Source organism: Hyposmocoma kahamanoa, unplaced genomic scaffold (assembly GCF_003589595.1).
Source record: "Hyposmocoma kahamanoa isolate Upper Pololo Valley unplaced genomic scaffold, ASM358959v1 79, whole genome shotgun sequence".
NCBI classification, from domain to species: domain Eukaryota; kingdom Metazoa; phylum Arthropoda; class Insecta; order Lepidoptera; family Cosmopterigidae; genus Hyposmocoma; species Hyposmocoma kahamanoa.
The window spans coordinates 5,684,926-5,750,559 of record NW_020653993.1 but is presented as its reverse complement, the minus strand read 5'-3'; the positions used below and the strand labels follow the sequence as shown (position 1 = coordinate 5,750,559).

Genomic DNA, 65,634 nt, shown 5'->3' with positions numbered 1-65,634 from the left:
TACCCAATTTAGATCCGTAAAAACAGTTTCATTTCTAAAGATTATTTTTTATTAAATAACAAGTGCATTTGACATCCATCTCACGTGATGGAAAGCGAAGGTGAGGTCGCATGCATGGAGCATGCACACCTAAATAATGCCTATTCACTCTTGCCTTGATACGGCCCAAGTTATACCGTTGAGGGAACAAATCTGGAGGCAGGAATTTCCACTCCATAACCATTCGCTGTAAAAATCGCAAAGCGAAACGCTTAGAGTATCCACAACGTAGGGATGGAACCTCAGCCTACGTTTGGTCCTCCGATGATGGAAAGGGGAAGGCAGAATTAAATCATGCAATACCTTCGCACATTCTCCGTGATATATCCTGTAGCGACATATATATATGGCTGGAAATGTTAAAAAAAATTTATGTCATTGCCTTGACCGGATTTTGTCAATAAAATATTATTTGTATATATCAGAATATATGCTAGGATGGGTATCTCGTTAAGGAACAAAGTCCGGAATCAAGTTTTCCAGCATAAGACTAAAGTTGTGGACATCGTCCAGAAATGTAGCTAGCTGAAGTGGCAGTGGGCTGGCCACATCTGTCGCAGAACCGATGAGCGATGGAGTAGACGGGTTCTTGAGTGGAGATCACGTCTCGGCAAACGTAACGTAGGACGTCCCCCTGCAAGATGGACCGACGATCTGAAGAAGGTCGCGGGTAGTAGTTGGATACGGAAAACTGATAATCGGGCACTAATGCGTACATTTGGGGAGACCTATGTCCAGCAGTGGACTGCAATAGGCTGATTGATATATCAGAATATGTGAATTTTAATACAACCGATATACACACTTATTTTATTAACAACATGCCTACTTCTCCTAAATAGGTGTTGGCTACAGTTAAAAGGAAGTTGGGCCAACTACTGAACTGGAGAACTCTGGAGGACGCACGTTGACCAGCTGCTGGCGACCAGAGTTCCACCTAAAATTTAAAAGGGAAGACCTGACATATAAATGGCTAAAAATGCATTCCTTTATGCCACTGCCTTGATATGATTTTGTCAATAAAATATTTGTATAAATCAGAATATGTGAATTTAAATATAATGAATATACGAGTATATATTATGTAGAATACTACTAACCGATAAGCAGGCAACTTCAGGGTGGTGTTCAAAGATTTGCAGCTTCACCTCTACTAATTCCAAGTCCGAATTATATAGGTATGCTCTAAACACATAATTTATTGTGTAAATATATCGCCTTTAACAAAACAACTTCTAACAGCATTTATAACTTTGTATAAATCACGGAATAAATTTCTGCATGCCCAAATCAATGTCATTCGTGACGAGGGTGCTGGCGATTTAAATGGAACCCATTAACACTATACCCATTTGTTTCTTGTTTGGTTTTTGTAGCAAGTGTGGGAATTTCTGGGGATTATTAAGGACACATGTGTACCGCTGCAACCTGATTCTGAAATATCTCGACTCGAAACGCAAAGAAACCAAAACGACAACACCTATCGGCGCGATGCCTGTCTGTTCCCACAGCCAGGGTCTGCGTCAGTTATATATTTTCAGTACAAATTTGGCACATGGCGCCATTTATGCCCAAAGTAAAGCAGGTCTAGCAAAAACATTTTTATACTGTACTGGGAGTCCATGACAAGGACTGGATACAGGTCGAGAGTTGCACAGAGAGCCGAGCAGTGGAGCGCGCCATGTTCGGCATCAGCCTTGTAGACCGAGGTCTGAACTTAATAGCTACATGACTTAATCATGTCAAACAGCCGTTACCATGGGACCTATAAATGGCCCGAAACGTTAGTTTGTTTAAAAAAAAAAACAAGTATACCTACGCGAATTATATCCGAAAAAATAGTTTCATTTCCTATGTGTAACAATTTTATTATTGATACTTTTTTGTTATTGTTTTTGTGTAGCTTATTATTATTGCTATTGTTATTTAACCCTTCAAACGGCATGAGGAGCGTGGTCTGCATAAGAGTGATGCCACACGGGCGCTGGTGGTACGTTGCGTCATCGCAACGTTATGATTTCAAATCATCGAGTGCCATATGAGCAATGCAATGTTGCAACGTAATACCGCTTACTTAGGCGCCGCGCAAACGTGTGTCTTGTGCTGGGTATAAGCTACCGGCGTCTAGAAGCGAATATTTTATTTTCATCCAATTGTGGTTGCCGCAACCGACCACAGTGTCACAGTGTGTCTCGTGTGTTGAAATTGGAACACAACACACACGTTTGGGCGGCGCCTTACGCTCCGCAGCACCGCTCACTGTTTCATCTCCTTGCCCCTTGTCCGATACACACGTCCGTTTCAATGCACCACATGGCATGTAGTTCTAATTTATATGTAGTACCTACAACGCAGTGTCGCAACAATGACGCAACGCGTCACGTAGCATTGCTCTAACGTTTGAAGACAAAATACCACAGCGCTGCTCCGTGGGAATAATTCACTTTGGTTCCAACTTTAAACATTAGCCTCTTTTACACAGACACTCTATCGCGCGTGATCAGGAGCATACAGGATTGCGCGCACTTTCCCGCGCGTTTGCCTGTTTGTAGTTTTTTAACTAACATACTTTCGTGCGCGCTAGCTCGTTTTCGTTTTTATTACAACAGAAGCCGTCCGTGTAAAAACCAACCTTGTAACTTACCTTGTGACTTATGGGCGCACGTGCAGTCTTTCCCTTTTCCTTCCAACTTCTTTACACGCAAGTTCAATTACGCACGATTGGTTGTATCACGCGCAAAAGAGCGTCTGTATAAAGCCCGCTAATGTCACATCAGTCTTAGCTCTAGTTTCTATTTTATATTCATTTATTATTTGGAAATAAACAAAATTCTGAATTTCCAAGAATCAAAATCAAAATAATCTTTATTTCATAGGAAAGCATTGTTACTCTTGAAATCGTCACATCGATTAAACTATTACATTAAATTTTTATTGAATTGATATTCAATTTTTTTTTTTGTGAAATTACTCCACTAGTTTGTTATAATTATTAATACAAAGATCGAACACTCAGAAAAACACACTCAGAAAAAATTCCTTCTATCCGGTCGGATATATCCGACCGAGTGTTTTTTTCTGAGTGTTCGATCTTTGTATTAATAATTATAATAAACTATTACAGCTCATTCGTAAGGCAAGTTCCCCTGAGAAGAATGAACAAGAAACTCTAAGGTTGCTCTTTGTAAATAACATTTGTACACATTCACAATATATTATTATTTTTTGTTTTCAAGCATCAGAGATCGAGATTACCTCCATGAGCTAAACGGATTACTACCACGGATTTTTCATCCAAGTACGCAGAAGTTGTACAAGAAGCTGTTGTATAAAGTTTTTGTTTCACTATAGTTTTTAACCTCGACAATGGCAATTCTGTATATCAACCGTAATCTTATTATAGAAGCGTATACGTTGCTCCTTAAATGAATTTGTGACGACTATCAAGAACAGTTAGTTTATTTTTATTCCTCGTATTAATGTTATTGTTAATGTTACTATTCTTCTTAACATTAATTACATTTTCATAAATGTACTGTGACGCTGGTGTAAGTGTGTTAATTTCCTTAAACTTATCTCTCAAAGATACTCTGGGGCCCAGATTGTAAATTGCCCTATCCGCACGTTTCTGCAGGACTTCCGTAGCTAGTAAATGAAACTTCTATATTATTGTTATTATTTATATAGGTACTATTTACAAGACAATAAATCACTTATACACCAATTTACTGCCTAATCTACTTGGTCAATCTTATAAAACTTACAACTTTAAAACATGCAATTCGCAAACTCTTGTGCATATAGTTAATATAAACGAAATTACAAAAACAAAATACGTGTATTAACCATACATTATATATACATAATATTCATTCAACCATTTGAACATTATAAAGTTTAAGAATAACAATGCGACGGTAATGTTGAGTTCAGTTTTCAACAAAAAAATTACGTCAACTTTCATGTATGAATAATGTTCCAGACGATCAAGCTAATTATACCTGGGCACCAATTTCTGCTAATTTTGAATCATTTCATTCGTGTGTCGTAAATGGCAGGATTTTGTCGTTTGATATTCTGCTAAAAGTTAAGGAATGGTTTGTCAGTGGCCAGCTAGCTAGATAGATAATGATGAGCCATCGATTATAAATATTTTTGTAGAGGCCTAATCCAACAGTGTACCATTGACTTGTGTGACTTGGTGATATTCTCCTCTGGATAGTAAAATCTATGCTGGTTTCACTGCGCTGGTAACTATTTTTCATCCTGAGCTTGAGGTGAAATACTCCACATTCGAAGACTTCGGTGACTCAGCGGTTAGTAACGTATACGATAGAGGAGAAGCTCATAGAACCAAACCAAATAAATTGCCTAAATTGATTCTTATCTCTAATATCCCTGGAGATCATTTTGATAAACTGGTATTGTATTATTGAGAATTCCCTTATAATCGATGTTCTTGTTCACTACACGGAACGCCCAGTCGAGAACCAATAACAATAAACCGATAAATAAGTTCATTCCCCAAATTGGTTCTAGTTGGAATCGAAACCGGCAGCTCCTCATCCAAACCAAACCATTGGGCCATCGAGGCCGTCAACAAGGTTTTTGGTTTTTTATAACAACACCTTCAATAAATAACCCATCTCAATACCATGATCTATATTAAGACCTTACTTAAAATGAAGCATCTTTGTTAATAAATATCACTTGCAACATTCAGTTTCAGTCAAAATTTTCATCTATTAATAAACGCCATGTTTAAGTTACGGCTCTAGATTTAAGTTTTAATCAAGGGCAGGGCTTGGTCACTTGAGATGGTATAATTCAAGATGCCGATGATCGTAATCTATTAACACGGAAGTGATTGGTGTCTCTGCCGGTGAGCACTTAATAACTTAGAAGCAGTTAATACGGGCCTTAAACTTTATGAACCCAAATAAAAGAGTATAAAAAATACGAGGTATATATGAGGTATATATACGCCGAAAAATATCTCGTACTGCAATAAGATAAACAAAAAATTTTGGTCCATATCAATTATTCTAGGTCTCTGAACCTACACCTTAGAGGCATGCAATTGCTGGAGTGCGCAACACCGCAGTCTGATAGCGACCGTAGGGGGAACATCTCGCTGCACCGCGTAATAGCTGCCATGCTAAACAATGAGGAATCGTGAGAGGTTGTGATCTCCTGCGAGGTAGTAATCTCGCAGATGGAGGTCGTAGAGTGGGAACAAGAAGACGCAATCAACGCGAAACCGCTCCTAATTCTTTCGTGGGGTCAACGGACAGGGGACGGAGATTTCTTGCCCATATTGCACGATCTCACCCGTCTTGGTTTGTGAACCTAAAAATCTATTATTTCAAAATATAACTAAATCGATATATACATAGGTTTTTCTTACAAATGGTATTAAAGAAAAAAACAGAAAGGCAGAATGTTGAATTTGTTTTCGTGGTATATGCTGACGTCGTGACAAAATTCATACATCAGAAAATGCTTACAAAATTTTCATCGGCCTTAACATTGAATGTTAAGTATGGAAGTCAACGACTGATTCAGGAACCGCAAGTACTGTACCGCAAGCTTATAATAAATAGAGTTGAAATTAATTTTGAAATCCTCAAATCGTCAGATAGTTTGATATTCACGGTCTTGAAACAGATGTTTCTGGTTGAACATCTTAACATGCTTACAAGGCGCAACCATTCAGGTCTTGGTAAACCTAGAATAATTTCCGACGCATACCTTACCAATCAATATTATAATGTTGATTTATAAGGATAAATTTAGTTTGTCCAATCTTTCCTTGCACGGTCTTTCTTGTTGTTTATGGATAATATATGGATTACTATTATTTTTAATATTATACAAGTGAACAGTATTTTTGTCATCTTTACCAAATTCAATTCTAAGTGGAGCTCCCTTGTTACTAACAGTTATGTCCATATTATTCCATGTTCGCCAAATTCTATCATGGTACCTACCTGGTACATAACGCTCTTTGTAATTGTAGAGTTTTGCAGGATTATTTCTGTTACAATTTACATTATTTAGATTGTTATATTTCCAAGGATTGTATATATTGTAATATGAACTATCTGCTCTATTTGTATTAGGTTTAAAATTTTGTAAATAATAGGCATTGGGATTCAAATACGAGTTATCAGTTTGAAAAATATTCTGATAGTTTTGATTATACGATGCCGGTGGTATAACATTCTGATATGTCGAATAATATTGACCATTTATGTTATTTGAAAAGCAGTTATTTGGTTTTTGCTCTTGCTTTAAATTTTCTTGTATGTTATCATTAGGGTTGTTTACTTGTTGGTATTTGTTGTAATTGTTATAATTTACGTAATTCTCAGGTACATAGTTACCATTTACAATATAGTTGCTGCAGTCTGTAACAATATTATTAACTGATGTTGATTTAGAAACCGTTTCTGAATTATCGAAGTTCGTCAAATAATTATTATTTGCATTATTTTCATTCGTGTTGTAGGGTGAATTATCATACAAAATATTGGTGAATGGATATTTGTAACGATCTACGATTTCTTCTACATTATTTCTGTGAATTGTTATTGTTTCTTTTGGATCTGCAAATAGAACAAAAATAATTAAAACATTTCTATTAAAATTAAGAGTTAATTTCCTTAGTGTATTATATGTAATATAGTTTAAACTTTTGGGTATCTAATTATGTAGAAAAACGTTGCACAATAAGAGTAAGTAGGGTAACTCCTACCAATTCGGCACGGAAATGCCTACGCTTTACACGAAACGTAGGTTGTTACATTATTATTTTGGTTGTACATTACAGGTACACATAAATTTGGAAAAAATAAGGTGTTCATCACAGTATTCTCGTTCTATATTGAATTGACCTTTGTTAAATGCAGAAGATACTTATGGAGTATGATCATGATTTTGAATGTAAGGCACTTTTGTTAAAACTACCACAAAAACACAACAATTAACACGTATACTATTTAATCATTGACTTACAAATAAATGGAAGACGGGTCTAATACAAAAACCACGAAAAAAATGTCCCAAGTCAACCTATTCGAAATTTAAATTGTAATGTCATCGCAGTATCGCGCTGTCAGTCGAACAAATGAAGACTAAAGCGGAGTTTGGCGCTCTGTATACGATTTTAGCGCCTTACAAGTGCGGACACTTTTTAGCGCGGACCCGACGTCCATATAATTGTAAGTCAATGTATTTAATGTCAATTTTTAAACACCGTGATTTCAGTAAGTCAAGTCATATAGCCCTTACAAAAGCGCGCCCTCTACTTAGGCCATACTGGAAGTTTCTGGATTCTGATAAGTAAAACCAGATATTATGTTTATAATATTTTTTTTTCTTTTTCAAAGTATAAGTTTCCACTATTCACACATTTTTGTATTCGTTGGAAGCATTGTGAAAAGCAGTGGCACTAGTCTTCCGTCCGTCCGTGTAAATCGTAAAACCTCTAACTTTATCTTTGATTTCTTTAAATAAAAAGAACTAGGACATGGAGCTTCATCACCAAATGCCAATTGAAGTTTCTGACAACTAACTCTCTTGTTGATTTAAGCCACGCCGAAAATCGTAGGAAATCATTGACCGAAAATGTTCACGGTTGAAATTCATTGTAATAGCGACTCACAGTTTTTGAAACGACACGCTACAATGAAAAACCAAATGACAATCTCTTAAAGTAAAAAGTAACCCACTCAAAAAGAGTACCTTTTTAAAATTTCATATTTGTTTTTTCTTAGTTTCTTTTACAAGTGGCCAGTTCTAGGAACTTTCAATATGCCTCACGTATTTGTGCGCTATTTCTAGGCAGGGTTTTGCCGTTATAAAGTTTAAAAAAAAATATTTAAAGTATTTCAATCATACTGCGCAATTGACGATGTAAAAACAAAATAAACGCGGAATATTAATTTACTTGGACTGGTAGATATGGTTGATTACATTTTGTAAAATCATTTATGTAGCACATATGAAGAAACTGTGTGCGTGAAAACATTAACCTAGGTACCTGTGTAAACAGTAAGAACTGGAATTGTTACGGACATTAGACATACTTTGACCGTGGACCTATATGTATGTAAAAATTATTTTAAATATTTTATTCTTAACTATGGTTGTATATAAACAGTTCTGTAATGTGCATGTTTATAGCTCTGCAAACAATATTGACTTTTTATAAAATGCGAGTCTACAAACGTGTCACCGTTGTAGGTTCTCAGCCCCCATTTTTCTACAAAATCTTATCTCAAAAAACATTTCGGACCTAATGCGATTTCCAAGGGTACCTTACCCAACGTAATGCTGTCAATATTTTAAATGTGCTCCTCGGGTACCGAATTCCATTCGTTTAATTTAACCTTAGTATCGAGTTCTTAGGTTTTCGCGATTGTTACACGCAGGAAATGAAACTATTTTTCTGGATTTAAATCGCGTATATTTGTTTTTTCAAACAAACCGACGTTTCGTCAACCGTGACCATGGGACCTGTAAAGGGCCCGAAACGTCGGTTTGTTTGAAAAAACAAATATACGCGATTAAAATCCGGAAAAATAGTTTCATTTCCTATGTTAACCTTAGTAATTCAGTTGTTAATGCTTTTCATTTCTTTGTTACTTCTAGGTAATAAATTAAATACTTGGTTTGTTACAACAACTGTACCGTCATTGTCACGCCTACATCTGACTGATAAATCATAATTAAAAATTAATAATACAAACTTACCATTTTTGTCATCATCCAGTTTTATATCAACTTTAGTGTAAGTGCCATTTACACCATTTTCATGTTGTAATACAGATGCAGTCAACGTATTCTTACAGTCAATTGGTACAGTCTTATTTTCGGAATTCGTTTCAACTCTGATGGACATTTTCATTCTTTGTATATCTAAATCTTTAGGTTTATTATTAGTGCTCGCTTTACTTGTGTTACTATCTGTCGTATTAACTATTTCAAAAACTCTTGTAGGTGCCATGATGACTTTTGGTTTAAGTGGATTAGTTATTAATAAAGCATTTACGTTAGGAATTATTACCTTTGGTACATCTTTTACTGCGTTTGTAACTAAATCTGAAGTTGTGGGTTTCATTGTAACATTTTTAAGAGGTTTTAAATCAACTGAAGAAACGTTAATCAATTTTATTAAGTCAACTTTTGGGGTGTCTACTTCCAGTTTAATAGTTATATTAGGATGATTATCCTTAATATCTACGTGGTCACCATGTGCTTGTGGTAACTGTGTTCCTTTGTCCATTTTTTCTAATTGAGTTATAGTACATTCTTTTACTTCATCCTTAATTTTTTTATCAAGTGGTTTAGTATCCACTAATTTTGCTGCTAATACATGTGTTCTCTGATTTTTTGCGTCACAATCAATTTCGTGACTTTTATCTTGTCTTATATGATCATGATTTTCATCTAGCAAATGTATGTTGAGATTTCTTGAATCAGAACTAATTTCGTGATTTGTTGTTTGTTTCTTTGCAGAATGTTCATCGGTTAATTCAATAGTATCACATTTTTCATTATTTTGATGTTTAGATGCAATATTGTTGGAATTTTCTTCTATAATTTTTGTCGTTGTTATTTCAGTTATTTTTTTACCGTTTTTATCAGAAATGTGGTATGTTATCTGTTGACTTTCCTCTTTCTTCTCTTTTCCAGCTATTCCAATATGATCTTCATGAACATCATCTAATTTGTTTTGTTTGTGTTCTTCTAAACAAATACTTTGTAAAGCATTTTTAGAATCTGCATTAGGTTGTACTGCTTTTGTTATTACATCGTGATTAATGTCATTATTTGTTTGACCACTGTTTACATCATTATTTTCGATACCTTTAATTTCTACTTTAGGAGTTTTCGTAACCATTTCATTATTATTTTTAAATATTACCATAGGCTTTGTTGACGTAGGTCTTCGTGTAGTATATAATATTAAAGCTGGCGTTGTAACAATAGAACCAATTTTTTTAATAACTGGTCCAACAATTACACCTTTTGTTGGGTTAAGTGGTTCTATCTTATTCACTTTGATGTTAAGATTGTTGGTTAGAGCTATGGGATCTTGTTGATTAACATTAGTGACTGGTAGTGGAGTCGTTACTTTCATTGGCGCATTGGTTGGCTCATGACCCCGACGACTACGAATGACTGGTTCCAGTTCCTATTAAAATAAGTATAAGGTCAACCGGAGTAAATACAAGATAATATTTTCACGAGTATTTTTACAACTGCAGCCCGGTGGGCATGTTGCTAGCTAAATATATTATCTGCTCCCTAATAAAGGGTGGGTGATGCTGAAAGGTAGCAGCTTAATTATTACTTTAGGCGATGCATAATATTGATTTATAAATTATAATATTTCATATTTTAGTTCATTCAGTTTCTTAATGTGTTATATGTATATTTGCATGCCCTTATTTAAGGCTAAATAGAATTAAGTTCTCCAACTTCATTTTACCGTCAACATTTATAATATATCCTCGCTATTTAAAAAAAAGAAATTTATTTATTTAAAATTACGTGGCTGAACTTTAGCAGTTTTAACAGAGTATTTAAAAGGTGTTCCAATGTTTTTGGGTTTACCTTGTTACTTTGAGCGTATTTTTTTCTTTTTTTTTTTTTGTAGTGCAATAAATGCTTTGTCCTGTTTCTGTGATTATAATTACGCCTTTAGATAAATACCTACCTATTTACATTATGTAAATGCACCACATTTGAAATTAAAAGAATGTAAACTCGAAATTATCTAATAAACAGCACAATTAATAAAGACCTATAATTTTATTCATTTGTGCAATAAAGTAGTGAAAGCATCTTCAATTGTTATAAAAAATACACACAAATTATCACGTCAAAGATCAATAAATGATCCACTACCGACAAAATTAGTTAAATATTTGAACTCAGACGTCAATCAAGTGTGCGAGTATGATCAATAAGCATTTACCACAAAATTAACACGTACCTGCTTTGTTCCATAAACAAAATCGCAACAAAACATAAAAACCGAACACACAGCCATAAATTTTGTTAATTCCATAATTAATTTAAATTTTCATCAAACTTGAAGAAACATGAGTACGTACTCATTGCCAATATGTCAATGTTGAAACTTAATATGTTATAGGTCAATGTTTATAAAATGTTCTATAAATATGTAAAATTGATTATTTACGGTCTCAATGTGTATAGAAAACTGTGTTACGTAGAGGATTTGACGATAACACAGTGGCGTTCGGCATTCAATTCTGGATCCATCACAATCGCCTCCCGTGCGTATCTCGGCGACTCGCGCATTTCAATTTTATTACATATAATAAATTGTAATAATTAAATGCCCATGTACATAACTCAAATGTAATAGCAATAGAAAACTAATAGTTATTATATAACAGTTTCAGTTTTATCATGTTATGACGATATCCGTCGTCGAGTGGCTTGCACATCGGTTTTCATTGTGTCGCCATGTCTAAGGTCCTAGATTCGATCCCCGGTCGGGTCAGTGTAGAAAAACTAACTTTTCTATACTGTCTCGAGTCTGGGTGTTTGTGGTATCGTCGTTGTTTCCGATTTCCATAACACAGGTGCTTTAGCTACTTTGGGATCAGAGGAACGTATGTGATTTGTTTAAATTTATTATTCATTTATAGTTTTATTAATACATTGTATATATTATTAACCCGTTTATGAACGGTATTTAAATACGAACCCACACAAAAATGTCACTACTTTTCTTTGTGTAATAATTCGATCATTCTCGAAGTAGTGTTCACTACCTAATTTCCTTGGTAATTTGTATTCGATTTTTTTATCGTGCAATATTATTTAATATTCGAGTATTGTATTGTGAAATATTATTTAATAATTACACGATAGGATACTCCAATATTTAAATAATAAAAATTGCCACGAAAATTAACACTAATCCGAGAATGACCGAATCACGACTGACCCCTTCAACATTCTATAATTAAAAATATATAAAAGATATATAAAATATAAAAATTATATAAAAGAAAGTACGGCTATGGAAGTAGTTAGACGATTGCTGTTGTGTCATACTGAATTACTACTAAATCCATATAGGTACGTTTTAAAGAAAAAAAAATAGTTTTAAATTTTGTTTAAAACTTACTTTTGCTGTTAGTAACTTCAATGACACGGACATATATTTGTATCACCTCATACAAACACGTTGTTACAGTGCTTTTTAAAACGTAACGTATACAAATGTGTGTATGTGTAACTCATTGAATTTTGTCAGTACGTTGTTGATACTTACTTATCCATGGAGAGACTTTACCCGTTAAAGTGATCAATTCTGGGTACCCCGAATTACCATGTTTATTTTTCGGTAAAAGTCGTTACCTTCCAGGAACGGGTTAACATAATGTGATATACAACCACATGTATTACCTGGTTTTAAATTAAGATCTTGTGTACAATGAACATCAGAATAAAAAATAAATTAAAAGAGGAACGTAATTTACCCTGGGACACTTTTAGAACACCCAAACCAGATTTCGAAAGCTCATTTCCCAAATTAGTCTTAGACCATTTGCGCAGTACGTCCCATTCGAATCTGCCGTTTCCGAGAAATGACGGTCCGAAATGTCACAGGGATCATTTTATCTCTAGGTGTACAAACGATATTCGTATTTTCTAGGCTTCGAATCGGACTTAGTGCACAAGCGACATCCGAAAAGGGTCCGAGTATTCTAGATTTGTATAGTGAAGAATTCGGACCGAATACGAATTGGATACAGTGCGCAAAACGCGCTTACGGGAAAACGGACCCGGAAGGAACCTCCTCCAACGTTCAAACTTTTGGGTCACCAAAGACGTCATATTATTTATGTATGATTGTACACCGTCTAAAAAAAATTATGACAAAGCGTGAACATCAGATCTATGGAAGATTGGAGACGGTGGATTAGGTGCTAGATTAGTTAATAAGCAATAGCTTTAGTTACTTAACGCTCAATAACCCTAAACAAGGTGTTTAAAAGCCATTAAATGCAGAAACAGCGACTGCTCGCGACGCCCCGGACCGCTGCTCCTGTCAGTCGTTTCCCGCAATGCGTCCAGCCAATCGTGTCTAATCATGGTAGATGCCTATTTACATACACGTTTCTTCTTCACTAAATTAAACCGTGATTAGCATCTAATTTTACTCCTAAGGAAGGAATAGTTCAAGGATGAATGACGTCTGTTGCTGTAATTAAAACTCGAATTTGGTTATATAAAGGTACAATAATTCGATTAGCTACATCTAATAAACGAAAATTATTTGAAGACATTTCATTAGAAGGAGTTATATAAGAGTCAAATTCAATATTATTAAAATCCGAATATTCTTAGCTTCAATATCACTGATGTCTAATTGTTTTTAAAGTAATTAATGTATTATTTAATTCGTCTAATAAATAAAGAAGTCGTAAAGATGGAAAAGCAATAAAAATTAAAGTAATTGCTAGTAAAATAGTTCAAATTAATTCAATTATTTGATTTTCTAATAAAAATCGATTAATATGTTTATTAAAAAATAAATTTAATATTAAATATCCTACTAAAATAGTAATTATAATTAAAATAATTAGCGTGAAAAAAACATAACAGAACATGAAAAAAAATTGTTCTATTAAAGGAGAAGCTCCATTTTGAAAATTAAGATTAGATCAAGTTGCCATTTAAAAAAAAAGATAATCCTTTATAAACGGGGTTTAAATCCATTTATATAGTCTCCCATATTAGAAATTTCTTAAAATAGGAAGTTCATTATAAGAATGTTCAGCCGGGGGAAGATTTTGATATAATTCACTAGAAGATGATATATTTAAAGGAAATAAAATAATTCCTTGATTAATTACGGTAGTTTTAAAAGATACTTTTTTTGATACCCCTGCGACGGGACGAACAAGTCGTGCTATTGGTGGTAGACACGCACTTGCAGTGTCACTCGAAGTTTAAATCGCAAACATCCGAGTGTCACTGCCATTGCACCCGTCGCTCTGATACATAAGTTGATAAGTCTCATGTGCCTGTAATTTCACCAACACCCTTACCCTTCAAAACTGGAACGCAGTAATGTTGACAGTACGCTTGGTAGCAGGAATAGGTAAGGTGGCAGTGCCTCCCTAACAACTCTTTCACAAGGAGCTCTCTAGTCCATTTCACTTAAGATGAGTCCTGTGACATTTATTTGTTAACATAATTTTAAATAAAAATTAATATATTATATAGAAAAAATTGCCCCGATTACTTAATGCGTAAAACGGATTATTATATCCATAGAGATTTATACCACACGATCGATCAATTGAATCGACTATTTTGTATCTCGCGTCTGTACGAGGGCCTACGCCTTGTAAGCGTGTCGTTTTCTTTTGTTTTGAGTTTTGCGTGATGTTTTTGGAGTAATTGTTCAAATTTCGTTTCGTTGCAGTTGATTTTATGGTTTGTTGTGCACTTTTTATTTGGTTGTTGTTGATTTTTATTTGTTGTGTAGTTTTCTTGGTAAATTAACAACATTATATTTGGATCCTTTCTGTTTTGTTCCTGAATTATTTCCTGTAAATCGATTCTCTCTTCGGTACAAATTATCTCGAAAAGATATTTAAATCGATTTATTTCAACAAAATGAAAAAAAAATCGTCATTATTTCACTCATTACATCACTACATATCTAGAAACTTGAAATCTCGAACGCCACCAGAATCATACTGTGTGAAATGAACTATAGGGCCTAATGCAAATTTGCATCCCCTTTAAGATTTATTTTTATGACACAAAGTATCTCTAAGTATATCTCAGATGTCATCTATCTCTATACCACAATTCATCAAAATGGTTCAACGGTTTAAGCGTGAAAACGTAACAGACAGTGTTACTTTCGCATATAAAATAATTTTGTGTTTGAAATCTGTTCGGAGAAATAAATGTCTAATATTACAATTAGTGTGTTAATTACACTAAACGAAACACCTTGTAAAACTATTTATTATACTCATAAGTAATACAAGAAATACAATTGTTGAAGCAACGGAAAGAATTCTACCACAGCGGAGAGAATCAGCACAAGTAAAGTAATCGTCCTTGTCACGTTTCGAATTAATTCGAGCTTGCTTATTAGAGGCGACGATCTGCGAAGTGGCTTATTGTCGTATACCACGTGTTCAGGTGGTGTTACCTGTAAGAAAATTTCATTTTTTAATTTTTTTATGACACTAAGTGACGAGACGAACTAGTCGTGCGCCTGGTGGTAAGCGACATGTCTGTGTATAGCAGTTTCAGTGCCATTCAGAGCTTTAAAGAAGACGTAAGTTGACAAGTCACATGTGCCTGTAATTTCACCAGCACCCTTACTCTTCCAAACCGGATCGCAGTAAAGTGAGCATTACTGCTTGGCGGCAGAAATAGGTAAGATAGCAGTACTTTCTTGGACGAACTCGTTCACAACGAGCTCTACTGCTACTCAAACTTTATTGGAACAATCACTGAAATGACAAACCATAAGAAAGAAAAAATATCGTGCGGCAATCACGAACTTGCTGATAATGTAGGATGTATATCGAGTTCTCAGGTTTTCGCTATTGCGATACGTACTGAAACTATTTTTTGGGATCTAAACCGCATATTTCGATTTCAAACAAACGAACTTTCGGCATAGTATAATAAAACAAGTATGGTAACTCTATACAAAGCAGCAGCGCGGTTTAAATATATGCACTCCTGCCTCGCGCCGTGTACAGACACACACATTTACATAATAATGAAAGGCGCGTGGGTAGATCAACGCTATGCAATGCAAATGCATCGCGAAATTATACGAATATGTGCGACCGCGCACAGCACGCGGCGGGGTATGTATGAAGTTACCATACTTGTCATATAATACTATGGTTTCGGGCTCCTTAAATGTCTCACGGTCACGATTGACTCGGTTGAGTTCATTTCCAATTTGCAGGAGTCACAAAACGTAAGAACTCGATAAATATTTTTGTTATTCAATGAACAGCCCAAAGCTGTAATGCTCATCACGTAGTACCACTAAAATCCGCTATATAGCATTGGACTATTATATAGGCTGAGATAGTATTGGTCATGAAATAGTATTAATTTAAAAACTTAATGTAGCCTAGATTGGAATATGATTTTTGGCAATAAAATAAGGATTTGCACGAATGTTATACCATATCTACCATCTCAGTTAGCCGTGACCATGGGCCCCATAAAGACCCCGAAAAGTCGGTTTGTTTGAAGAAACAAATATGCTCAATTTTAGATCTCCTTTTGACCTATTTGACCTGCTCGTAAAACTTGGAAGAGTCTAGAATGTTTTCCCTCCTCATCCCTCAAACCATGCTAGGTTGGTCCAGTCACTACATTAACGACATTTAATTAGGTTTAAACAAATATTTGGTGTTAGTCTAACCTTAAAAACTACGCCCGGTTCGATACGGGAAGGCTTAATTGGTTCCGGGCAAGGCTGTAAAATTCAAACCTTGTCACTTTTGCTGTACTTCAAAAGGGCTAAGTGGCTTTAAATGGAAATGAGGTAGGAAGGGTTTTATAACCCTTATGGATAATATGGGTACTTATAGAACAACTATGTACTAGTTAGACTATTTAACATGTTACCTAACTGAAAGTTAGTTTCTTAGATAATAATAATAAATTCTACAGTATACAGCTTAGAGGACGGAAAACTTTCCATAGTCTAGGGTATACAGAGATCTTTTGAAGACGCTGTCATTTTGTTTTTGTTGACATTTGCAGCAGCAGAAGGAATTTAAACACCATACTGTCCAATCATTAATTATTTCTCTTTTCCTTTACTTACACATTAAAAACTTTTTGGAGTATGTTTTTTTATTTTATTTTATCAAGTTACGGGACGAACAAGTCGTGCGCCTGATGGTAAACTTCACATAATAATAAACATCTACCCTTCATGACTTATGAAATAAACTGAAAGAATTAAACTACAGAACAGGCGCTGGTCGCCTTTGCCATGAAATCAATAAAAAATAGAATTTTTATGAAGAGGCTGTACGGTAAAACCTTTGCCTACCCAAACAAAAGGATGAAAATTAAAAAAAAACTTGTCAAAGAATCTCTGCAATTTTCAAATAAACACTACCTGTTTTGTGTCTCCCGTGTATTTGTCGTCTTCATCAGGTGCTGCGGGGCTAGCATTATTTTTATTTTTTTTATTTTTTATTTATATATAAGGGTTATCATATTAGACGTCAGGAAACCGATAATCGCATGGTAATGAGGCTAAATGTTTGACGAGAACGTAGGACAATGGCGAGAATGTTATAAATAATATAGGTGCAAACTTTAATACTGTAGGTACCAATTTCTAAGAAGACATCCTTTGGTTGCACCGTCTTTTCCAACTCTTAGGTTGCCGGGAGGTAGTTGTTACTTAGTGTTAAGGCCGCCTTTTGCACAGTAGCTTATTCTGTGATACTTACATTATTTGTGTTGTCATTGTAACTTTTTAATTTACAATAAACAATATTTCATTCATTCAGTTTCGTTGGTTTCGCCAATTAGAAATTATATTTATTATAATTGGCGTCGCCTGTCTTATTCCCTATTACCAAAAGACTAAGGTTCCTTTCCGCGTCATTATCATTGTCGTGTCTCATCGTGTAGTGCTAGAATACACAATTTTGCCAGCACCATTATTTTTAACATATTTTTTTTTTGTTTCTTTTCTTATAATAATCTACTACTGTACCTTATCCGTAATTGGAAGGCCAGAGTTCGGTCCCGGATCATTACTTTTCTTCACAGTGGAAGCTTCAATTGCCGCAGGTGCTACCCGGGTTTCGGGTTTGACCTCAGCGTGAATCGGCTGTGCATTATTGTGCACAATCTCCAAAGCACCTACTGCGTTTCTTTTATGTCGGATTAGCGATGACTGTTGAAGGAAAGAGTTATAGAATGTCAAAATGTTTCACCACCATGATATTCACATATTTGTTGTGAAATCATTCCACTAGTTTGTTATAATTAATTAAATTTTTATTGAATTGATATTCAATTGTATTTTGTGAAATTACTCCACTAGTTTGTTATAATTATTAATACAAAGATCGAACACTCAGAAAAAATTCTTTCGATCCTGTCGGATTCGAACCGACGACGTCTTCTTGCATACCGTGTCAGACGCTATACCAACTAAGCCACGGAACGAACCAACGGACCTCACGAATTCTTCTATGTGCTTGCGTCGTGTCTTTGTACTTGGTTTTTCGACGACTTTTTAGTCGTAGCGCCATCTATGAGAATCTATGTTATAATTATTCATACAAAGAACGAACACTTAGAAAAAATTCCTTCGATCCGGCCGAATTTGAATCGACGTCTCCTACCAAACCGTGGCAGACGCTATGCTGTACTAAGCCACGAAACGAACCAGCGGATCTCACGGATTTTTCTATGTGCTTGTTGTTGGATCTTTGTATTTTATTTTCAACGACTTTTTAGCCATAGCGCCATCTATGAAAGTATTTCGTGTAAATAAATAAAAATTTACTTACAGTTAATAGCGACATCTCTAGATGGGGCTGGTAGCTGTAAAGGTACCTAACTGGGTGACGAAATACTTTCATAGATTTCTCAAAAGAGTAATATTTTTTTATGATACCAAATCGTGCACCTAGTGGTAAGCGACACGTGTGTCCACAGCAGTGGCAGTGCCACTCAGAGCTTTAAATTGCAAAAATTCGATAGGCACTGCCACTACACCCCTCACCCAGAGACATAAGTTCACAAGTCTCATGTGCCTGTAATTACACTAGCACCAAGAGCTTTTGCGCACTATATCCGATTCGTGTCAATTCCGAATCCGAAAAATGGCGGTCCGAAATGTCACAGTTATCCGAAATGTCATTTTATCTCTAGGTGTACAAGCGATGTTCCTATTTTTTCGTATTCGAATCGGACTTAGTGCATAAGCGACATCCGAAATGGGTCCGAGTTTTGGATTTGTATAGTTTCGGATTATTCGTTTCGGAGTTGCAGTGCGCAAATGCACTTCCTCTTCAAAACTGGAACGCGGTTATGCTCACGTTACTGCATGGCCGCAGAAGTAGGTGAGGTGGCAGTACTTCCCTGGACGAACTCTTTCACAAGGAGCTTCTGAATTATCACTGTTATTCCATAGCTTGAACTGCAAAAATGATACTTACGATTCCATTAAAGTGTCCAAAAACATTATAAATTAAAATAGACAATATTACAAAAGTTTTCATTTTGCAAAGCATTTTGTTCGTACCAGATTTGTGTGTGTAACGTGAAGCTTATCAGAAAACAATAAAACGACACTTGTTTTTTTATAGGAATAAACTTATTTTATTGTTTTAAATTTTAATAAAATAAAATGTAACTATAACACTCGTGCGTTTTATAATTTTATAAATTTCTACGAAAGCAATATTTATTTTGCACGGTTGTTAATAATATTTATATTTTTTTTAAATCAAATAAAAATGATAAAAATTATTTGTTTATCTTATTCATTTATACTAGTTATCGCCGTTAGTGGTCATCAAAATGTAAGTACTAAAAAGAGACTCTCTAAATCATTGTCATCATCCAGGACATAGGGCTACCCCAAGGTGCAGCATTAAGTCCAATATTGTGCGAAAGAGAAATGTGAGCGATAAAAAACTGTAAATAACAAAAAACTATTTGATCGGTCAAAATCGCTTAAATTTGTTTTATCTACCAAATGTACGTTTCTACCGTGACAATTGCGCCCTGTAAAGGATCCGAAACGTCGGTCTGTTTAAAAAAAATACACGATTTATAATTACTATTAATAAGAGAGATCGAACACTAACAAAATTCCTTAGATCCGACCGGGTTAGAACCGACGTCTTCTAGAAAACCAACCGTGCCGGAAGCTATGCAAACTAACTTACAGATTACAACGTAGGGTGACCAAGGTTATGAATGAAACAATAATATTGTTATCAATGCAAGAATCGAACAAACTCAAAGCAAAATTCCTTTAAACCAGCGTCTGTTTACCAAACCGGGGTCAAATGAACTGTTGCAGCTCTTATTATTAGATTTAAACGACTTTTTTCACCGTAGCGCCAGTGTACCCGGTGGAAATAAAAAGACTAGAATTTTGGAACTAACGTAAGATTCGTTAACAAAACACAACACAATTGTACATACTAAATAATTTAAACTTTTACAAGTATTACCACTTAATTTAACTAACTCACGGAGAGCGCTAAACAGTCGGTTAAAAATAATTTCCAAATCCAAACCTCAAATCATCTTTATTTCATAGGCAAGCAAATTATACTTGAAATCGTCATATTCAATAAACTCTACTGCTCATTCGTAAGGCAGAATGCCAATGTATGGGAAAACCGAAGAACTTGATACTATAAGATCTGCAACATATATATAGAAAAATTCGTGAGGTCCTTTTGTTTGTTCCATGGCTTAGTTGGCATAGTGTCTTTTTTTGCTTTGTTTGCTGGGAGACGTTAGATCGAATCCAACCGGATCGAAATGAGTTTATTCTTAGTGTTAGTTTAATAATTGATGCAATAAATAGTCGGTTAATTACTCTTGCCTTCAGCACAGGATGTCCTTTGTTCGATTTTCGCTAGAAAACCTATAGCACTTACTGTTGTGTCGAATCATGTGTGGTTTAGTTTATGAATTATCGCCTTTGTTAGGGTTTGGCATGATAGCCTGTTAAACAAGCTTCCAGCATACGGAATTCCTGTTGGCTTTTGCACATGGCTAGGCGATTTTCTAAAGGATAGGTAAATCCGTGTAGTTGTAGATGGTTACTCGTCTGCTCCTCATGGTATTGGTGTACTTCAGGGATCTGTCCTCTCCACCACTCTACTCTGCTGATGCCCGGTATCTTTGGGTACGCAGACGACAGCACAGTGGTAGAGAGTTATGTGCCAGACACCCGAGACAACAGCGAAGAGATCCGGTGTAAGCGAAAGGTGATGGTCACCCGGTTGAACCTTAGCCTGAAAGCTGCTTCCGACTGGGGAGATGCTAACAGGGTCAGTTTGAATGCGGCTAAAACACAGGCGTGTCTTTTCACATCAAAACGGAGTCCCCTACACCTTACTCCGACTTTCCGAGATGTATCCGTGCCGATAAGGGATCACCTTGAGCTACTCTGCGCTATACTCAACTTTGGGCGATACATCGAGTGCTTGGTATAAAAATGCTGCCAGAAAACTAGGCATATTTTACAAGGTCAGGCGGTACTTCACACCTGAATAGCTTTTAAATCTGTATAAAGCACAAGTAGATCCTGTATGGAGTACTGCTGCCACCTTTGGGACGGCTGGAGGCTGGAGGCTGGTGGAGCGAAAAGCAAAGAGACTTATTAACAATAATTCTATTGTGGAGTCGAAGCTTCAAAATCTCGACCATCGCAGAAACGTAGCCTGTTTGTCGGTTTTCTATCGGATACATTTCGAAGAGTGTGCGCAGGAACTTTTCAATTTGGTTCTGCCCTCACTGTTCCTCCTTCGGTCGACTAGAAGGTCCAGAGCACTCCATTCTTATGTCGTTGATATTCCACTTATTTGCACTAAGCGCTTTGCTTTCTCCTTTCTGATGCGTACGGCAAAGGAATGGAATGCTCTATGCTCTGTATTTCCCGAAAAGGCTAGAGTGAATAAGCCTTTTTAGGCAAACGCATCCCATCGTCGGTCACATCGTCGCTTAACATCAGGTGAGATTATGGCCAAGCGTGTGTCTATTATATTATATATAAAAACGTTATTTTATTTTTTGCAAAACAAACTCCGTTATACAAATCCGCTTCATTGTCGCACTCGCGCCGCCGAATACAACCACCACATTCAATGAGATCTCGTGATGCATGCGATTATTCCCACTAGATTTGTTGTACGGTTCTCTTGAGGCATGTTGGTGACGTGTGTTAAGATTGCTAGGTTGGACACGATCACGTTACAGACGCATCGACTAAAATGAAGCATGCGGAACTTCCTACACTACGTTTGCCTTAACGCGCTTTCTATTCTAGACCACATTGGCTTCAATGATTGTTGAACACCCTGAGAACGACAGCGTAGATATCGTTGCAGACAACCATGTATGTAGCTATTTCAAATCGCATGAAATTATTCATTAATAAACATTCTTATATGTATTATCTTTGGTTTTAGGCAAGCGACGACAATTTACTAACGTTGCAAGTAAGTTTATTTAATTAGTTAGATACTACGCCAAAAGCTAGATGGTGCTATTTGTAGGAATAATCGAGATAACCACAACACACAACTATGTTCTTCACCATAATATTAATTTTATAGTTTGGTATATGTATACACATATATCAAACTAGAAAATTAATTCTTAATCTACAGAAAACTGGATCATGTTTCAACACGTTGTTTTTCCAAAGAGACAACATATGACCGACTAAGAATGGGTAATATAGCTTTTTCTAAATGTCGTATCGAAACTATATACATATCAATATTCGAAATCGCATTTCGTAATTATATATTTTCTGGAACTATATATTCGTGGATAGGTATAGCCCGCGCGCGCTGCGTTGATACATTGCCGTTACTGATATTCGGAATCAGATTTCGCTACTATATATTATTGGATACAGTTTTACAAGAGCAATGCGGGCCAATGTTAGTATACAGTTTCGAAGACGCACAAAAAATGGTTTTGCGTTGATATCCACTCAGTGAATATCTGATACGAAGCAATATCGGTATATAGTTTGGAAAATATATGATTTCGTGTTGGTATCCACTCGGTAATCGCTCGGCTTGATGCGGCATCGCTATAAAATATGCGATGCGGTATATATCGATGTATAGTTTCTAAGACACACGATATCGGATATTCGATATTGCCGTAATATACAGTTTCAATAACTATATACGATTTGTAACGCCCATTCCTTTGACCGACACCTTAATATTTACTTTAGGCCGTGGAGGACAACGTGTGATCGCGAGCTCGAGGCATCTCTATTGAGATCGGCTCAATTCACATTAATGAACAAATTTATATCTAAAGTGACCCCCGCGGCCATGTAGATAAGATAGCATTAAATGTCAATGAATCGAAATTCATTTGATCGCTTACCACATAATCGACTGCCCTTTAGGTCGACGATAGTCTGATTTTTATAATATCGTGATTGGTATTTTCATAGACTAATGAGAAGATACCAAACGACGCAGATCTCCAAGTGGCACTCATGCCCCAAGAGCTCAACACAGCTTTCATTCCTAATAAGGTACTTATTACATTCCGTTAGACCTTGATTTTAAGTTTATAATAATAAACACATTGGCCGGTTTTTACCACACTTGTCTTATTATACTATAGTTGTGAGAAGGACTAAGTGTAACGTCATATAGCCCTTAAGTACTCGAAAGCGCGCTCTCCCTATTTGTGCGTTATTTAAGCGCGAGGCGGGCGTGCACATACAAGCGTTTGTATGGAATAAAGTGTAACTCCACCATAAGTGGTTATGCTATTATAATAACACATTGTAAAGAACATACACAGGGTTGGGATTTGTAGCATCTGAACCCGAGGTCGGTTTCGAGTTGCAACGGAACCCGAATGAGCCCAAATGCGAGTATTCGGAAACAAGCTCATCACCCCATAAAGCAACAAAATGTACCAACATCTATCGAAAATGAATTCAGGTTCAGACGATACACATTTAATGTCATTTCTCGAGCTGCAACTAAATGCGGGACTGGATGCGAATCATATTTAATTGTTTTTGACAAACAACCGGTCCCGGTATCACACGATACTCGCATTAGGGCTCATTCGGATTCCGTTGCAACTTTAAACCGACCACAGGTTCAGATGCTATAAACCCCAGGATTGTCATAATGTGTTGTTTTTTATTTAGTCGGTTGGGGCGGGTACCACTATGTCCATAAGTATTGTATAATAATAAAAACAAAATATGTTGACGTGAGCCTTTCTCAAAAGCAATCGGACGTAGTGACAATTTTTGGGAAAAGCCTATGTCCAGACACAATGACGATGATAACACGAAATGATCCCTGACTAGGTATATTCTTTTTTTTAGAATGGTCTAATTGTGCCAAAAGAGCTCCAGGCCCTAATGCCGCAGGAGCTCAATCCAGTTTTCACGCCACCCGATGGAAACATAGTAAAGGTATTGTACTACAATTGACAATTAAAAAGCTTCCAAATTATCTGTGATGTTATGGTGTCGTAGTATATAAATGTTTCCTCTCATAAATTCTAAAATGCTTTTAAAAATTTACTTTAACAATTTAGAAATAAAGTTAATATTCCGAATTCCGCAGTGATAGTTTAGATTATCGGATGAGCAAGTAAATGATCAAATAAACTTAATTTAATAATTTTCTCGTTCTTTACACATTTCAAAGTAGATAGGTACCCAACAACTGACCAATAACAGCCAATTCAAAAACAACTCAGAATAAAAACGGCGTACTCATCACAAAGCCCCTTTAAACGCACACAAGACATTCTTGCCCTTACACATATTATTAACGCGTGAGCAAGAACTGCCAATATCTATCTACTTTTCAATTAAATAAATTTAATAAAGCAATCATCTTCCGTTAAACTGGAATACGCCTAAGCTGAGAGCTACCGGATAACTATTTGAGTCGAATTTTTGCTCAACATGTTTCGAACCAGCCCGTGGTCTTTAGTCATGAGCTTCCGCGGTCGTGACTCTACGATAACTAGAGTTGTCAGGGCAGATCTGAAAAAATCGGAAATTAATTATCGCACCAAAAAAACAGTAGATTGAGGAAAAAAACGCTGAACTTTCATTTTCTTCAAACATTGATTGGTCATTTTCACTTTCACATTACTGCCCAAGAATAAAGCGCGTAATGTTTTTTATATTATGTTACGATGTTGGTATCTTAGAAATTGTATTTTTTCTTAGACTATTATTTCTTTTCCATCCTGTAAGTATTTTTTTATTACTCCTAGCGGGAACCTCAATGTTGCGTTTGACAGCTGTCATTCCAATACAATTGCTAAGTAAAAAAACGACGGGAAACTCGAAAGAGAAAGGCGCGTTTTTTTAAAATATTATTTTTGGAAAATATAAAATAATACTTTAAATAGTTGCTTCCTTTACGGACGAGTACGGGTGTGGGCGCATGCAGCAGTCGACAGTCCCTTTTTTGGCATAATTTTCACAGATAATTTTGTAGCAGATCGATACGTGGGGCTCACTATAAGTTTCCGGAATGAATAAGAAAAAATACTATAAATGATCAGAAATGAATTTATTATTTCTCAAAATATTCTCCATTGGTGTTAATGCACTTTTTCATACGAATGAACCAATTTTGAAAACATTTATGCCACTCCTCCGTGACAATCTCTGAAACATATTTTTCATACTCTTCGACAGCCTCTTCAGATGATGAAAATCGTTGACCGCGTAACTGGTTCTTAATTTTTGGAAATAAATAAAAGTCACAAGGTGCCAGGTCGGCACTGTACGCGGGATGGCTCATAAGTTCAACGTTGTTGACCTTCAAAAATTCATTAGTCTGTCTGGCCGTGTGACACCAGTTCTCACTATCGTGGTGCAAGATGATATGGCATTTACGGTTATTTTTACGGAGTTTATCAATAACTTCCGGCAAACAAATGGTCGTGTACCAGTCCCTATTCACGGTACAACGATTCTCCAAAGCAACAGTAGCCACATGTTCAGTTTTATTAAAAAAAGAAGCATTCATCCGCTTAGAGGCACTTTGCACGCGCACCACTTTGGTTGGTTTCGGCTCATCTCGAAAGACCAATACGCTCGATTGCTGCTTTGTTTTGGGATCGTAACTATAAATCCATATTTCGTCACCTGTTACTATGTTCCACACCAAATTTGACGCCCCTTCGTTGAATCTGGTAAGCATTGCATTGCACCAAGTGACGCAATCCGTTTTTTGAGCCTCAGTCAAATTGTGTGGGATCCACCGAGAGCACAGCTTTTTCACACCCAAATGTTTGTGTAGTATTGATTGTATTTGACTCATGCCTATGCCTAAAGATGCCCGAATCTCACAGTATACCACATGCCTGTCTGTTTTGATCGTACGGCGCACAGCATCGATGTTTTTGTTGTTCACAGCAGTGGACGGGCGACCATCACGAAATTCGTCACTGAGATTCACACGACCGCGTTTGAATTCTGCAAACCAGCTATAAATATTCGTCTTGCGTAGTGCTTTATCGCCAAAAGCAGTTTGAAGCCGAGCGAAGCTCCACTGAGCTGTTAAATTACACTTAAAGTCGTAGAAAATCATACTACGAAAATTTTCACGAGTTAAATCCATGGTGATGTAGACATCCAATTTCTAAAATGACGCCACAATATAAAAACAAGTGACAGTCAAATGAAACAAACTGTATTCCACAGCCAAAGAGTTCCATTTTCAAATGTTGTAATTACTTTTTAAATATTGTTTATTTAAGTGGCGAGTTCCGGAAACTTATAGTGCGCTTAAGTACCTCTAATGAACACTTTGTTTTGTAGTTTTATTTCAGAAAATTCATTTTTTTTTTTTGGAATTTTGTTTTGTTTCTTTTTTTCTACAAAATTCGGGGAGCATAATATTAGTAAATAAATATGGCGGTTTACGAAAATAACAGAAAATCACCAAAAAATAAAGTTGGCGTAGTGTTCATTGGAAGTATAGAGACGTGTGAATAATTTAGACAACTTGGCAGGCCAAGTTTTCATAACTTGGCCTGCTAAGTTGTCTAAATTATTCACACGACCACATTTGAGGTCCTTTTGAGGTTCTTTTTTCGGACAAAAAAAGAACCATCAAAATCGATTCACAAATGGCCGGAATTGTTGCGTAACATAAATGTAAAAAAACCACACGGTCGAATTGAGAACCTCCTCCTTTTCTTTGAAGTCGGTTAAAAAAATATAATTTGGTCGCAAAGTATAATTTTATTTATATCATGGTCATGTGACGTAGCTACGTTTAGGTGGAGCACGGGCAGAAAATGTAGAAGAATTCAAAAAAACCTAATCCAATTTTTGTTAATGCAGAATGCAATTTTTGTTAATGTATGTTAGAATATAATAGAATAGATCAATATTGCAACGCCATAAGATATAGACACAAAAAAAATATTGATAGCACATAGACAAAAGCAAAATAAAATAAAAAGACATACAGAAGATAACATAAAACAAAAGAAATAAAAAGCAAAAAAAAAACTAAATATAACGACTGCAAATGTTGTACTGTCATGTATGCGGTTGTGGCGTACGCAAAAGGACTTCATTCAGCTTATGCCTCAGCCATAATTGACTATAGCGCTGGTTTACTATATTATATTATGAATATTTTTACAGTTGCATAAGACAGTAATAGAAACTAGGTATAGCAAAAAATACAGAATGTAGCAAGTAGTTACGCAATATGAAATAAGAAAATATAAAATGATTTGATGGAAGTTTTCATAACAGATATTTATCTAAAAACAATAATTGTATGAGCTTATAAATTTAAATAAATCATTTAAAGAAAATTCACACAGGGTTGTGCTTCAATCTCGTCAATATTATTTTCAGTCACACATAGAAAGGTTTATTTTTAAAATCATCCTTTGTTTCGAAATGTAATAATTTCATAAAGGTTTTATTGTTCTGGAAGCCATTTTGATTTGTCGTATAACGACATTAAAGTTTAAATTATATATTCGAAGATGTATCGATCATATGATAGTCCATCTACAAGAAAAACATTTTCTACTGTCTAGATAAACAGGGTCATATTGTGAAATACTAACAATCTCGCAGGATATACTAGTAAAGCTGGCCCAAAAAAGAGCGGCAAATTTGAAAAATGTTGTGTTTGCAACACTAAGCAGTCAGACAAACAGCAAACTTAGCATGAGCCCTAAGACAAAAGCTATCTCTTCTTCGAACTGTCAATTTTCTCTCGAAAATGACGTCACTACGAATTATCTTTAACCGTCTCTACAGGCGCAAGCATAAACGCTATAAGGTTTAAGTTGCAGCGCATACAAATGTCAAAAGAAGAGAACTTATCTCTAACCATAGCAAAACAGCCAAATTCTGTATACTTTTGACAGATTCGTGATAAGAAGATAGGTGGTTAAAACAGTGAGAAAATGTAGAAAAAGACGCCAATAACAAATACGTTTAAATTTAGAATTTCAATGTAAAAAAAGTGATAAAAACACTGTGTAAAATTATAGTTTTTTTCTTATTCCTGATTTTTAGTAATTTCAATTATTTATTAATTTAAAAAAATATTTCAATTATTAAATTTTTGATAATTTTATTTCTGATAGCACTCAATAATATCATTTATAATCTAAAACTACTAACATACTTTAAGTTTATTGTACTAACAAAATATGGAGTAAGTTGTCTGAGAATAAAATATTTTTATTTTTATTTTATTTAAAATTATTCAATATAAAACGATTTGTAGCTGTTGCGGTTCGCGACAGTAATAATTTAATAGTGATTTAGTCCTTTGACGAAGTTTTCACATCAAAGGACTATCGAACTTATCAGCTATCATCTTCAAGATTTTTTGTTTTCGGGCTCGTGCTAAGTGTACTGAAATTTTAAAATTACTCACTGTCAAAGCACTTTTGACTGATATATAGTTTTACCGTAATAAGATTTTGAAACAATACCATGTGCCAGCTTTCATTGACCAGACTCTAGTAACCTCATAATCTACATCTTTTCTTTCTTCTTTTGTTTCTTCTTCTTCATTCTTCAATCTTTTGTTCCATAACTTTCAATAATTCAACAGATTTCACTTTCGTACATAAATAAAAATGGTTTAATAGATCGATCTAAATATTCATAACTCTGTGCGGTACGCTGCAAAATACAGGAGCGGGGTGGGGGTCGTGGTGGATGCTTGCACATTTTTGTACTTACAACCTTAGAGCATTTGCGCACTACATCCGTTCGTATCATCCGAATTCGAGAAATCATTTCTCGTCCCAAATATCACAGTGATAATTTTATCTCCAGGTGTGATATATTCTTATTTTCTCGGAGTTGAATCGACCATAGTGCACAACATCAGAAGTGGGTTCGAGTTTTCTCGATTCGTATAGATTCGGAGTCGGAAGAAATACGAATCGGGTGCAGTGTGCAAAAGCGTTTACACAGATACTACCATACACAGATGTAAAACTATCAAATAGTACAACAAAAACTATTTATATTTTTGTTTTTTTTTTTTATAATATCAAGTGACGGAACGAACGAAGCAAGCTACACGCCTTCCCATAACAATTGCAGTGCCACTCAGAGCTTTTAATCGCAACGATCTGAGGGGCACTGCCACTGCGCCCGTCACCCTGAGACATAAGTTGACAAGTCCCATGTGCCTGCAATTTCACCACAGCGTATTTACTATGTTTTGTTAAAATTCATGACACCAAAAGTTGTTGTTTTATAGGATATAGGTAGAGGTTGTTAGTATTTATATTAATAACCATGTATAACTGCTTTTTATAAATAATGGCATGAAAAAAATTTTAGGCGTATTACACAATGTCCTGATTTTTATTGTAAACAAAACCCCCAGCTTTCCATTGGTTAAAATAATAATTTGACAACATGGAGCGGCACACGAAGCCTCGTTTGTTTTTAAACCATCTTCTTGATGAATTAGGTGATTTGGAGATAAGCCATTCTGCAAAATATATTTTACGCGCAGGCAAAAGGTTTCGACGGTAAAAGGCTTTTAAACTAATTGTTGGATTTATTTAAGTGACGCTTTAGATTGTTAGAGGGTCAAGAGGATGTCGAGCTTGAAATTTAAAATTTAAATTCAACTGTTTTCCGCTTATGATAAGAACGATCCAAAGTCTTAAACCATAGGTTTTCAAACTTTTTAACTCAGCGTCCATTTAGGCAAAATAAAAAAATTCCAACGTCCACCACCACAAAAAATAATTGAAAACACGTATTTTTATATTAACTTAAAAAACAAACAAAAAAAAATACTAACATAAAAAATCACAAGGCAATAGAAATGTATACGTAGTGTAGTTTATACATTTTTTTTAATAACATCAAGTAACGAACAAGTCGTGCGTCTGGTGGTAAGCTACATGTCTGTTCACAACAGTTACAGTACCACTCAGAGCTTTAAATTTCAAAAATGTGAGGGACATCGTCACTGTGCCCGTCATCCTGAGACACAAGTTGACAAGTCCCCTATGTGCCTGTAATTTCACCAGCCCCCTTACCCTTTACCCTTCAAAACCGGAACACAGAAATGCTGACATTACTACTTGGCAGCAGAAATAACTAAGGTGGCAGTACTACCCTGGACAAACTCTTTCACAAGGAGCTCTGCTGCTACAAAATAGAGAATTCAGGATATAGATTATCGTATAGAAATTGATAATGACATAGAAAGTAGATAATTATATATATATTTAATTATAATTCATATTTATTTATATTTATTTTATTTCAATTTAATTATATTTATTTTAATTATTATACCTCCTGGCGTTCACTGGGACCACTTTTGGAAAATATGATCTGTTATGTATGAAGCGTTAGCTTGATCTACTGTTGACTGTGCAGTATCGCAGATTAGCACATTGTCCCTGTTATTACGTACGTACTTATGCAAACAAGTTTCAAGGAATTTTAATTGAAATTGACGAAAAGTTCTGAACTTGGTCTCTTTTTCATATATTTGTTTTTAGCGAACGACACGCATTGTGTATGGAGTCACTCACTTCTTCGAAATTGAATGCTCTTTCTATAATATCCAAAAAAAAAAAGATTTTATTAAAAAAGCTGTTGATATTAAAGTTTAGTTTTGGGATTTTTAATCCATTTAGTCCACCTGGTATTAGACCACACGTAAACACATGTAACATTGCCATTTTAGGCATTTACATTGCGTTCAAATTTGCAGATAAAAATAGCCTGAATTTTGTGTTGCTCAACTTTTAGACCAAGTGTACAAAGCCAGCGGGGGTCGATTGGATATAAACCATAAGTAACCGATTTGATGTTTACCAAACACGCAAGTTTTCTATGTGCGATTGAAAGCGAAAGTCCCACAAAATCCTGTTTACCATACGGACTAAGGCCACAGATCTAAAATGACAAAACTGAAACTTGCTACAAAAACATTTTTACTAACGTCGGCCGTTCTTTTGCAGAACGCAGTAGTGGTGGGGTGGGCCCCTGTTTACTATTTCCCCAAGACTACCCTCTCCCCTCAACCAGCTACGTCACGACCAAATAGTAAAGTAAGATAATAGCCATCTTTTTTCTCGCCGCGATATTGTAAAAATTTGTTTCCGAGAACTAAGTAATTTCAAGTACAGAAAATGACATGTATCTCTTTACATATAAAGGTGTAGTGCCACTAGTTTTTACTGCTAAGTAACCATTGGATGATATGACTTTAATAAACAACCTCAACAGTAGCCTGGTCCACAACAATCTTCATAAAATATAGACATGAGACCTATCTCAATAGAGTTAGTCTACTTAAATCATCCACAAAATACTTACTATGTTTAGAATAATGAAAAGTTAAAAAATCTTGTCAATAATAATGTGTTCCAAGTAATCACAACAAATGCCTGGTCTCAAAGTAAGGAATTCCTTGTATTATGAATATCAGAGCAACGAGTTTTACTCCGGGGCACTATCCAGAACTCCCAGACCAGAACCATTTGTAAAAGGTCATTGCGCCAAAGTGGTCTTACCGGGAGTCAAATAACTAGGTCGTCATGGACGTAATAACGGACGGGAGTTGTAATGTAACTCGGGTGTCTACTAAACGATGGGCATATAGTCCAGTGCAAGAACGCTTGTACAGAAATGATAGCAAAATAGTAAATAGGATCAAAAACGCGATTATTTTCTAACGTCGATATCTAGGATCGGATACTAGACTCCAATAGGGGGATACATGTTTGTCTTATAATATGCCAATCGCCAAGCAATCAGACGGTTACGCTGATAAAAGGGTGTAACAGTCGCGTTTCCTTACAATTCCAGTTAAATTTCATATCATTTGTAGAATAGATGAGCATGTACATTTAAAGGCATTACTAAATAAAGTAATCTCAGTATAGAGTACTCAAAAACCAATCTCAAAAATTCGTGGAATTACATCTATTGCCAAGTTTTATTGAAATTGGTTACCGGAAAGTGCGCGAAACCTAATTCATCCACAAGTTTGCCATCCTTAGATTTAAAATATTTTCTTTAAATTTAAATGGGACCACATCTGAGGTACTCTCTTTCCAACAAAAAAAGAATCATCAAAATCGGTTTACGAATTCCGGAATTATCGCGTGACATACATGCAAAAAAAATACAGTCGAATTGACAACTTGATAGTTTCTTTGAAGTCGGTCGGTTTAAATTAAACACTTATAGAATATATAGAAGAAAGAAGAAGTGCTGCAGTGACGCGTCTGTAACATACTTTTCTTCAGTAATTTTTAGCTCACGAATTGTGACTGCAAAAGTGGAGCTGCAACTGCGCTTCTAAATATTGTATGAAAATTAGTAGTGGTGCGTACTTACAATACAGAAAGTTATTAAGTTATTGAGACGAAAGTTATACATATAATCAAGTATCAAATAGGTCCGGGCAGTCGTTCCCGCCAGCTTTTGACTCCTAAATGCCAATCTGTAGTACAGATGTTTATTTCACATAATCGAAATGCGGTCGATTTAGTAGCCATTCCAGGAAAAATCTTAACACCGCGATGCAGAAATGGCGTAAAATAGTTCAGTGCCATCTAGCAGATTTTTATGGTACTAAACCAACAAAGTAATATTTGTTACACTACACTCAGAAATCTACTAGTGTCACCTCGCCCTAAAATGCATTATTGAAAACGACACGACAGGTGGACGCCGATAGAATATAGAAATATGGGACATCTACTTCGAATGGGATTTAAAATATATAGTACGTGTCACAAATTTAAGTCCGTATTGTAATAATATATTTTTCACCTCACTAGCTCGGAAAAGCTTTTTTTCTCATTAGAAATCCGCGCGCAAAAGCGTTTTTTCCACGCTAGCGTCAAAAAGCTTTTTGAAATTCTAACTTGACGATGGACTGCGACGCATCTAACTTTTTCTTTCGAACAAAAAATAAATATAATTACTTCAACTACGCGATTTGTCGTATATTATTTATGTAATATAAATCCGTTGGTAAATTTTATTCTTATTATAGTTGACATTAAATTAGTAATAACAAATTTTGTTTATTAAAATTGATTTGTTAGAGTTCATCTATTTTTCTTTCATCTACCAGTTTCCTTACAATAGTGAGGTGAAAAATTTTGTGTTTCGTTCGGCAGCAAAGTTGTTTTCCGTCTCGTACCTTGAAATCCTCGCTACGCTCTAGGATTCTATTTTTAAATCACTCGCGGCAATTAACTATTGTATAGAAATGGTACTGTTTTAAAGCGCTGCAGAGTTAAATACTTCTAAATCTTACTACTATTTTCAGGATGCACCATGGAAAGTTGTACTACCGATACCGCAACGTACCCGTCGTGGATTGGACCTTCCAGAAATTCCCGCCAGCACAGCACAGATGTTAAAAAGTTACACCAGAACGGGAGCCTTCATAGCTCTTATTATCTCTGCTGTTGTGGAAGTTGTTCTGTATACGTTAGAGTGGTATCATGGATATTATTAAAAATATTAAACACATTTTTTAAAGTAGATAGAGTCATTTAAGTTTTATTTTATCCCTTTGTAAGCACATTCCAGTGTACGATGGCACAAGGCTCTATTACTTAGTGGAAGTATCAAAACAAGATCCTTACTTAATAATGGTAGCTATTGTGGCGTCCTGTCGTAGGGCGTACTCAATATTAATGTTTTCCATGAAAATTTGTCAGTATAATAATTTATTTTCAAAGATACAGCTTTTTATTTGTTACCTATGGCCTTGAATGAAATTTGACCAACTTCTGCTGTACTGACTTTTTCGTCTCATACAAAGAAATGATCCCTTTATGAAACCGACTCAATCGGCACTAAAACAAAATTTTGGTCAATTTTATTCATTTTTATGAACATTTCACGCTTGACCAAAAAACTGACTATGCCAAAATTGTTTTCATAAAAAAAGACTTAATGATTCCTAAGACAGTTTCCTTGTTTCTTCTGTGGTTTTGGATTTCCCCGTACTGTCCCATTAAAAAAAACACTGTGTATCAGTACAGTACACACATTACGAAAAAAGCGTAGCTCCTGCTGGCTACCAACTTTGTGCACAAGGAGAACTTGCCACTTCTGGAATGTAGAAATTGTTAAAGTTAATTAAATTTTTATTGAATTGATATTCAATTACTTTTTGTGAAATTACTCCACTAGTTTAAGTTGTAATAGATTTCTCATAGATGGCGCTACGACTAAAAAGTCGTTGAAAGACCAAGTACAAAGACACGACGCAAGCACATAGAAAAATTCGTGAGGTCCGTTGGTTCGTTCCGTGGCTTAGTTGGTATAGCGTCTGCCACGGTATGCAAGAAGACGTCGTTTCGAATCCGACCGGATCGAAGGAATTTTTTCTGAGTGTTCGATCTTTGTATTAATAATTGTAACAAACTTGTTAAAGTTATCTAAATAGTATATTTGATCTTGTTTTTCTCATTTATTTCATACAAAAGGCATACAAGCAAATGCATTACAAATTCTCGCCGAACTGCGTAAAAGTAGTTTGTTGGCGAGGTTACACTCATAATCACAAAACTATAGTACCTATACCTAATACATTTATCAAAACCAATGTAGACTTTAACTAAATTTACTTTCTTTCAAGAAGTATCACTTTTAAATTTCTCTTTTAAAGTGAATTTACATATCAATTCTCTGTCTAGCAAAATATCTGTTTTATTAAATATAATACTTGTTTATTTTTGGAACGTACATATTTATTTTACACCGTTAATTGTAAATAAAACTAAAGGCTCTTTCTTATACATACAATAATACAGGGGTAAGTATGGCGTAAATATACCTATATACAAGTAATATTTATTCTCAAAAACAATAAAAGAAAATTCAATCAATTTTCTTATCTTAAAGAAGCGTTAAGCATAAAGTGATTTATTAATACGACTAGCCTGCGCCTGCGACGTCGCACATCAGTCTTGCGTCCTTAGCTCACAACAGATCTCCGAGATGGGACTTAACTAAACTCAACAACAATCCCGATGTGGGATGGAAATTTTTAATACTTTGACAAACCTGTTTTGAAGCACAGGTTTATATAATTTTCTTTCACTGTAAATAAAATGTACACAATAGACATTAATTTAGAAAAGATACCTTATCGAATACTTTGGACATTCTGCTTGGATGGTAGATGCTCGCCAAGTATGTTACTTCTCTTCTTTTCTTCATAAAATCGCTATGTTCCCCACTGCATTCTTCAATCGCTATGTTCCCCTCTCCGTGGGAATCAATGTTTCTTTGATTCAATAGACTTATTCTTGGATTCAATAGACAAGCGTGTCAAGAAGCTTATAGGTAACTCGGAATTAGTAGAGGCAAAGCTGCAGAGCCTTGAACACCGCCGTAGATTTGCCTGCTTATCGGTATTCTACAGGATATATCACGGAGAGTGTGCGATGGAATTGCATAATTTGATTCCGCCTTTCCCTCCAGGGACTAGTCGTGGACTGGGGTTCCACCCCTATGTTGTAGATATTCCCAGAATTCGCAAGAAGCGTTTCGCTTCCATATTTATATGGCGAGCGGCTAGGGAGTGGAATTCCCTGCCTGCGGACATGTTCCCCGAACGCTATAACTTGGACCTTTTCAAGGCGCCAGTGAATAGGCATTATTTAGGTGTGCATGCTACATCGTCAACGTTATCCTCATCCCATGAGGATTCCAGAAAAATTACACTAGTTAGGAAAAACAACACCCACAAACACCTTACTCTTCTGACAATTGCTTCGCTTTCCATCCCTTTTTTTAGGCTCGTCAAATTTGATCAGTATCTTGTTATTGCCTCCTGAAATCAAACACACAAACGATACACCGTTATCGTATAAGTAAGATTGCTATATTAGATTAAATGTCACGCATTTCAATTGACTTAGTAATCTAGATATGACATATAAAAGGGGGCGAGTGAAAAAATGGGTCACAAGACGCGAGTAGCCATGAAGTGGCTCGTACTTCTTTGTGTGCTTGTGGCGGCCTACCATGCCTGGGTAAGAAACGTTATCATATAATTAAATTACCTTATCTGACTTAGCAGCAGGACACTTGCATGATAGCAGACAAGTAATCAGTTCGTAAGTAATCCGTTAGTCATCCTCTTATCTACTTCTTTCAGCGGATTTGGCAACAAAAAGTCAAAACCCGTTAGAGTTCAGATATATTGCCATTTTTTTCGACTACAGTGCTAATATTGCATTACTCTGCGCGATGGACATGCTGGTTCTTGTAGAAACAACTCGCGTGACATCATTTTTAGAAGAGTTGCTTTTGTCTTCGTTCTTATGTTCCAACTTATGGGAGATCAACTCACACTGCGGACACGGTCGCTCTTAATAAAAAAAGTGTTAGTCAAGTTTGATTTTATAGTCGAAGAATCTGCGCACCACCATGCACATGATAGCAGTCTTCTTAGGATAGAAAATTCTGGGTTAGATAACTCTATCGATTTCTCTGGTGTCTCAGCTTAGTCCTGTTTGTTTCTTCCTATAGCAGTTATTAACCGCATAGTATATGTAAGGTGCTTTAATTTTTAGTTGTATACTTACAATAATAATGATACGTCGTTTAATTGTCTCAATACATTAATAAATACCCAATGGACCCCAAGCTCGTCCATGGTTTAGCGCTGACTGTAGTCGTGCTGAAGCACAAAAACAGTCTGCGTACCAAGCTTTGGCAGATGCTTGACTACGCAAAGCTCCTAATACTCGGAATCTGAAGAAAGCCTTTAATAAAGCCGCCAAGAAGACCAAAAGTGTGTTACGCAGGGCCAAGTTCGACTATGTGCGCCGAATAGGGGCCAAGCTTGCCTCTTTTCCAGCAGGCAGCACGTCCTTTTGGTCCCTGGCCAAAGCGGTCGAAAAAAACTTTAATAGCCACTCATTACCATCTCTGCTAAGGCCAAATGGCTCGCTGGCCCATACTGTGGAAGAGAAGGCGAATCTCTTCGCCTCACTCTTTGCAGAGAGTTCGCGTCTGGATGCCGCAGGATACCTACCACCTTCTTTACTTCAGACTGGATGCACTGTGGCGCCAGTTCGCTTACGCCAAAAAGAGGCACTCAGAACTCTGCGAAGTCTAGACGTGCATAAAGCTAGCAGGCCAGATGGAATTATAATTATAGTCCTGTGTAACTGTGCGCCTAAGTTGTCTCCTATTCTCACACGCCTGTATCGCCTCTCTCTTGAGACTGGTGGAGTTCCCAGGTCGTGGAAGATTGCAAATGTGCAACCAATGTCTAAAAAAGGAAGCAGAGCTGACCCTATTACCTATAGACCTATCTCAGTCACTTCCATACTCTGCAAGACTATGGAACGTGTACCTAAAAACCGACAAGTGAAATAGACAATGGGAATGGGACTTGTCAACTTATGTCTCAGGGTGACGGACGCAGTGGTCCTCAGATCTTTGCAATTTAAAGCTCTGAGTGGCACTGTAACTGTTAAGGACAGGCGTGTAGCTTACCATCAGGCGCACGACTTGTTCGTGTCGTCTCTTAATATTATAAAAAAAGACCAAATAGTTTTCTCTGTAGAGTTAGTGACAGTTTGAACAGTGTGCTGAGCAATCACTATCTAGTAGTTGATATATTCAATTGTAATGTTAATGCCCTAAGGGTGCGTACAGATCGGTAAATACGCCGCAGATACGCTTGTTTGAGAAAGGCTCGCGAGCTGCATACGTACATTACGTTGTACACTCGCGAGTCACATACATTAATATGTATGTAACAGCACACGTGTAACGTGCGTGGGTCAATCCAAATTACAAAAAAGTTTATCCTGAAAATTCCAATAATTAAGAGTGCAAAGTTTTTGTTCAAAGTGACAATAACATGATATCACATTATTGTATAAGTGAAAGTGAAAACATAAATACTGACTTCCGCCACTTAAAAGACTATTTAGAAAGTCCAAACAAGCGAACTAAGTTATTTAAGAGAAGGTGAAAACATAGTGTTGTAGAACCACAACAGAAAATATTTAATAAGGATCCCGATAATTAAACGAAGACATGGCTCAAGGGCTGGTATCCAAGCCAAAACTCTTAATAAAAAATGAATATAGCGCTATTAATACAATCAGATATCAATCAGACTCTAATATCAGATTTAATATGAAATTAATGAATATGGTCAAGATGTTTCACTACAAGGTACAAGTATATTCAATTATTTTTTTGTGAAATTACTTCACTAGTTTGTTATAATTATAATACAAAGATCAAAACACTTAGAACGCACTAAACATTTGGCTGAGTGAAGAAATAGATTTGTCACTGACCGCGCTACGGCAAAGAAGGCGTGAAAAACCAAAACAAATATCTGCAACAAGCACATAGAAAAATTCGTAAGGTCCGCTGGTTCGTTGCGTGGCTTAGTTGGCATAGCGTCTAGCACAGTTTGCTAGAAAACACTGGGTCGAAGGAATATTATCAAAATGTTTCGATCTTTGTACTAAAATTACAATCAATGTGGTATTAAAATACCACCCCACCTACACTGAAATACCAAGCCGAATAATCTATTTTAAGATTATTGAATTCCATTCGGAACTGGGTCATTCCATTTCGCTCGAATATTCAGTTATTCACAATATAACGGATTTAATTTCGTCGGTGTAGCACTTCGCAAAGATATTCCTATGTACATACTTATTGAGTTTGCTTCTCATTTTGATAATATGTCACGAATTTCCCGAATAACCTCAAAACTATTTAATAACCAATATACATCGAGTATAAACCAGAAATAGAGACGAAATAAGGGCCATAAATAATAAATAAGGGATGAATCATCCCTGGCATGTCGTCAGGAAAATGGGCCTTATATCACTTGTAAATATCAACTCTCGTTTGCATTGAAATCAAAAATTAGAAAGCTGAAATAGACAAGCGCCAACAACTTACCTGTGTGTACGTCTGCGTATATACCAAAAATATTCTGTATTTGTAATAAAGATAATATCTCTAACTATGGAGGGCTGTTCCATTCGCTGGTGTGGGAAAGAATAACAAAACATCTAATTAAAACAAACGGAATCACATTTCATGGTATTTCATTATATGCTGTGTACATCTGTAATAGGTAGACATTAAATACAATCCTAATGTAAAGTTACGCTGTTATCTAAGAGTATAGTACTACTGTTGTTGTACCTTATCTATAAAATAAAATAAAAATAAAAGTAATTACATTTTTAATTTGTTAAAAAATTAAATTTTAAATTGTTCAAGTTTCGTCCATTATAGCAAAGATGATAATTTATTAATACTAAGAAAGGAACACAAATGTCAGCATGGACCAAATGTAGCAGCAGCTGTGATGAAATAAAATCAGATGACATTCTTGAGACCATAAAAACAGAAATAGAAATGGTATTTAACCGCAAACTGCCTAATTTCTTAGCAAATCTCAGTCTCGAACGTCCTAGAGAATAAATTTCTTGAGCTTGAAATATCAGTAAAGCTATGCAGTGATTTGTACGACACTATTAAGGACTCAATGGATAAAACTACAGGCACAATTAAAAAGCTTTAGACAGACAATAATAATCTCAGCAATCAAATGAAAATTCCCCAAGCTAAGGTAAATAGTATGGTGGAGGGATCCCTAAAGCAAGGATAGTGGTCTAGATTTCATAATGTTGAAATAGTAGGTGTGCCAGAGGTGAGCGACGAGAATCTGCCGAAGATCCTGGAAAATATCGCTAAACATTTAGGCGTGCCACTTGCCCCTCAGGAGTTGGATTTCTTTCATCGTGTTCAGGCTAGAGACTAGTTAAGGGAAAGTCGCGTAATATAATAGTCGCTTCCAAAATCGTATCAAAAAGGACGCAGTATTGTCAACTGTTCGTAAATGTGGTGGTATCACTTCGAGGTATATTGGAATGAAAGGTGAGCTGAAAACTGTTTACATTAATGAACATTTAACTGTAAAAAATAAGCAGTTATTAAATAGTTGTAAAGCGAAAGCTAAAGACTGTAATTATAAATTCGTGTGGACAAAAAACTGCCGGATTTACACAAGAAAAGCCGAAAATTCACCATATATTCTAATATCCTGCGAAGAAGATCTAAAAAAGATAATTTCATTAAGTATTCTGCCCTAATAAGTTGTCATAGTAATAGTAATGGGAGCGCTTGGTCAAATTGCTATAGTTTAACTTCATTTTTTGTTACACGATTCATACTTACATCGTAATGATACATACACATATTAATTTACACTACACATAAACACAACCCAATTATATTATTTTTTCTTTTTCTTAAACATAATGCCGCTGTTTTATTTTAGCTCATTTAAAAATGAAACTCGCATATCTTACATTAACATTGTCGTATTTAAGCCAGATGTAAACATAAACCATAACAATTTATTCCCAAACGTATCATTATTGTTTAAAGGCACAGATTTCATAAAGATATCGGCTATAAACCAAATATTTTCCATCAAATTGTTCGTGGTCTTCGAACTAAAACATTAGAATTTTACAATGCTTAACGTGGACCATGACATTATTTAATAGAATAATGTCGATGTTAATAAACAGAGAGCTAAACGATAATGTTTTAGATTCCGAACTATCAGATAACATATATGAGATACTCCGCCGCATGGGTCACCGTGTACGGCCGAACAATAGGCTTAAAACAAGGCATATAGCATTGGCTTACATGGCGCCGGGACACTTGTTACCCTCTCGTTTAGACAACAGCGTACATTTGATTACTGACGTCGCTTATAAGTTCACTAATGATTTGTTTATATTTGCTGGCGATTTTAATTTGTTTAATATAGCGTGGAATCCATCGGGTCCGACACATTTAAAAATAGGAGCGTCGATCTTCTAAATTCAGGAATACACTTAATAAATCAAGTAAATTTCATTCAATCAATTCATTAAAAGAGTTATTTATTTCATAAGGCGAACTAGGACGTCATTAATATGGAACTTAACGATGTTGGTTGGGTGGAATTGCTTTCACCAGGTGCTATTGATGAGTCCATTGATAGCTTTTACTCCGTTTTATATAGCATAATTGATAAGTTTGTTCCTATTGAAAACACTAATCAGCTGAACCAATATCCAGTATGGTACAATCGTGCACTTGTTTGCTTGTCAAACGAAAAAATGAATGCTCACCGTCGATGGAAGCGCTATGGAAATCAACTGATCTACGATACTTTTTCTTTATTGAAAAAAAAGGGTGAAGATTGTGCAAAGCGAATGTTATCAAAAATATATATTATGTTGCCAGGATAACATCAAATCTAGCCCTAAATTACTTTGGTCGTATATTAACTCTAAACGCAAGCGTAACACAGGTCATCCAGGTTCAATGACATACGAGGGTAGGCAGTTGGTGGACGGCGATACTATTTGCTCCGCATTCAATAATTCTTTCGAGAAAATGTTTGTTCCCCCACCAAAGTGTTACGCAAATGAAGAGCAACTTCAGTTAGTACTCGTGATTTAATACATTCTTTATCGGTCTCTCAAAATAAAATTTCTAGGCTGCTTTCTGCGTTGGATGTTAGGAAATCTGCTGGTAGTGATCAGATCCCGCCTTCGTTTATAAATAAATGCGCCGTGTCTCTCTCTTTTCCTTCCATTTTTAACCGTCCTATATCAAATGGAATTTTTCCCTCAAGTGGAAAGAAGCCCATATTGTTCCTATTCGCAAAAAGGATTCAAAATGCAGAATAGAGAATCACCGACCAATATCCATTTTGAATATTTTTGCAAAATATTTAGAAAGGGTCGTTTACAAAAGTGTTTATCTCATATTAAAACAGAGTATACCTGATGAGCAGCATGGTTTTGTAGGAGGACGATTAACAGTCTCAAATTTAGGCATTTATATAAGTGACATCCATCGGTATATAGGTAGTCATTCTCAGGTTGATGAGGTCAACACAGGCTTTGAAAAAGCTTTCGACCGCGTAGAGCACATTATACTTTTGCGGAAGCTTTTTCAGCTGGACATACGTGGAGACCTGTACAGATGGATTAAATCGTATATACCGAATAGGAAACAATCTGTAGTTATAGGTGGAAATAGCTCTTCATCAGTATACCTTCCGGCGTACCACAAGGCTCACTACTCGGTCCTTTATTCTACATAGCTTTTATTAGTGACATTAGCTCCTGTCTTAAGTATGCAAACGTTTTAGTATATGCTGATGACACAAAAATTTATAGGACGGTCAAAGTCCGAGAAGATTGCCAAAAACTGCAAGAAAATTTAAATCGGCTCTAGCAATATACGTTACTAACAGAATTACTGTTAACGCGGCAAAGTGTATGCACATACAGTTCACAAGACGCAAAAAGGCATTAAATACGATTTCTAATTGAATAACACAGTTCTAAGCAAGGTGGATATCGTAAAGGATTTAGGTGTTTATTTGGACTCAGAACTAACGTTCGCTAATCATTTTGAGCACTTAACCAACAAGGCATATATGTTATTTGTAGAGTGACCAAGGATTTCAGGAATGCTTCCTGTATGAAAGTGTTGTACTATGCATATGTTCGAAGCATTCTTGAATACTGCTGCTCTATTTGGAACTTACAGTATACTAGATACGAACACGCTATCGAACGCCTGCGAATAAAATTCATAAAATATTTAAATTTTCGTAGATACTAATAACATACTGTACGATTACAGGGAGTCGTGTAGTAAACATGGCCTCACCACACTTAGCGATAAACGTCTTATGCAAGATATGGCTATTTTGTACGATATATATTCAGAAAAATTAGATTGTACAGAATTAGTTAATAAGATAATCAGCTTAAAAGCTCCTAAGAAGAGTCACATCATACGCAGCTTTTTCATGTACCGCTTGTACGGATAAACTACGAGGCTAATGATATGACTGTGAGATTGCCTAAAACATACAACAAGTATTTTTCTGACATTGACCTGTTTTTTATTTGTGTTTTTCTATGTTTAGAACTACATTTAAAACTGCTTTGCTTGGGACCATCAGAGGTATAAATAAAAAAAAATATTTTTATTTCTCATTTTATTAATTAATCAACATTAACTTTATGAAATTTATTTGACTTTAACTCAATTATTATAATTGAATCATTTTACTTTAACTTACTTTCTTAAACAGTTTTATTTAAGTTAAGCGGAGTGCCCTAACAATGCTAGCAGTTTCTTTCTTTGTCAGTTTTACCTGTCTAGCACATTCTTTGAGGAAATGGGGGGGGGAGGGGCGAACCAAACACTCACGCTCCATCACACATACACAACATATATACAGATCCATACGCCATATGTACCATATGTACAATTTCAAATGATTTTTCTACCCAATGTTGTAATCATAATATCACATATTTTGTATACATAGTGAATTTCTGTAATTGGCTTTTGTACTGCAGACACATTTGTCAAATAAGCTTAAGAATGCTGTTGAAACTTTGTTCATTGAATAAAATAAAATAAAATATACTCGATGAGAATATAATTACAGCATAAACTACTTTCTTAATTTATCTCGGCCAATTACGGAATTCTGAATGCACCCGACAACAAATATCCATGTTTAGTATTTATTAGATTTATAACCTATAAAAGCCGTGGGAGCCTAATGGTTTGACCCATAGCCTCTCAAACAGAAGCCATTGATTCGAATCCGGTCTCGCATCTCTGAGTTTTGCGGAATTGATGTGCGAAATGTAATTTGAAATGTACCATAAGTTTCCAGTGAAGAAAAACATCGTGGTGAAACTTGCACGTCAAAGAAGGGAAAGGAATCCTGAGAGGAGACCCGTGCGTAACAGTGGGACTATAAATGACTATGAGTGTGTACGCGTTACGCGTTTTGTTTGCACATAAAAAACACAGTGAAAATCTCGTTTCTTCAACATCGTTTGCGTCAAATTTAACGCAAACCAATCAGAAAACAAATGAATAAAGTTTAAATTTAGAAGCGTAAATACTTATTTGTAAATTTCATTTCAAAGTGACAAGAACATTCGAATAGCAATTTCATACTTGAAAACATAACATTATAGATATCGCATCGCAGAAATCTTCGAGCCGCACTACGCGTCACAAGAATTTGCGAATTGCTCCGCATCGCGCATTCTTCGTGTTTTTTTTCCTATACTTTCTTATCAATAACAGCAATGCAACACTCTTTTTACGATCCATGTCGCTACCTAATTTAAAAAATATGTTCAGTACGGTTGACAATCGTCGAAGGAATGGTTACCCGAAACGTGGCAGTGAGATGCCTTACCTCATGAAATCGCATCGCATCAATTGGCGTCTTAGTTTTCTGACCCTTACACAGTCATCGAAGTTTTAAAACATTTTATTAGCATTAAAAAGTATATAAATTTATAATAGTCAAATGTGAAAACAGAATTGAAATATGTAAAAAATAAACTGGCTGTGTAAGATCTGAAATTGGAAAAAAAACAATACTTGTTTATGAAGTCACAAGCTTTATAGTAACATACCAGCTATATACTAATTAATAATCTGTTCTTTTTGTTCAAACTAGACAAAGTATACTCCACTACTGCTTTTATTCATTAATATCTTTGGTGCTAGTTGAATTATCGAAAAACAGCTTCCAGATGGATTTTTATGTTTATGTGAACTGATTGAAGCAATATATTTTGTGTGGATATCTAATTTTATTATCACTAATTTTATTATAACTGTTGTTAGATGTTAGTTACATACACCTTGTATAAAAATAAATATTCTACCTATACAGTTTGGTGTTTATGTGTTGGCGAGACGCTGTGCTTGGTGATTTATAATGGTGTGAGAAAGAGTAGAAATGAATAATCCTTTAGGCTAAAAAAAGTCGTTGAAAAAGATCCGACAACAAGCACACAAAGAATTTGTGAGGTGTGCTAGGTCGTTCCGTGGCTTAGTGGGACTAGCGTCTGGCACGGTTTGCTAAAAGACGTCGGTTCGAATCCGTCCGAATCGAAGGAATTTTTTTAAGTATTCGATCTTTGTATTAATAATTTGAACAAATTAGTGGAGTAATTTCACAAAAAATTAATGAATGACTGTTCAATACAAATTTAATCCTTTACGATTTTTGGGAACGTATTTTATGTAGCAATTGACAACAACGAGTAACCAAAAACATACCATCAAAATTAATACAAAATTTAAAGGAATCAAAAAAACAAACTATATCAAAAAGCATGTACTCGGGCACAATATGTATTTATTTATTTATTTAAAAATGTACATTGTGAGTTTCCATTGTATGTAACGAATTTATACACAGTCAACAGAATGTTCTTCTTTGCATTTAAAATTTTAATTTAACTTTATGCCACTTATAATTCGAATAATCCTAAATCCAACATGAAAGCTGACTATGCTGTTGACAGTACTGTACAAAAAACACACGGTGACTTTATGACCAAGCGAAAGGGACGGAAGAAAGAAGTGTTGTGTTAGAAGTGTTGTCTCTACCTAGCGCAGTAGGATATAAGCGTGATGTATATAGGTATGCAGAAAAAAATTTCGGACTTATACCTCTCATATACTAAATCTGTCATTGTACCTACCATACGCGATATTCACATAAAACTAATGTCAGTGTGTGAACTGGATTATTCTTCACACTCAAGCATATTATAAGGCCTTAGAGCGATGCCACACGAGTGATGCCGGTGTATTGCGTGGTCGCAACGCTTTTATTTCAACGCACCGCAACATCCCTACTCCTTTATTCAATGCGCTAAGGCACCATGTGGCATGTAGTGGCGCCACCACTGAGTCGCAACGCCGACGCAACGTATCGTATGGCATCGGTCCTAGGCCGCAAAAACAATGATCTATCATAGGGTAAAGTACTTCCACAACCAACACAATTTTGTTATTCCGCATAAGCTGCCTGAAGATGTCAAAATAACGTATCGGTTGGTGGAAAAAGCTCTTCACGGCTATAGTATGGTATGCCGTAACGGGTGGGTTTCCCGCAACTCGATGTCATACTGCTTATTTTCCGTTTGCGTTTTGGGTTTGCTGAAGACTTCGGGAAATGACCTCAGTACTCTGAGATACTTCGCCTTTGCCTTGAGGTATTTAGCCACGCATTGTAGTAGTAAGATATGAACGACTGTTGCCTCCTCTTCCATGCACGCTCTACGTAGAGGAATTTCCCTGATACCCAGGTTTTCGTTATAAGAACCATTAAGGCGGCAGTTAGAGCGCGCAGCTCTTGCCTTTTGAGCTTAAGGAATTTTCGGTATAGACTGGAGTTGACTAGGGAGTAAAGGTTGCCCTAGGGCCATTATGTTAAAGTTTTTGTACTTTTGTGTATTATTATCCTTGATCTAGTTCTACGAGAATAAATCCGGCCCTATGGCGTCAGTATTTGTTCATTGTCTAGCCAGTTCATCTACTGCGTCGTTGCCACATGAGCCGCTGTGTCCTTTAATCGACAATAGCTAAGTAGTTTTATCTAAATACCTCCAAAAGTGAATAAATAAGCCCTGAGTCAATGGCATAGGTGCTCAGTGCTCGGAGTGCGGATATACCCTCAGACTGTTGTTACTCTTCCAGCTATGAGACTTTTTCTGTCAACTTTACCACTCACCCGCAGCAGTAGAGCTCCTTGTGAAAGAGTTCGTCTAGGATAGTACTGCCTCCTTACCTATTTCTGCCGCCAAGCAGTAATGTCTGCATTACCGTGCTCCGGTTTTGAAGGGTAAGGGTGCTGGTGAAATTACAGGCACATTGGACTCACATCAACTTATGTCTCAGAGTGACGGGCGCAGTGGTAGTGCCCCTCAGATCTTTGTAATTTAAAGCTCTGAGTGGCACTATAACTGTTATAGATGGACGTGTAGCTTACCATCAGACGCACAACTTGTTCGTGCCGTCACTTGATGTCATAAAAACAATTCAGCCTAGAATACAATGTCATGGTCACCAAGTGGTGTTGAAATTTTGGTATTGATATCTTCCCAGTATACCTCAATACCTGTTTCTGAACCTGTTATTAAAGCTTACGGTACAATTAAGTCTGAACAACAACCCAACAACACACTGAATTTTGCCTAAAGGCGCGTTTACGCTTTCTGACCATTGCTCGTTTCAGAGCGCACAACTAAGTCGACCCGTCCTCCCCTGTCACAAAAAACGAAGGCAATATGCATACAGACAATACAACACACAAAGTAACGAGTTGCCGCCTAAAGTAGACAACAACCAGGTACTGCTATGAATTTGTGAGTAAATCCTTAGTACAATGAAACAGCATTAAATACTAAATATTAACTATTAAAATAATGGAAATCATCCATACAAGATGAATTTAATTAACCATTAAATTGTCCTTTATAAAAGTGACTACAAACAATTTAACCCAGTTTAGTTCTTGCAGGTAGTCTCGATGATGTTTGAAGTAAATATTGCAAACGACAAAATATGTACTAATGTATATTTACAAACTAGAGTTTCTTGTTCTTTCTTCCCAGGGGAATCTGCCTTACGAATAAGCAGTTGAGTTTTTATCAATATGACAATTTCAAATGCAATTTGCTTACCTATGACATAAAGGTTACATAAGGGCACAAACTTTTGGTCATTATAAAACCAAAAAGGGCAAAAACGCGATGATACGCGAAATGATATTTGTTATTTTAACTTTTTTTTTACTGTAATGTAATTACGCAGTATTATGTAGCGAAATTACAAAGAAATCTTAACTATGTATTTATTCAAATAATAAAATTAATTAAATTTTTGTCAACATGCGACTATTATTTGTGCAAAACAGTTTGAGTTTTCTATAAAAGTCAAGTCCCAAAATACCGTTTTTTTACCTATAACTGGGTACTATTAGCCAATGAATAGAATGTAAACAAACCATCGAAAAGTATATCTTTGAACAAATTTTAAGTCAATTAAGGCTTTACTTCAGTTACTCCATTCAAATAACATACACGAATTCTACGTTACATATAATAGATAATTCAAATGGGTGTGCCTGATTTGTGTGAAAATGAAATACTAATTTTAATAGACACAACGCTCATTTAAAATAACTTAATATCATATAATTCTCGTTTATAATAATGAATAACAGATAATTTTACGAGATATTTACACCCTGTAATATGTTCCCCGTCCTTTGGCAGGTTAGGTTAGGTTTAAATATGAAAACGCAGCGCGAGTCACGCAAGCGTGTCGCGGCAGCAGCCGGTGAGCGCATGAACTGAATTTGTTTACGTTTCCGAACATGTTTTAGTTCAAATTTGCTTCAGTTTAATAATCTATTTAATTATGTAAACCGAGGTTTATAACTTATAATTGTTTCGTAAAAGATTGTTGTAAAAAATTAAATCATAGAGTTATATTAAACATTTGTTAAATTAAGTGAATTGTTATACCCAAAAAGTTAATATTAAATAGAATTAGGTAAAAAATATGTATATGATACATTATACACCCAATTGAAATATATTTTCATTTCCGTTTCCATTTGATGTGTAACAATCGCGAAAACCTAAGAATATTTTCATATTTGAAAAAATATTTTATTTTCCCGCAGTATGTAAAAAAATGCTGAGGCTTCAAACCGAACGAGGTTTCTGGCGAACAAAATATGGTGCGACCAAAGTATAAAATAATATTCCTCATAATGTCAACTCTAGGCAGTTCATTGCTATCTGATGCAATATTTGGCTTTCGAAACCGAATTTATTGTTTGTTTCCTGTACAATTTGTTGTTTTTTGCTACATTTTTGTGACGTTTCTTTGTTTTTATGTTATTATCTTAGAATAATATTGATTAATAAATGATAGTTTCATATCAAACGAACTGTCACAGGTGAGGCAAAAATCAAATTCATGTAGGCTAGTTTTAGTAGTAGGTTAATTTTCGGTTTTAGTGTATATATATATAAAAATACAAGTTGAAACGCGTTACTTCCTTGTGGAATGTGATGTTAATATCTATTTTATGTTTGTCTGACGTATTTTTACATTCATTTACCGCACATTTCGTCATTTTCAGCTAAAATTCTTGATCTGTTCGCGGTGCAAGTTGACCTTGAGCACTGAAGGCCCGCCCGCTCGCGTAGGCCCTTTTGGCGCGCTTCAATTTGCCTCACTTAGCGTGTGCGGACTAGGTTTCTATGCGTTATTATTCTAAGGTTATTATATTGTTTGTTACGGGTTTTTGCATGTTGAAACTAAGTAACTGAGCTAGTTACTTACATTTCCTTCTCCAAGAAAGTAGCGAACAAAAAAAAGGAAAATCTGCCGTTAAACACGTGTTCTGAATTTTATAAAAATAGTACTGTAAATATTATATTTTCATTTTATTAAATATGTCATAGCAATCATTTATTCATACGTCAACGTTTTTTGTCATACCTCAAGTTGAATACCCCTGAATCTATTATTGACAGCTCTCGCTTGTTTGCAATCTTCTGATTACCTAAACGTACCCAGTTATACGTAGTTCAGGGGTTGGAAGCTCATATTTTAACTGTAATTAATAACGTTAAGTTTTTTCTTACTAATGGTTTAATCTGCTTTTATGTGCACGGAGAAAATTGGTTAATGTCATGGTAATAAAAATGTAATTTTGATTTCGTTACGGTTCAATTTCAATGCAGGCTTTGGCAAAGCTACACCATTTACAAATTGCATAACACTAATTTACTAATTTAACTAACTTCTTCACTATCATAAGTAACATTTCAGTTTCAAGATGAGAAGTAATTTTTATATATATAAAATGCATACATACGAAAGAATAATATTATTTTATGAACCGTGAATTATTATCTGTTGCATTATAGGCGCATAATACCAGATAAATATATACTTAATATTATTTATTAGTTTAGTATTAGATTATTATTATTACAAAGATCGAACACTTAGAGAAAATTCCTTCGATCTGTCTAGATTCGAACCAACGTCTTCCAGCAAACCATGCCAGACGCTATGCCAAGTAAGCCACGGGATGAATTACGACTTTTTCTATTTGCCTTTGTAGATAGCGCAACGGCAAAATAGTAGTTAAAAACTAAAACCAAAGGTCTGCACAGTTTGCTGGAAGACGTTGGTTTAAATCCAGCTGGATCGAAGGAACTTTTTTATAAGTATTCGATCTTTGTATTTTTGTAATAATAATAATAAAGTATTGGAGTAATTTCACAAAAAAATAAATGAATATGATTAGGTCAAACATCGTGACATTCAATGAACTTAAAAATTAATATTAAATTGATATTTAATATGTCAATTTTATTACATTAATCATATTTTTAATGCAACTATGTCTCCCGTCATCAGTAAGACAAGTACAGAAAATTTGATATTGGTCAATTTGATAGGTTCTTCTTTTAAGTAGATTAACCAACTATCATAAGGCGAAAGATCATTGGCACTGATATTGTCTTTAAGGCTCTACTAATTATCTGTCAAAAACTTGATATGTATTTAATTCATAGCTATAGTGATTTAATTGACAACACTGTCAATTGTTTGACAGGTAATAGAACAGTGGTGTAAAGTGGGTCAGTAGGCACTGCCCCATGTCTTTCTACATTACTTTTTATTATAGTAACCCTCCCTACCGAACCTTAGGGTATACGAGAAGAGCACTATGACCTGTGCGCTCACAGGAACCTTACAAGTTCAGGTTCTGACCCCAGATCAGTCAATGTACAGGGTTGTCACAAATCCGGTTCTTCGAGAGGCTAGTGCCACTCCCTATTCTCCAGATCGGTACCGGAGCTGTAGGCACGCTCATTTATCGTTACGCATTGCACAACTAGCAGTTGCTACCGCTGAACCGTCTCTGAGTCCACTACCAAATCTCCTCATTTTTTTCAGCAGGTACAGTTGCCAACAATACTGTTGGTAGCGGTAGAGCTCCTTGTAAAAGAGTTCGTCCAGGGAAGTGCTGCAACCTTACCTATTTCTGCCGCCAAGCAGTAATGTGAGCTTGTGTTTCGGTTTTGAAGGAAAACTCCGAGCATCACTGATACTGTTATGAACAGGTGTGTCGTTTACCGCCAGGCGCACGACTTATTCGTCACATTACTTGGTAGCATAAAGTAAAACTTAGCCGAACAAACAAAACATCGATGCCACTGTACTTTCTATTGCTTTACACGTTTAGTCTATCAAATCAACGTAAAAAGTTCTGTCCTTTTCTTACTGCTGACAAAAGAGAGTCATTGTCTATAACATAGGTATTATTTAAAAATAAAAATATTTTGAATTCTGAATTCTAACTATTATGGATATAAAGACCGAAAAAACACAAAAAAATCCTTCAATCTTTACTCGAACCAGTCTGTTGTCTAACCAGAGCTACCACTCTTACAACTGAGGTACAGACCGATAGTCAGCAAGTCTTACGTAATTCTCTACGTGAGGCTTTTTTGCCTAACTGACTGTCATACCCACACTGCTATATACATGATTAAATTAAAAATATTTTTTTAATTTTTTTTAGGGTGATTCCTTGGATATAAACAGAAGCTATATTCCAAATATATTACGATCAGACAGAAACATAGCATGGCAAGAAAGAAGCGGGTTATTGCAAGACAGAAGTGGCGCGGACTATACCGGACAATACGCTGAGCTTGCTTCTCCAGTACCATCTCACGTAAACCTTGACGAACTGGTAGAATCTCTTCGTGCCGCAAGCAACCACCCTTGATGACCCGCTCGAACTTCTAGACGACCTTCGGCTAAGTATCTATAGTGACTGGTCAATTATAATAAATAAGTAACGGTACGAAAATAAGAAAATACCACATCCGTAATTTGACATCACAATATAGAGTATAAAACAATAAATCGTTGTGGTAGCTACAAGCTGCAAAAGGCTACATTGGTATTCAGGACAACGACAAGAAATTGAAAAAGAATGACGAATACTTTTCTCTTATTTCGATAAAAACAACTGTATGAAAAAAGATTTATTATTGAGCTAATTTCTTAACGACAAAAAATATGCTCTATTTTTTGCCAGTCACTGTATTTACGAACCTGTAATTTTGGACCTAATGGCATATCCCACTAAGCTCGGAATTGGTTTTTTGTTGTATTTATTACGTTTTTAGTAGATGATCAAACATGAAAGTTGTTTACTAATGGATAATGTATTGTATTCAGTATTAAAGTAATGAGGCGTGCTTTTGTCAGAATGGTTTGTTTTACTTTAGGGTGAGGACAGACGAGCGTAATGTTTTGAGTTGAGTGTCGCATTTTTTGAATCACTTAATTTATGCTGCATTCCGTTTCATATTAAAGTTCGGTTCGTATCACACGATGACGCAAAATGAGAACTTCGGTCGCACTGTTTGACGTGCTTGTGCGGGTGGAGAGAGGGGTGAAGGAAAACTTTATTCGCATGATTATAGTCTATGAAACTGCCCACACTTTAATCTTTCCTTACGAGAGGATGTAGTAGCTTTTTCTTACTTTAACATCATTCATTTCATAAATGCAAACTATTTTTAATGGACAAGCGTTCGTCTGACACCTCAATCGAATTTCAGTCGAATGTAAACTACGGAACTCAAAAAAAGCAACTCAGAACTCACAAAAATTGCGCTTGCCTGGCCTCCCCCTAAGTGTACCTCGAAAAAGATTCTCTTTATTTCAGGTTTTTTAATATCTACTCTTCAAAGACATAGACATAGAAAAAATAGTCTAAAAATAAGTGTAAGCCTCATTCGGTTTCTGCCATTTCTGTCGGTTCTGTGCCGCCTGTATCCAATTCAACCTTTTTTTTTTTTTTTTTTGACGGTGGGGAAATCTTTATGGATACCCCTGAGCCCAGGGAGACTCAGGTGTTATGTGGGGACTCTCCCTCCACACTGGAAGGCCTACCCCACTAAAACCCCCCCGGGTTTCCCTCTCGCCGGTTGAGTCGGCGCCGTGGGATCAGTGAACATTCACCACGACGCCGCCCGGCCGCCCTAGCTTGCGCCAGGGCTCCCGCGCCAACGGAGGGACGAGTCGGTTGTCCTCCGACCCGCCCCCCAGACGAGTGAGGCCGTGCAATGCAGGCTCCGGAGTCCCTGTCCAGAGCCCGCTGGTCTCACTAGGGGATCAGGCGAGCAGCGAACGTATCCAATTCAACCTCGCCACTTTCACCACTTATGTCATCCTTCTAACACATCTGCGGTCTCCCACTGACATCCCTGTTGGCTTAGAAAAGAATCTAAATACAACGAAGATCATGACTAACGAAGTGGAAAACCTGGTGGAAACGACAGTGAACAAAAGTGTCATCGAAAGAGTGAATAAGTAAATTCATCTGAGCCAGGAAATAACAATGGACAAAGAAAATCAGCTCAATGAAACTAACAGGCATATACGTTTGACGTGCGTACTATACTCAAAGCTGGAGTTTGTTTTAAGATGAATCTCACGGCGGACCAAAAGTAAGAATATTCGACCAGTGTGTCCTGCCACATAACATGTGGGGCTGAAACCTGGGTGCTAACAAACGACATAATACACAAATTACCGGTAGCCCAGAGATCATTAGATTGGAATCTGGTTGGAATTACCCGCAAACACCGCAAAACAAATACGCGGTTCAGACAGGAAAGCAGAGTCGCAGATGTCATCAAACGCGTAACGAGGCTTAAGTGGCGGTGGACGAGTGACGATGCTTGAAAACATGGCTCCTGGTGTAAAGCTGTCTTCGAATGGCGACCTTGAGGCGAAAAATGCTCCAGAGGGAGACCGCAGATGCGTTGGAACGATGCGAATGGTGAAGGTGTGGGAGTGGAATTCTGTCTGCAGACTTATTCCCTGAACGCTATATTCGGCATTTTCAGGGCGAAAGTGAATATGTGTTATTTGAATGCTCCATCGTCGACCTCATCGTCACTTTCCATCAGGTGAGATGGAAGTCAAAATCTTATATTTTATATAAAAAAAAAACTAACAAAGGTCAAAAAGACCGTTCACTTGTGTTTTGTTCTTTCTAAAGAAACCATTATTTTTAACTGTCACCGGCATTATTCCTGTAAACCAGTTACCTATTTTCAAAATACTTAGCAGTAGAGCTCGAAAGGTGAACGGAAGTTATACCAAATTAATCTTACGGCTCACGGGCTAGACTATGGCAAATGTAATGCCTCGGCTATCCTCAACCGACTAACTTCCTTGCATATAATAAAATAGTTATATTGCTACATTTTTCAATAATTTTACTAACATAATTTTAGGTATTTCTGTTACTTACATAGGTACTATGGATTAATTGAGAGAGGAGAACTTTTCTTCACAATTATCAACCCAGAACCAACTGGTCGGTGGTGAGGTCAGGCATCTTTGCAGAGCGTTACATTTACTAATTATATTCACAAAATTATATAAAATAAACAGTATGTGGGCCGTCAATAGTCACACACAACTCAATTCCAACACTGTTACAGCGCTAAGAATTTGTCTTAATGGCGTCACTTCTCAAGGCTACTTGTATTCGCTATTGGGTGTTTGTTGTATTTGGAAAAATATTTGACGCACAGACATATATGCAGCCACTAACAAATACGACCGCCTGCACATGAAACCAAATAAGGAGTTAAAATAATTAATATGACTATAGTGTGGACCAGCAAGCGGTAACGCGGTTTTGTGGTTGCTGTATTTGCCGAATAGGCAAACAAGGCACATACTTTGTCACACACGCTATCTACACATGGTAATTGTTTGCCAAATACATCAAATACGCCATGTGAAGTGCCACCATTAGACTCTACCTTGCATTCAACTTGAGAACGTGTAAAGAAAATATTTTACAATATACGTTTTACTGCCAGGCATCAGGCATGGATCTAGTATAAGGCGAGAATGCCCGTTGATTACTAAGTTTTGGGTGAGATTTTTTTCGTTTTTAAAAGAGTCTCCATAGAATACTACGGAGACACCTTTGCAATTAACAAGTTTTCTCATTTTTTGTGTGGAATTGGGACCTTTATACAGGGTGGAAATTTGAGATGGGCCAATCAGCAAGGGCAGCTAAAATTTGTTGCGATTTCTGATATTTCTAGTACTCTTACCTTAATTGGTCCCATAGCGACTTTTGATACTTACCAGTAACAGGATCAAGTACCATGAAATAAGAAAGTTTCGGGAAAATTGCTTTTTATCTCGCTGACTGTATAATTTCTTTTTTAAATGTATTCGAAATTCATGGACTGCCTTCTAGGACCGTTTTCCTGTAGCTAGTATGGTTAAGGTAGCCCTTGCTGACTCATCTCAAATTTTCACCTTGTGTATACAATTTTCAATTTACCATCCTCACCCACATTTTCACTTTTCACCAAGTGACGTAAAAGGAAAGGAACCAAAAATATTTTATATAAATTTATTTATCAACAGTAACATCCAGCCACTTGCGTCGTGCTGGGTACATTTTTTCATAGTTGAAGAAATTGTCCGATGGATGGGGTCCGCCAAATTCACCACGTCTTGCATTACCATCCCGGACTCGACCAATTGGTATATAGTCATAAGGTACCTGATAAATTGAAGTAAATGTTAAAAACGTCGTCAAAAAGATGGTCTTTAGTTTTACGAAGTAACATTGTTTAGAATAACCCAAAATACAGGTTCATAACTTCAAAAGCAGTAAAAGCTTGATTTCTTCTATCGCCTCTACTTGTTTGTTTCTCTCACGAATTCGTTGAATACATCGAATATAGAGTACAGCCACTGAGTAAAACGGAATTCTCTGAGCTTCAGCCAGCAGCTACAAATATTAAAGTACCTTCCAGTATTTTTTTATAATATCAAGTGACGAGACAAACAAGTCGGTGCTCCTGATAGTAAGCAACACGCCTGTCCATAACAGTTGCAGTGCCACTTAGAGCTTAAATCGCAAAGATCTGAGGGGCAATGCCACTGCGCCCGTCACCCAGAGACATAAGTTGACAAGTCCCATGTGCCTGTAATTTCACCAACACCCTTACCCTTTAAAACCGGAACACAGTAATGCTGACATTACGGCTTGGCGGCAGAAATACGGTGGCAGTACTACCCTGGACGAACTGTTTCACAAGGAGCTCTACTGCTACACAACCGTCTAACCGCGTATGGCGAAAGTTATTCTGATTATTTGCTAGAAATTCGATGCCACTACGTAAGTGTAGTGTTGCAGAACATTTTAGATTGTACCAGATACAAGGTGTACGCCTCGCTTTTGTTCAACAACTTTTCATTGTTCATAAATAAATAAATATTAAACAATATCACATGCGTTGCTTCCAAAGTATGAGCTATTAAAGCACTTCTGTTATGGAAATCCGAAAACAACAACAGTAAAATAAAACGCACACCTGAGACAATATAGAAAATCTAGTTGTCTTCATTGACCCGGTTGGTGACCGAACCCGGGGCCTCAGAGATGGCAAGCCACTCGACCACGGAGGCCGTCAAAATATGTATTCATGAACACAATATGTAGATCATTCAAATGGAGTATTTTCTGCGTAATTCCATCGGATTGTGATACAGACCCGTGTTACATCGTCGGAGATAGTGCAATTATCCGTAACTAGCATTGATTATGAGTTTCCATTTCGGTAAATTAGTGTCTATATCAAATCCACGTAAATGTCGTTGCAACCAAATTAGCGTGATTTACGGGAATCTATTGTTTATCAGTCCGTAGGCAACATAAATTAATGCTTACTGTGCAAAAATAAAAGTCGTAACCACAGAAATACCAAAGTGATAACGTTAAATCCTTCTCCTCTAAAATTTGTTCTAGTGTAGATACACGCCTTTTACATGCGCGGATTTGCATTATCCCTGATGATATATTTGTATTATACGTCATAAGAATAAGGTAAGAATACGTTTCTTACCTGCGGCTTAGCAAAAACGGAAGAAGCGGCAACGAACAAAAACAAGTACAATAAGTACATTTTCCCAATAAAAATCAAAACGCCAATGAATATGACTCCTTATTGCTTTATAATTAAAAACTGCGTCTGAAATCAATTAAGTTTGTATTTCAAACGAGAAATCAGAATAACTAATCAATTCCGAATGGTCAAACGAATCGACAATTGACGAATGACCTCCTATGAAACGAATTTAACGTTGCAAAGATATTATAATACTATTTTCCAAACTCCAATCTTCGAAGTCCTTCGAGGTCTACGTAAACAAGCGAATTTAATTATTATTGAGAAAGTCTTTAATCCGGCACTTTAAACCTTATAACTAACCAGGCAAGATAAACTTTTAATTGATTAATTAAGTACGATTACTAGTACATGTTTTGAAAAACAACATCAGATAATTCAAATATAAAATGACACTGTGTAACGTTCACGAAATCTTATATTTGAACAATTAAGTGAGAACACCAACGTCTACTTTCACGTCTACTTTCGTAAATTCGCACAGCACGGAAGTTTGGGTTTTAGAGGTCAACAAAAACAGTTTTATATTTTCCATTTATTTTATTATAGCTATACCTTTTAACAGTTATATATTTTCCTTGACTTTAGCAATCGTGTTTTGATAGGCAAAGGCACGTGTACTTTCTAGACGAGGATATAGGAAATAATAAATTTCATAGAGCAATCTTGATTTGAAATTTTTTTTTAAGTGACGAGATCGTGTCGTGCACCAGGTGGTAAGCGACAGTACCACTCAGAGTTTCAAGTCGCAAAGATCTGAGGGGTACTACCACTGCGCCTATCACTCTGAGTTCAAAATTAAAAATTTCCACGTGCCTGTAATTACACTTCAAATTCAAATGCTGACATTACTCCTTGGCGGCAGAAATAAATAAGATGGCAGTACTGAAGAGAGAAGTCTTTCACAAAGAGCTCTACTCCCACCCGCCAAAGAAGTGTAACCGATAGAAGTATAACCTCGCATCATTGAGACTGGCATTGTGAGACCACGCGAGTATCACTCGTCCTTTAGTTCCTCGAACCTGCAAGATGTGCAATAGTCTCCCTTCGGATTCATCGAATAACGAGTCACCAGCAGCTGGATTCTTTTCCGAATCGAGGCATATAATATTGCGGGTGGGCTATCCGATCGGATCGATTCCGGTCTGAATTAAAATCAGGGCCCAGGGCTCTCGAAGGCAACGCATAGGCAGCTGATAAAATTACAACTGCCATGATGTTAAATTTCATTACGTCAAGTGTTGCCAAAACAATTTTCAATTTCTCCACTCGTCATGAAATTCAATTCGTAGACTTATAATGATTTTGTAATATTATGTAAGCATGAGTTCTGAGTCATTCAGTTTTATGTTGCTTATTTCTTTGATTCTTTCTTTGATCTTTATATTAATAATAGTAGAGGTACTGTTTCATATTAGAAATTCAACTTCCAAGCGTCAAACTAGGAACACGGATAATTTTTAGTAATTTTTCCTAAGAAAAAAAATTAATAAAAAGAAATGAGGATTGTGGCGTAACGAAACCGAGTCAAGCGGCTGTATTTAGGGCGCTAGAGTAATTATTTTGCCTCTGCTATCCTTGTTAAAATAGTACCAAAGTACTCACGTGTTCCTTCCTTCAATACGATGGCAGCGACGCGAGCGTTTGTTTTCGACTGGCGAGAAGATGGCACAGTCTTGTTTATTAAAGCTAAGTTCAAAGGAGCACAAAATAGATAACACAGAAGATAGAAAATTAGAAATAGATTTTTCAAGCAAAAGTTGGTTTTTGGCTTAGAGAGACATTCTCTCAAGCATGCGCATTACAAGATGAACTGGTTAATATGCTGCAGTGTGGAGAACCCGTATTAAAGAAATGGTCAAGTAACAGAAAACAACTTTTCGAGCGAGTCCCAGTATTTCGGTGTATAATTGTACGATATTGATATTGTATAAATTACAGTTGTAGTAATAACAAAAGAAGATTACAGAATTATTAATGTAAACTCAGAACAAAAAGATGTGTCAAAGATATTTGTCGGTTGAAAAGAACAGATAGCTGGTAACCATAACCATATACAAGGCCATTTACTGTAGTACACATCATAGTGATGCATTTAAAATAAATATTAGTTCCCAGTATCACAGTTCGGAAGTTTTGCTTTTTCTGTGAACTTTCTACTATAATCACCAAAACCACTGCAGTTTGAAAACTATTCCACTAAATCAGTTGGTATTTTGTAGTATGGTATGCCATCTAGCAAAATTTTTATTTGTTCACAAATAAAAATGTTCAATTTTCTAAAAACCATGCCACTATTAATGTCACCCTATATAACACGAGCGTCATACTACCTATATGAGCTACAGCTACAAGTTTTACTCAGAAACAGTACAATTCATTTGCATAGCATTCAATACAGCGTTCAGCCTCTGTTTCGGTTTCCTCGTTACGCAGTGCTTGTTTGCCAATGCCGGAGTAGATTATTTCATATGCACCAATGTGAAAGAATAAGGTATCTGGTCTGCCAAGTATGCGAGAGTTCGAACAGAACTCTAAACTTTTTTTTATTTACCAAACTTCGTTCAGGGAGCTCGATGATCACAGCGGTCCTGTCTGCCTCGGCGTATTGTACTTTTTATGTGTTTTTCATAAATATTATTAAAAAAAGTAAAAGCCGTGGTAGGCTAAGCGTCCAGTTACACGACGCGAAAGTTTCCGCGCAGCCGCCGTGCAGCGACCGTCCTGCTACCTTAATGGCGAATCACGTTCAGAACCGTCATTAATGTACGTACATTAATGACGGTTCTGACTTCTATTTACTAGGCAATAACATTTAAATTCTTCTGAATATTTCAACAGCGCGGTCCCGCGTAGACCAAAGACAAGCCAGTCTCGCCCGCGCGTCCGGGCAGCTCGTTTAAGTTAAAACGTAAAAGCTAAACAAATAGAGCGTACCTTACCATGACAGTTAGAAGCACGCGAGAAATTCGTGTCGAAAAAATGCTCCCTAATGGTTTGGACCTAGCGCGTCTCAAGCCGAGGCCGCGGGTTCAAAGCTGACCCCTGAGTTTCTCGGTATTTATGTGCGAAATATAATTTGAAGTTTTCCAGGAGCTTCTCGGTGAAGGATAATATTGTGATGAAATCGACACGTCTGTGCCTATAATATAATCAGCCCAATCTGATCGAAGATTTTCTATGTTATGAACAGTTCCGTATTCTAAAATGTTATTGGACTCTAACATTGCCATATACTATTTTCGTATTATTGCGTAATAAATTTTATTATAATAAGTAAATAAAAGTATTTCATAAAAGTATACTTTACATAAAAATTTTATTAGGTACGAAAAAAACTTTATTGTTACTGTATACCTCTGTAGATTATCAATATGTTTTTGTTGAAAATAAGTAAATAAGATGTTATTGTTTTTGAAATGGAGTTTCATTTCGACATTTTACTTATTTTTGTGTATATATTTGCTTGCATCATAGCAGTAAGTACCTTAACATTTAACTCTATTTTTTCTAATTTGTCGATTTCTGTGACCTTGTGATTAGCTCTGTAAGCGCTTGATGCGAGGGTTCCAGGTTCAACTAAATTAATCATCTTAATTAGTTCTGGTAATTTCGTCACTCTATCACTCATTATTACGCAGCAGTAGAGCGAAGTTCTGCCACCACCGAAAAATAAGGCGACCTGAAGGCTCTTAACCACCCCCTTTTATCCGGTGACGCAAAATAGGCTTAATTGACATTGCCTCAGAAAGGAGGCGAATTGTTGTAACGAAATAGTACAAAGCATAATTAACTTTATGTCAAACTAGATTCGAGCCAAAAAATTTTAGAGAATTCTCGCGTAGTCTCGGGACTTTCCGCAGCTATCGGCTAAAATTTCATTACGCTGTGTACAAAAAAAAATTGCTTCCATTCCATTCGCCTCAATCTCTTAGTTATTTTTTTTTAATTGGCGCGAAATGGAACCGTATTAAACTTAAATGACGTTTAATAGATGTAGAATAGAATTGATTGAAATTTAACTACAAATTTTCAGCGTTCAATGGAGATTTTAAATTCATAATCCGTCATGATTTTTTTGACTATTTTTATTTTTATATACACTACGGTACTTTTAATGATACCTAGTAACAGGACGAGCAATTCGTGTGCCTGGTGGTAAGCGACACGCCTGTCCATTAAATTACAAAAATCTGAGGGACACTGCCACTGCGCTCGTCACTCTGAGACTGATGTACAGTGGGTGGCCAAATTATTAGGGACAACATTCATACATTATGTAGCTTTTAGTATAAGTAATTTAGGAGCAAAGAAATGCATTCCCACATGGTATTTTTTTTTGACATTGTTCCTGGTATCATTACTTACGTTTATGATAAGTGGCAACACTTGAAACATGTGTCATTTTTTATATGAAGTCAACATAACGCGCTGTTACTTCTAAATTGGCTGACGTGTGTTGAAAATTGCTGCTTTTGGAACATTGTAAAATATTTTTTAATTGTTTTTCTAAATTTTTTGGCGTTGAGAATAATTGATAAGTAAGTAACATTTCTTTTTGCATTAATCTGATGAATATTATGAGTGAATTTGAATGTTATTTAGAATACGACGTCATGACCTCCAATTTGCTTTTTTTTAGCATGGGTAAGGGTGCAGACACGTCCCCAAGAAAGTGTAGAGAGATTCAGACGTTGCTACTTCACTCCACACATTCACAGAGAGCCATAGCAACAAGTGTTTCGAAGTCTGTGGTTAACAGAATAAAAATTAAAATGGAGCAAAACAAGCTCTTGGAAGCAGACCGTGTCGGAAAATGTGGCAGAAAAAGAATCACCACTCCTCGTACTGATCGTAAGATTAGGGACATCTGCCTCCAGAATCGGAAAAAGAGTGCTGCTCGTTTGACATCAATTATAAACAATGAAGGGATAAATATTTCAAAAAGGACAGTCCGCAGGCGGTTAGCCGAGGAAAACCTGATTGGTCGTCGGCCAATAAAAAAACCACGGCTCACCGCGGCCATGACGATGAAGCGACTAAAATGGGCTAGAGAACATCGTAATATGACTGTTGTTGACTGGAATCGAGTAAGTACAACACTTTTTTAAATAGTTCTGTTTGCCAATAATGATTTTTTATGATTATTGTAATATTTTACAGGTATGCTTCTCCGACGAATCGACATTTCAGATTTTGGTGGACAAAAGTTCATTCGTCCGACGACGCCCTGGGGAGCAGTTCCATCCAGACTGCCTTGTGGAGCGGGTCAAACATCCGATTAGTGTCATGGTGTGGTCTGTGATCTCTGCGAAGGGCATGGGGCGCCTATACATTGTAGAAGGGACCATGAGGCAAGACCAATACAAGCGAGTCCTGGAATCTCGGCTACTGCCACAGCTCGAAGAATGGTTCCCTGGTGATGAAGACTGCATTTTTATGCACGATTCGGCACCTTGCCACAAAGCCAGGAGTGTTACTAAATTCTTGGCCGAGAAAAATATTAAAGTTTTGCCCTGGCCAGGGAATTCACCGGACATGAACCCCATAGAAAACATGTGGGAGCTCACAAAACGGGCGATCGCCAAGCAAGTGGTCACCACCAAGCGCCAGTTGATCGAAACATTAATCAAAGAGTGGCATCACAACACCGAACTCCAACAAAATGCAAGAACATGTATAGAGAGCATGCCCCGACGCATAGAAGCCATAATTGAAGCAAAGGGTGGCATCACTAAATATTGAAATTTTTTAATTATATTCTTTATCATTAATTAGCTGACTATAATTAAGAAAAAAATAAATAATTTTCCATAATAAATTTGTTTGTATGTTCTCAATAACACACTTTTGTGAATAAAAAAAACCTATGAAACTTACAACCAATCATTTGTTTGAAAAATGTAGTCGTAGCAATCACTAAAATCTGAGTACTGTCCCTAATAATTTGGCCACCCACTGTAAACATGATTCATGTAAACGAAATAATGCTCACTTTACTACTTGACCGCAGAATTAGGTAAAGTGGCTGTATTACCCTGGACGAATTCTTTCACAAGAAGCTCTACTGCTACTAATACACTTCTTTAATTAAGATTCACTGCCATGGAACTAAGACAAATTGAGATGAAAGGATAATTCATTACAAAATAGTAATAATTAGTGATTTTTTACTGATTTCTACATTTCAGGATAAAACTGAAAATATAACGACAAAAGTAACAATAATATATCAAAATGCCAATGAGACGACGACGTCAAAAATAGAAACAAAGGCAATATTAAATAATACCATATCTCTACATTCACAATCAAATCAACAGATCATAATAAAACAGAATAACACAAATCATACCATAGAACCATCATTGATGAGTAAGGCATTAAAGGTGATCTATATACCTATAAACGCATTTTTTCATGCGCCGAAAGTAGCGCGTGTATTACGAAATATTGGAACGTGTCTGGTAAACGGAATGTTGGAGATTGTGTCCTACTACCTTCCAGCACCGTTGATCCCGTTCATAACGACAACGGCAAGTCAGATGATACCATTTGAACCTTTAGCAATGTTGAAGGATAAAATGCCAGTAGCTAGTTATAGACGAGCATTTTTGACTGCAATAAGAAGCTTTTTAGGTACATTTGATAAGTACAAGCTGGAAGACAATTTTGATGATGACCCGTACATGATGAATCAGTTTAATAGAAGAATGATGCGGTACAGTTCGGACGAAAGTACAAAGATATTAAAGAAGAAAAGAAATTAATTGAATAAATCATTTATGTCATGTTTGTTTAGTGTTATTTTTATAGTCGCTTATAGTATGATTGTGTATATCAAAACTTAATTTTGTTTAATGTTAAATGCATAGTATAAGACGTATAACTCCATTCAAACGTAGCAGCGCGGCTTGTTTGTGTGCACGCCCGCCACGCGCCATGTACGGACGCGCACATTCACATAATCTGGCGGTGCACTTGAGTTGCAAAGCGCGGGTGTTTAAAAGATTTTTTTTTATTGAAATGTATCGTTACATAGGTTTCCACGTAAGTTTCTGGGAACTAGAGAGACGCTTCGGCGTGGCGAGGTGCTAAGAGCTTCGGTACCTGTCTGGGAAATAGGAAGAGCGCTGTACGTGCAACCGGGGCAGCTTACCCAAGGCACTAGCCTTTTGAGAACCGGATGAAGTCTGTACAAACCGGCTGATCTGGAGCCAGGACTTGACTGAGAAGTTCCCTGTGCTTGCACAGGCTATAGTAACCTTCTCGTATACACTTAGGGTCGGTAGGGAGGGTCACTACAATCAAAACTTACGAGTATGTAGAAAGCAAAGGGAGGTGTGTCGTTATGTACACATACAAACTCGCATTTCATTTATGCTTCACAATCTAGATACTAATCCTCGGTATTGAAATGGTTATTTTACGAAATTATGTTTACAACCTGTAATAAAACTAAAATTATAATATGGCAGGTAACCCTACGTTCCGAGCGACTCACGACGTGTAGGCAATGACAAGCCGAACGGAAACGGAAGTTGCACTACTTGTTTTACTATACTATGAACTATAGTCTTGAATGGTACGGATAAGGAATGAAATAATGAAATTCCTGTGCAATATACTTATGCGTTTTCCGAAATCTGCCGTTATTCAAGGCTTGATAAATAGAAACGGACTTTTTTTCCAAACATGCTCGGAATATTTGCTATGTATGAAAATTAATTTTTGTGCACCGCTACTCTAAACTTTTAAATTTATCTACTAATGATTAACTACTGTAAACAGACTAAAGAAGAACTGCCGTACAACTAACTGCCTAGTAGCATCGGTATCCGTAATTGCGATAGTTAAAGAAGAAAAAACACAACCGAGAAAAATATGTGTACTATATGTGGAGTTTGGGTGTAATTTGTTGTGGTCCATGGCACTTGCAACACAGGTTTTCCCTAGTACGGAGCTATGAGTGTGTTGCGTTATTATTATTATTATTATTGTTATTATTGTATTTGTCCTTGTCTTTCTCTTTGTTCTTTTAGGAACTACAAGGACTACCCCGCCCAAAGTCACTATGATCTTTATTTAATTGTCATTCGACTGCAATACATCCCCAAAAGAAATTAAAATTGACAAAAACACCAATATTATCGCATTTGCCTTTATTATTTTATTCCTTTTTTTCTTCATCTTCCTTTTTCTTTTCTTTATCTTTATCAATATCATTCGCTTTATCTTTGCCCTCATCCTTTCCTTTTTTCTTATCATCAACTTTCTCTTCAGCAGGTTTTGGTGCAT

The 65,634-nt window shown here is 36.2% G+C and overlaps 3 protein-coding genes and 2 long non-coding RNA genes across 5 annotated transcripts in view; 2 read left to right on the top strand and 3 right to left on the bottom strand.

Moving 5' to 3' along the window:
- Window positions 1–15,085: 15,085 nt before the first annotated feature.
- On the bottom strand, window positions 15,086–19,371 carry LOC113233529. The gene is made up of 3 exons (XM_026468651.1): window positions 19,287–19,371; window positions 17,831–18,013; window positions 15,086–15,268 (listed from the first exon to the last, which is right to left on the bottom strand). Exons 1-3 carry the CDS (start codon window positions 19,359–19,361, stop codon window positions 15,086–15,088), a joined length of 441 nt encoding a protein of 146 aa, XP_026324436.1. The 5' UTR covers window positions 19,362–19,371.
- A 1,667-nt stretch (window positions 19,372–21,038) lies between these two features.
- Window positions 21,039–34,220, top strand: LOC113233647. Its single transcript, XM_026468814.1, has 7 exons — window positions 21,039–21,080; window positions 22,142–22,210; window positions 22,284–22,313; window positions 23,297–23,380; window positions 24,197–24,286; window positions 31,333–31,422; window positions 33,660–34,220. The coding sequence occupies exons 2-7, from the start codon at window positions 22,157–22,159 to the stop codon at window positions 33,849–33,851; spliced, it is 540 nt and encodes a 179-aa protein (XP_026324599.1). The 5' UTR covers window positions 21,039–21,080; window positions 22,142–22,156; the 3' UTR covers window positions 33,852–34,220.
- A 2,086-nt stretch (window positions 34,221–36,306) lies between these two features.
- On the top strand, window positions 36,307–52,430 carry LOC113233587. The gene is made up of 2 exons (XR_003310718.1): window positions 36,307–36,384; window positions 51,888–52,430. It is a non-coding gene; the product is annotated as an uncharacterized LOC113233587 (long non-coding RNA).
- Window positions 52,431–55,711: 3,281 nt separating this feature from the next.
- On the bottom strand, window positions 55,712–60,514 carry LOC113233645. The gene is made up of 3 exons (XR_003310724.1): window positions 60,279–60,514; window positions 57,274–57,399; window positions 55,712–55,925 (listed from the first exon to the last, which is right to left on the bottom strand). It is a non-coding gene; the product is annotated as an uncharacterized LOC113233645 (long non-coding RNA).
- A 4,980-nt stretch (window positions 60,515–65,494) lies between these two features.
- LOC113233564 overlaps window positions 65,495–65,634 on the bottom strand; it is a 5,154-nt gene continuing 5,014 nt past the window's right edge. Inside the window, exon 3 of the mRNA XM_026468691.1 lies at window positions 65,495–65,634. This exon is cut by the window's right edge and continues 694 nt beyond it. Within this exon, the coding sequence (XP_026324476.1) occupies window positions 65,507–65,634 (128 nt within the window). The 3' untranslated portion in view covers window positions 65,495–65,506.

Excerpts from the sequence above, each read along its gene's own strand:
- LOC113233647 (XM_026468814.1), top strand. The coding sequence starts at position 22,157 with ATGATTGTTGAACACCCTGAGAACGACAGCGTAGATATCGTTGCAGAC. Across the intron at positions 24,287-31,332 it reads CCGATGGAAACATAGTAAAG|AACGCAGTAGTGGTGGGGTG; the intron begins GTATTGTACTAC and ends GTTCTTTTGCAG. Across the intron at positions 31,423-33,659 it reads CGTCACGACCAAATAGTAAA|GATGCACCATGGAAAGTTGT; the intron begins GTAAGATAATAG and ends TACTATTTTCAG.
- LOC113233529 (XM_026468651.1), bottom strand. The coding sequence starts at position 19,361 with ATGCTTTGCAAAATGAAAACTTTTGTAATATTGTCTATTTTAATTTAT. Across the intron at positions 18,014-19,286 it reads TTGGACACTTTAATGGAATC|TCATCGCTAATCCGACATAA; the intron begins GTAAGTATCATT and ends TTCCTTCAACAG. Across the intron at positions 15,269-17,830 it reads GCCTTCCAATTACGGATAAG|GTAACACCACCTGAACACGT; the intron begins GTACAGTAGTAG and ends ATTTTCTTACAG.